The sequence below is a fragment of the Adiantum capillus-veneris genome, chromosome 22 (assembly GCF_014529385.1).
Source record: "Adiantum capillus-veneris isolate H3 chromosome 22, ASM1452938v2, whole genome shotgun sequence".
Taxonomy (NCBI): domain Eukaryota; kingdom Viridiplantae; phylum Streptophyta; class Polypodiopsida; order Polypodiales; family Pteridaceae; genus Adiantum; species Adiantum capillus-veneris.
Window position 1 is genome coordinate 130,453,199 of NC_140952.1, and position 72,089 is coordinate 130,525,287.

Genomic DNA, 72,089 nt, shown 5'->3' on the forward strand with positions numbered 1-72,089 from the left:
ACAATCAATCGTGAGTATTTTCTTGCCTTGTAAAAAACATCTTGCATTGAGAATCTCTCCTCATCTTTGATGGTGTCTCTGTAGTGATCATTGGAGTCTGATGTTATTTGACATGGAAGCTAAGATTGTTTACTATGTAAACTCCGGGCAAAGCAGGGCGTTTCACGGTCCATTTGGGTACATTTGGAAATCAATGTCTCTTTGTAATGTGTTGCTGACTCAAATGGTTATGTATGTAGTGCCGCGAAAAAACTTGTATGCTGTGTAGAGCATCTTTTGTTAGAACATGATCTAGGAAATGTAGTCCGGTACGAACGGGTAACCGTACCCACGCAGACTGATGACTATAGTTGTGGCTGACGAACCTGTTTGAATGCCCTGTTGCTCATCAGTCAAATTATGGATATACCGAACGTAAGTAATCTGCCGTTTTATTGTTTGCTGCAACGTATGCATGAAGCAACAAATGTCTGTATCACGCTTCTACAGGAACTTCGATTACATAACTACACCAACAACGATGTGCGACATTTTTCTGTAATGGACATCCAGCATATTATAATCTCGGTAAACAGACGCACAAGAGAGGAAGCGGCGAGAGCTGAGGAGTTCGAAGAGGCTTGCATTAACGAAATGACGCAACGCCACAATCAAACTCAAGAAGAAGTTCGAAATATGCAAGAAGCAATAAACCAATATTATGTGGACGCCGCAGAAGTAGAGGAATGGACTACACGTCGACGGCAAGAGCAAGAACAGCGGGAAGCTTCACAGGTGCAAGAAGCATGGGAAGCCATGGAAGAGGCCCATGATTTCGAGCGACGCGAAAGGATGCCCGAGACCAAAGTCCCCAGAGGCAGAGGTAGTAGCAACCGGAGCAGAGGGCAGGGGAGCAACCGGAGCAAAGGGCAAGGGACGAGTGGCACAAACCAGGGGAGAGGACAGGGGACGAGTGGCATAAACCGAGGGAGAGGACAGTAGCGGGAAAAGGGAGAAAATTACTTGTATAAATCTTGACAGAAACAACACAATATGTAAAGTTTTGAAACATTGAAAATATACATTTTTGAAACATTGTTTGACCGCCAAAAAATGTCTCTGCATTAGTCATTTTGAAGAGTACATCATAGTTTGCATGGCATCAAAGCTCTTTGCATGCACAAGGTATGTGACCTAGCTTCCGGTGGAAGCAATTAAGTGAAGTGTAATTGTTAGTGACTCCTTGCACAATGTTGTTTTCTCCTTGCGCCTTGGAATCTGAAAAGAAGAAAAAGTTAGATTCAGTCATAGTGTATTAAAGACAATCAAAATTTATCGATTTAGTAAGCACCTTTCTATTGTTGAGACTGAATGCATACAATTCCGGCAAAAGTGGAAGTTCTTCACATGTAAGATCTATCCTGAGCTGTGCAAGAGTTGTGCTTGACATTGTCTCCATCACAATAAGTAGGCTGTCTCAAAAGTAGAGCTCCATTGATGCAGGTTTGTTTTCGAGGCAATTCTCTGTATCTTGGTCGAGTGGAATAGGCTGCCCACTAAGAAGATGATATCTAATATAGTAAAACGATACTAAGAAATTTTGAGAGCTTATAATGAACTTGCAAATTATGGACTTCTTTTGCAAAATACAGATTTTGTTTTGTGATTGTTTCCTATCCCAGTTATCATCTAAAAAGTCAAAACAGCTCTCTGACTTGCAAATGAACATTGTTGCGGTAGTTCTTATTTGCTTATTGAAGAAAAAATCTACAAACACTTCAAGAGGCATAAATAGTGCGAGCCGAACTATTTTTGTGGCAATTGAATACTTGAAGGACTTTTGTATATCCTGAAACAACTTATTCCTGAAGCTTTCACTAGTTTGCGAAGCAGGCAGGGACAAATCCTTGCTGTCAAAGGATGGAAGTGACAAAGGAGCTACACGACCCCAACCAATGGAAGTCCTCGGTTCCACAGATGACATATCATAAAAGAAAATTCCATTATCTGCAAGTTCCTTGTGTTGTCTTCCTCGGTACATTTGCTCACCAATAAACGCATGGAAAGCATCAAAAATCCCAACTATGCTCTCAATTGGTTGCCAATCTGTCCTATTCGATGGATAAATATCTGAAACATACCAAAGATGATATCCACCACTTAATATTCAAATATAATCATGCACTAAACGAGATGCTGAAATAACTTATAGTTGGGTCGATGCCTTGGAAAACGTTTGCAACCTTTAAGTCTGCATGCTGGAAAGCATGTTGTATGAGGACCTCTTTCACCCGCTTGCTTTGTGCACACACTTTAAACTCTTTAACTTGACCCTTGAAAGCCTCCACAAAATCATTGCGTTGCCTCCTCTTCCTCCTCTTAGTTTGCAGTAGAACCCAACTTTCGATAGTTATTCGAGATGGAATCCATGCTTGATTGTCTGTAGTATAACTATTAAAAATGCTAACAGAGTCAATGGTAGTGCTAGGCCTTCGAGAAATAGACATGGTGTGCGGTAGAATGAATACACAGAAAGGTTAGCACAAATATGAAAAAGGGAAGAACTTTTGAGAGGGAAGTAGAGCTACTCAAAGTCATATATGGGCGGGAACAAAGATACTAGATAGAGTCTTCAATGAAAGTTCTGAAATTCCTCGGTACATAGTTAGTACGCTTACGGCATTTATGCCTTGAAAGCGTGAAATTGTGCAATTTGATGAACCAAAATAATATTTCCTCCCTTTTTTTAAAAGATCTTTACTCCAAAATGTCGATTTTCAACGTAACGTTAGCCTCTTCCTCATTGGTCGAGCGCCACTCTCTCTCTAGAACTGAAAGGCCCAAAAGTGAGTCCAGCTTTCTCCTAATGTGAGTGTATATTTTTGGTCTATGCAATTTTCGTGGATTTTGGAGATTTTGCTTAATTTTTTGGGGAAACTCTGTTCGTAAACTCTTCGCTTTTTCATAGATTTTTTCAATGCTTTATATGTATCTGTAGATTGCTCCCTAATGCTTTGTGGTTGAGATTTACTCCCACTATGACAGTGCTCGAGTTTTGACTCTCACTTTGAGAGGTTTGGTCAATGGTCAATTTTAGTCACAGATTGGTGTTCTTGTATCCACTCTCGTAGAAGTGAGAATTATATATGCTCATAGTGGCTACATGTTACATGTTATACACTATTTTCGATCGATGGATATTCCTATAATGAGTTTACTGCTTATTGGTTACAATTAGTCACAGACTCTACAGGTTTCAGGTACTTCTGGCAGTTAAGACTTGCATCAATGTGACGATTACAGAGCACAGTGTGGTTACACTACTATGGGAGTTTTATGCGTTGATGCACTTCAGCACTACAAGTGATGTTGAGCTCTCTTGAGAGCATTTTTTCCCTAGAGGGATCTCCTTTTGGTCTAGTTTTGGTGCACTTCTCTTCCGCATTGATTCGTGCAGATCGCCCTTGTACATGTTTTAGAGACACAACTCTTGTTTATGCTTTGATAGCATTGTATCTATTGAGATTTTTCTTGAGATATACGGACCATGCTGTTGGTTTTTTCTAGGATTTGTCATTGTTTTGGTGATAGTGGTTGAGTTGATCTCCCACTTTCTCATTCACTTATGGGAGCTGATGTATGTGTCGGTTCTAAATCCACAACGATGATTCATGTGAGACAGCGGTCTCATTTGTGTCTACAGTTGAGATATTAGCATTGTGGTCACGCAGGGACATTATACAATGTTGTTTCAAACGCATGAGGCAGTGGAGGAGATGTATGCAAGATATAGATGCAGCTTTTACACATGTTAAAGAGGCAGTTGCAGTGGTGGTATATACCAATGACGGTGATGTCGCACTTGCCTCGAGATATCTTGCAGAGATATGTCTATGGATAGCACATTTTCTTCATAGTGGTTACTAGATGGTGACGTTGCTTTCCACATCAAACCATGTCGTGAGTGGTTTAGTAGTTTTTCTAGTGAAAGACTTGGTTGTGTGCAACTCATTGATATGGTTAAGCGTGTGATATAGAGGACGCAAGAGACGTATGTTTGTCATTGCATAGTGGCGCATCATTCACACTTAGTCATGTGTGGTACATTCCTCAGCTAAGACAGAGCTTGATCTTGGTGAAAGAATTCAAAGACAGTGGATGTCAAGTACTGCTTAGAGAGCACTCTTTCGAGATGCATTGTAGTTCGCTAGTCATTGCGAGAGGATTCAGCATTGGCTTGGTCTACCCTATGCATGTATCTGAGATACAAAATGGTAGACTTGATTGTGTTGTAAACATGTTAGCAAGAGATGAAACAAGTCTCTTTCACAGATCTCCAGATTGTTATCCACGATATGTTTGTTGCTATAGAGTTAGAGCAGTCATGCTCTAGCAAAACATGGTAGCTTGATCCTATTAGGATAGAGATGTCTCCTACCATGAAGATGAGAAATATAAAATTTTTTGACATGCGCGTGCTACTAGGGGCTAATATAATTATGCCAAGACATGTGGATACAGTCCCTACAGTCAATAGGGAGTGAAGACTACCTTGGAGTCAGGATTGAAGCATCCATACACGACCAGTTATGGTGGTGATAAAGTGAGCATTGAGATATCTACCACGTATATATTGACAAAGATCAGCGCACATGGAATTGATGCGATTACTATGGATATGCTAACAGAGACTACACGTTTATTATCGGCTTTGAGACTCCGGTACGACATCTTAGTGTCGAAACCGGATATAGCAACTGTAGTGGGAGGGTTTGCAATTGGGATTGTCAATCGTGTGATGATTAACATTAGCATAATGCATCAAAAGTAGTGCAATTCATTACAAGATACTTTTAGGGTATGCGTGTTGATTCTAACAGAGATATATGCTTATGCACATTGCTAGAGCCTATATGGCGACATGCACTGACTTCGAGAGAGCCAATGAGCATAGGTTGAGACAAGATTCCTCCATATATCTCATTGACATTCCAATTATCGACACATTCTTTTAAGTGGGAGCTTGTTTGCGTAAAGGCGATATGCCTCTTACCCAACTGAATGCGCCAAATGTGTCCGACCACCCATCATTTGTACACATACCTCATTCTTTACTAGATAGAAAAATAATGGGCTCTCTCTTTCACATCGTGGTGAGTAGCTCCACCTAGACCGCATGTCTCCCGATGCTCCTCCCTTGCACTGTGCAGCGCTTTCGCACCTAATGTGCTCACATATAGATCAGCACCATTGGAGCATGTTGCATGTACCATCCCTCTTCCACAATCATTGACGAGCTACCCTCTTCATAGACTAAAATTGGTACTAAGGTTCTCTCATCCATTACATGTTGATTAAAACAGTACCCCACATGACCTTTTTCCTTAAAGCAACCTTCGACCATCAAACTCATCATGACTTTCTATCACTTTGAGTCCATTACTCTCATTCATTAATGTAAATCTCTTCTAGTCTAAACATTGTACTTTATTTTATACATTAAGGGTTGATAATTGGAGCAATGAGCTTCCAAATTGTAATTATTTACTACTTAGGTATGATCTCCAACCTTACATTAATACAAGTTTGAGTCAAACCCTTCATTTTAAACCTTGGCTAAGGTATAAAAGACAATCTTTGAAAAAAAGACCCAAGTTTTGACTAATACAAAGTGAACGTACGACTACTGATGTTGTTTGTGTCAACCCTCTTGCTTCTTCCATTCATATCTCTTGTACGAAGTAGCATTATGATTTTCAAAATGCAAAAATTATTAACAAATCATTATTAATTTTCTTTTTAACAATCCCTAACTAAAGTGCTTCGTTGACTATCTTTATATTAAGTTGAAGTGAAACCAAATGAATCAATCAAGATCACATTTACATTTTCTTCCATTATATATGTCTAACTGCACATTCTTGCCATTTGTATAGCAATATGCTTAGTAACTCGATATTGTCTTGTCCTAATTCTTGGACAAGGGTATACATGTTTGAATAAGAAACTTGAAGAGAAAAGTTTGAGTGAGTGAGAGAGAGAGAGAGAGAGAGAGAGACAGAGAGAATGAATGAAATGAAATGAAATGTTATATTAACGTCTTCAAAAGGCCAGAATGACCTATGAGACCAAACTGATACAAAAGTGGTGAATCTGTTACAATGTCTGGGTACCTTGTACTAAAGTACTCAGTGTGAAAAGTGTGAAAGTAAATGTCAAAAAACTAAATACAAAGTATTAAATAAACTTCTTAGGAGCATTCTGGGTGTCTGGCTAGAATGCTTCTAATCCTTTGTTGTAGTCTCCTCCGGTGAAGTGTGCTTCTGCATCTTGGTCGTGGTCGTCTCGATTTCCTAAGCTCAATCGTCTGTCAATTAGGGTGCCTTTGGTATGAATGTGGGTACTCCTTTGTGTTGGCTACTGGCCTATTGCTTCCCCTTCCGCTCCTGCTTCTCTCGATCCGAAGAAGTCTGTGATCTGCCTCTGAGGCCGTAGTGCTCTTTGTCTTCTCATTAGATTATCCCTGTGCCGATGTAGTTCCAGTAGGTACAAGCCTAAGCATCTTTGATCTTGGTATTGCATGATTCTATCTAGAGGTCCAAATCCTTCTTTAAAGAGGCAATGAAAACGCCCATGTATCTCATAGTATACTGTGCAGTGACATATATAGTGTAATTCTGTCTCCGGCTCCATTCCGCATAACTTGCAAGTTCTGCTCTCAGGTGGGATTCCCCTAAATTTGCCAAATTCAATTTCCAACTGGTGTGAGGATGTACGAATCTGACCAATAGCACATCTCAAACCATGAGACAGGTGGGTATCCATGTAACTCGGGCGAATCACAAATCCATCTTCAGATAGTTGTAGGAAGTTTTCTTTGTAGTCGGCCATCTTCGTGCCCAATTCTTGTGTAGGGTCTACCCATGTCCTCTTAGTATCCAACTGTATAAGATCCTGTCGGATGATTTTATTAATCTCCGTTCGTGTAATTGCCAGTGATGGAGCCTCAAGAGAGTATTGGAAGGGGAGTAATCTTTCCATACTGAACCCGTGTCTCTGAAACCACGAGGACAGTAGCGCATACCAGCATGATGTATCCCCTTTCATTGCCAATTGTCGAGAGGATTCGAGGGCCAGTCTAGTATATCGGCCATTATTTGTATCCCACAAACCATGTATAAAGGACACTGATCTGGTAAGAGCTTCAATTTCTATTGGAGGGGCCGCTAGTTCCGCTCGGGTAATCGCGTGTGGTACGAAGGCCTTGGCTCTAATCATTCGGGAAATCATAGATACCAAAGGTCTCTCCATTGACTTCCAATTATCCTGATCCACAGATGGTCCCCAAATCTGGACCCCATAAAGCATAGCCGAAGCCACCACAATATCAAAGAGCCAAAGTTTTGTTCGTGGTTCCTGAAACTGCACTTGTGAACACATCCTCTCCAACCCTCCCAGGGCTGCAGAGGCTCTCGATAATCTAGCGTCCGCTGCTTTCTTAAGAGTAAATTTCGGTCCTACAAATACCACCCCAAGGTATGTGTATGCATCTGTGTACTCTACTGTATCCTGGCCATATGCAAATGTAGGTGCCGATCTCCTAACCCACTGCGGTGTGGTGTTAAACACCATAACTTTGGTTTTACCCAAGTTTACCCACAGTCCACTGTCCTCCGCGAATTTATGTAATGCATCTAGCTGCCTCTGCATTCCATCTGGTGATTCTGCTATCAATACAATATCATCTTCATACAACAACAAAGGGATCCATGACTCTACAAGTTGAGCACCTCTGTCACCTTCTCTATCAATGTAATCTGATACCTCATCTATGTACAAACCAAATAAAGTAGGGGACAGTGGGCATCCCTGCTTTACTCCAACGCTGGAGTGAAAAATGTCGGAATCCCCTTCTGGAGTACGTACATAACCAGTTACTGACCCGTATAAGCCCATGATCCCCCAAATAATCTCTTTGGGGACCCCTAACTCTTGCATCCTGCGCATCAATCTGGCCCTTGGTACTGTATCAAAAGCTTTCCGAAAATCCACAAAGCAACAATACATCCTTCTCCCGTTTGTTCTTCCTTCCTCAATAATGGCTTTGAGCATAAGAATATGATCTAAAGTGGAATAACCCCTTCTGAATCCAGCTTGTCCTGTTGCCCTTATGCCCTCATTCTCTGCCCATCTACTCAATTTTTGTTCAAGAATGGATGCGTACAGTCGGGTCAAAGTGTGACCTACCATAATGGTACGGTAGTTCCCGGGTATCATAGGATCCCCTGACTTGAAAATAGGTACGATAGTAGATAATTTCCAAGATTCAGGTAATCCTTCACACATGACCCAATTAAACAAACGAGCAAGGACTTCTGAAAGTAGATCCCTGGCATGGATCAGATGTTCTGCTACTAAACCATCATGATCATATTCTCTTCTTGTCTTCATCTTATCAATGGCTTTTTCCACCATTTCCGTAGTAAAGAGAGTACTAGTAGCAGGGCATGGCTCTAGCGGATCTGGTAATGGAGGCTGTCCAGATACCATATATAATGATGTTACATATTGACCCCAGATCTCATGAGAAGTAATCGTTGGAGGCGGTGAGTGCTCGTGAAATAAGCGCCAGGCCTCATGTGAGTCCTGACTCAAGAAGAGCTGATATAAATCCTTCTCCAATTTGGCTAAAAATGCCCTTTTCTTGCGACGTACTATACGCCGAAGAGCAATCCGAGACTGCTTATATGTGATGATCCCAAGTGTAAGCTCTTTCTGGACCTGGGTTCTCGTCTCTCTGCATTCCTCGTCATACCAACTGTTTTGAGGCATGTTCCCAGATCCTCTCTTTTGATCAGGTTGAGTATGTGGGTATGCCTCTTGTGTTGCTCCATGTAGTATCTCTGTTAATTGAGAAGTAATCTCCTCTATAGTATATACTGGCTTGGCTGTCCACATTCTATTATAGATCTCTTCCACATAGACTGAATCAGTTTCTAGTGTGAAAGAATATCTTGTGTGTGTCTTCTTCCTTTGTGCTTGAGAGGCATTGTATTGGAAGGAGATTGATAAGGTCAATAGAGCATGATCCACTGCAATCCCAACCGGTCTGGGTCCCACCTTAAATTCCTTGATACTAGAAATAAAGCTTGGTGAAGTCATGACATAATCCACTGTACTGGCCCCATGCCTGTGCGGGAAGCATGTGAATCCCCCAGATGACGGGAAATTCTCTAGACCATTAAGTATGGCCAAACCATGTATAGTTGCCATCTCCATGAGATGTCTCCCATATTCAATGTGTTCTTTATCCTGTGAGTTTCTAGTAAGCCCCCTCTGTAATAAATCCACTTCTCTGAGCATTTCCTCAAAAGTATCATAGAATACTGCTTGAGAGTTGGCCGTTCTGGCATTAAAGTCTCCTAAGAGAACGATGTCTCCATCTCTAGAGAACTCCCATATATCATTATTCAATATGGAGAAAGGGGATTGTCCTTTAGGTGAGGAGTAGACTGAGGTACTCGGAGGGAAGTAGCATATAACGATATATAGAAATCTACCTGTCTCGGCTCTCATTCTCACCCACATATACCTTGCTTGCTCATCTTTCCTGATAATCTATAGTAGTGGTTTCAGCTCCTCCTTAAATAAGACTGCTGCTACTCCTGAACCCCGGCTACCCTGTAGAGATCTCGTCTGGTCGACCAGCTGTTTCCCATAAATAACCCTTCACATGTGGCATACGCTATCCCGGTATCTGGTGTGTCTTTAGTAGAAAACTATGTCTCTGTCCCTAAAGCTATCTTCAAAGGCACCTACATCTAGCCTATATGATCCATTACAATTCCACGCCGCTATCCGGAGCGTCGCCCCATAGGTCTCGCACCGTCATGCTGAGAGCTTTTCCAGAACCACTACTTTCCCTCCTCTATAAAAGGTGATTTTCCCCTTTTCCTTGCTGCCCTGATCTCTGGCATCAACTCTTGCATGTGTGTCACTTGTGCCAATGTAAGGTCATCTCCCAGGAAAATACCGGTTTTCTTAAGAGTTGGCCTCTTTTTTAGAAATTCTTTCCTTATTTCTATATTCGAGAATCGGAGAATAAGTGCCCTATCCTTTACGTTTCCCTTCTCATCGATTCCTTTCTTGCCGACTCTCCATGCACTTGTGTGAGTAGACTCTGTGATGCCCATGCGTTGTAGCAGTTCCTTCACTTCTTCATCTACATTCTCTTTCTCTTTGACTCTTGTGACCCGCACATGCAGAGCCCGAGTCTTCCTTTTCTGCTCTTCCTCAATGGTCATATTAATATTGGTAGAAGTAGGTGTGGTCTCGAGCATCTGGGCCTTCCCTTTCTTCGCATCCTCAATCCATTTCTCTGCTTCATCAACCTTTTCTTGTGTCTTCACAAGACGTTCCACCCATGAAGATGCCGTTTTCAATTTTTGTTCATCTCCTTTCCATAGAGTTTTCATCTGATCCTTCATGTCCTCAAGGTCCTTCAACACCGAAGGTTGGTCGTCTCCCTTCTCCTTAGTTGCAGATTTGCAAGCCGCAAGTTCTCCTTTTAGCTCATCGATTATTGCATCCTTTTCCCCACTTGTAATGATCCTGGTGATAGTACAGTATCTCTGTTTCTCCGTTTAAATGTAGCTGTTGTTTTTTTTGGGGTGGTGTAGCTATCTACACCCGGCCCTTCCCCTTCGGTAGGCGGATCCATCGAACCCGACCCGCAAATGTGGCGACCCCTGCTACAAGCTGATGGAGAATGGAGATCGTATTAAGACTCTTCAGGCTGACGCACACGTAAAGGATCAACAACTGACGCGCGTGTGAAGGAGCAACAACTGACGTGCGCGTGAACCAAACTCCGGCAACTGACGCGCCTTTTGGGAAATTTCTCGCGCATGAAGAAGCAGCAACCGACAACCTTAGGCGATATAGAGATGGGCAACCTTAAGCGATAGGCTAACTCAATAACACGCGATAGGCAACCTTAGGCGATCGGCTAACTCAACAGCTCGCGATAGACAACCTTAGGCGATGGGCGATAAGCAACCTTACGCAATGAAGCTCACGATAGACAACCTTAGGCGATAGAGAGAGAGGAGCTGACTGCGTGTGCCTCCAAGCCACCTGCGTATTGCTCTCCCCTTCGCCCTCGCTGACCAAGGCAGGTGCACTACCTCCTCCAACTCACCTGCGACCAGTCCAGATGCAAGTGCGCACAGCCTAACTGTTCGCCTGAGTTGCCTTGGCCTCACCTCTGCTATGCGTCGTCCCCTACGCGACCTGGAGAGAGAGAGAGAGAGAGAGAGAGAGAGAGAGGTGTTGCTCTACTTCATAATGTGTTACTTTGTTTTTAACTTGGTACCATGTCTAATACGTAATCATGATGTGCTATATTGATACGTACCTTGCCAAAGGATCATAAGGGCTAGAAATTATTTAATTGATGATTTACATCATTTGTAATATGTTTTCTTGAATTAGATGTTGCTTCTTATGTTTGAGAAAAAAAAAGAGAACATTCATGTTGGGGAGTTTGCAAAGTCCTCCCCAACTTTGCTAATACGTGAAAATGTCATTCCCAAGGCAACGTGAAATTTTCAATGTGTTCGTTTCACTGCATTGTCAGTATCAGTAAAGAATCGACACTTTCACGTGCCCTTTTGTTCCCAAGGTGCCCTGGTGTTGCGTCCAACAAAAACAATTCAAAGCTTCCTTAGCCAACAGCCCTTGTTGGGCATATCCTCCTAAAAGAGTTCTCTAACAAACCCTCACTGCACATCTGGTTAAAACAATCAAGGGCTTCCTTGCCATAGCCATGTTGGGGCTTCCTTGACCAAAGTACGCAACGCACGTCATCTTTCTCCATCTCATCGCAAACTCTTTGGCCCATGTGAAGGTCTTGCATAAGGCCAGATGCTTTCAAGGTGCAAAAATTGGAGAAAGGTCTTCCCTTTGCATCTGGTTAAAACAACCCATAGCCTCCTTGCCACAACCATGTTGTGCATATCCTACAATCACAGATTCAGAGATGCCCATCAAGACCTGCAACAACAGCCCACGACTATCAACATTATCAAGTATTCTCCCTCATGTGTCTAGCATAAGGCCATAAGCCTTTAGGGTCAATCATCGCATTCTCAATGATGACATTCAAGAAGCGATGCCCATCAAGAGACCTACAGCAACAACCCATGACTAGCAGTATTAACAAGAGTTCTCTCACCATGTGAACATCTCCACAGGCCTTCAAGGTGCAGGTAGAAGTGACTGCGTCTAGAGAGAGGTCCTGCCTTAGGAACTAGTGAAAACATCCTAGAGCTTCCCTGCCACAACCAAGTTGGGCATATCTTGATATTCCAGAAAGGATACCCATCCAAGAACTTTCGTGGTTTGTGAGGGCACCCCCATTTGGCATACATATCGACCAAAGCACCACAACGCATGACAACTTGCCCAAAAGCCCCAAACTAGCAACCTCTTCATGAATTCTCTGGTCCATGTAAAATTTTTGCAGAAAGCCACATGGAGAAAGGCCTTCCCTTCGCATTCGGTTAAAACAGCCCATAGCTTCCCTGCCACAGCCATGCTAGGAATATCTTGCAATCAATACATTGCAAGTGACGACATTCTGAAGAGGATGCGCACTGAGAACTTTTTGTGCTTTCAGAACAGCACTACCTTTGGCCTACATATCAACCAAAGCACCGCCAAGCACATGTTTCTGTAACAGCCTGTGACTAGCAATCTCATCATCAATTCTCTCACCCATGTGAAGGTCATGCATAAGGCCACAGGCCTTCAAGGTGCAAGCAAATTGATATCATCTGAAGTGTAGCCTTTCTTTCGCAACTCGTAAGAACAGCCCCAAAATTCCTTGAAACAGTTGTATTGGGCATATCCTACAATAGACATATTTTAAATAATGACATTCCGGAGGGGATGCCCATCAAGACATTTCATGGTGATGTGAGGACACCTGCATTTCGCATACATATCGACCAAACCACCGTGACACGACATCTTTCTCTGATAGCCCCTAACTAGCAATCTCATCGTGCATTCTCTTGTCCATGTGAAATTTTTGCCAAAAGCCACATAGAGAAACGCCTTCCCTTTGCATCTGGTTAAAGCAGCCCATAGCTTCCTTGCCACATGCATATTGGGCATATCCTGTAATCGATACGTTCAAAGTGACGTTATTCCGGAGAGGATGCCCATCACGAACTTTTCGTGCTTTTGTGACAGCACCACATTTAGCATACATATTGAACAAGCACATCTTTCTGCAACAACAGCCCCCAAGTAGCAACATCTTGTGTAAGGCCACAGGCCTTCCCTTCACAACTGGCGAAAACAGTCCAGAGCTTCGTTGCCGCAGCCATGTTGGGCATATCCTGCGATCAATGCGTTCATGAGGGCACCCGCATTTGGCATACACTTCAACCAAAGCACTGCAACGCATGACATCTTCCTCCAACAGCCCCTGACTAGCAATTTCATTGTTAATAGTCTCGCACATGTGAAGGTTTTGTGTGAGGCCACATGCCTTCAAGGTGCCAAAAAAGGAGAAAGGTATTCCCTTTGCATCAGTTAAAACAGCTCATAGCTTCCTAGCCAGGTTGTGCATATCTTGCATTTGAGAGAGGATGCCCAACAAGACCTTTTGTGCTTTCGTGAGGGCACCAGCATTTGGCCCTTGACTAGCAATCTCATCACGAATTCTCTTGCCCATGTGAAGGACTCGTGTAAGGCCACAGCACTTCAAGGTGCAAGCAAAAGTTATTGCATTTGGAGAGAAGCCTTGCCTTTGGAACTGGTGAAAACAACCCAGAGCTTCTTTGCCATAGCCATGTTGGGCATATCCTGCCAGTGACAACATTCAAGAGAGGATACCCATCAAGAACTTTTGGTCCTTTTGCAATGGCACCACATTTGGCATACATATCGACCAAAGCATTGAAACGCAAGCATCTGGCCTTCCCTTCACATTTGGCATACACATCAACCAAAGCGCCACCTCTTTCTCGAACAGCCCGACTAGGAATCTCATTGTGAATTTTCTCACCCATGTCACAACATCTTGCGTAAGGCCGCAAGCCTTCAAGGTGCAAGCATAGGTGATTGCATCTGGATAGAGAGCTTCCCTTTGCATCTGGTGAGAGCAGTGTAGTGCTTCCTTGCACAATCGACACATTCCAAGTGATGACATTTCAGACGGAAGCCCATCTTGTGCTTTCATGAAGGTACCAAGAATGAAAGCAAAGCACAGACCAAAAAAAAAAGGGGGGGTGGGGCACAAAAAGACTGAGAAAACCGCCCGCTAGAAGCCTGCAACTCTTCCTGCTCCGCTGAAAGGCTGCAATTCTGCTGGTTTCTCTGCTGCAAAGGCGTTATTGATGAAGACCAGCATGCATACTCTCTTCAAAGTCGCTTGATGAAGAAGCAAAGACCAGGCTGGTCGTCGATCTATAAATCCACATTGGGCCATTAAAAAAGCGAAGGAGGGTTGTCGTTTGAAAGTCCATGCCACATGGATGAAGGACATTCGAGATTTTTAAATGTGAGTATAGCTAACGAATTAATCAAAATTTTGGCAAATGGGGGCATACCAATCCTCTATCTCCAACAACTCTGCTAGCAAATAGCACATCTAAACTCGTGAGCGATATGTTTGTCAATGTCTCTCAGACAAATCATGAATCAACCATCTATACTATGACGAAAATGCTCGTGATAGAAAGTCACCTTCGTTCCCAACCCTTACTTTGGAATCCGGACATCTATCTTGTTGGTGTCATATCTCATGATCTTGCAGTGGCTCAAGTAAAGGAATGGTGCATCAGGGAAAAAAATGCAAAGCCTCTGAGTGTCTAGTAGTCCGCATGAAGAAACAAACGGTGTAAAGACAATGGCCATTGCATAAGTCAAAAAGAGAAAACGGTGCCAAATATCGAAGGCCCTTCCAAACAACAGAGCATGTAGTCCATCTACTAGTCCAGCCCTTAAAATTGCATCCCAAGTTCTTGTGAAAGACCACGATGAGATAGTTATCGATGCTGACGCACAAAAGCCTCACCTCGCTGAGGCGTGAGCTCTGACAAAGGTACATCAGGAGTGTGGACCAAATTGTCTCCCTAGAATAGTAATACCTCCAGCACTAATAAGAAGCTTGCGTGAATGTTATTAATCCGATGTGCACAACTTAATTGAAGGTTAAAATATAATTAGCTGATTATGAAAGAAAGAGACCAATGGGTAAAAACCAAAAGAAATGTTCATCAATCATAAATCTCATTCTATATCAAAGGGTTATGTCCTTTCTGTTTGAAAAAGACCCCCAAGTTTCATATGGCTAGCTTAGTTGAAGAGCGAACTGAAATCATCTCAACATCTCGTATTTTCTCAGAGAGTGTTACTTTTGTTGTTCTATATATATGTGGATGATTTGCTGATCACTGGTCCGAATGAGACACATATTGCTGAATTTACTGGTTAGCAGCCAATGGCACTCAATATGTTACAATGTGGGAATAAAACCTGTTTTCAGGCTCCTCCCAAGACTACATCAATAGATTGGTGTGATTGAGGTGAGCCAAAAATTTGAAAAAATGGTCACCTGCTAGATGAAACTACAAAAATAGGCCATCAGTGTCACTTTAAAGGGGCACAACACATGGAAATGTCTATTCCTGCCACCTCCATAGCATTGCACACCCACTCCGGTACATCTCCAAGAGGAAACTGGAACATGCCAGAAAACCTCAAATTGAATCGCTTCCAAAAAAAAAAAAAAAAAAAAAAAACACTCCGAACAAAAAGAGTTCCGCGTTAAGTATGCATTAGTCAGAAACTCCAATCAAATCAATCATTTAGTTCCTAATAAGTAACTGATCAGCCGCAGCAATTTTGTTTCCAAAAACCGTACACCGAGAGAGTAAAGCCTCACCTGTTTCCGAAGAAACTCCTGAACAAACCTGAAGTCGTATAAAAAATATCAAACTGTAAGGCACTTGTATATATGCATCACACCAAGCCCACCAGAAAGTGCAATGAACTCAAAAGATAGTTTTGTGACAACTATGCTTAATTACAAGTATGAACCCATACAAAAACACATTTTTTGACAGACTTTCTTGAGTGTTTTAAGTTTGAGCTCAAGCTTTACATATTAAACAAGTGTTAAGTGATCAACAAGCACTTGATGCATGTACACATGAAACATGCACAACAGTAACGACATAGGATATTACTCCACAATTTTTATTAAACATTCTTACTGCTCACAAAGAGTATCAGTAAATACTAGAGGTGAGAAAATACTTACTCTGGAAATCGACCCTGAAGAATCGAATCATGCAGATCTCGACTCAACTATTATGCAAAAGTAGCATCATAGGATTACATATGGCAATACATTCCAAGAGAAAGAATTGTAAAACAAATGTACACACCTTCATCATGTAAGCCACATTGTGATACGACACCAACTGCGATCCCATTGCCTCTTTAGTGACTAAACTGTGCAGATAGGCTCTTGTGTAACGCTTGCAAACCTTCATGACGTCAAAGATAGCTTCATTTTTCGTTTTCCCCACCAACCTTTAAAAAGCAATGGAAGGCCTAAGCACATACCATACATGAGCAAGTGTCATCCAATGGGCGAAAATCGGTTGCCATTGATGCATGCTTCAACTTCAAGACACCCTGAATATATGAGAAACAATACAAAATTCATGCTTGCAAAATATCATTTTTTTATGATGCAGCTTTTAAGAAGCTCAAAAGTCCAACCTCAGGTACAAGCGCTGTTCCGAAGCGTGCAGTGCGGGTAGGATATACACAGTCATACATATCTGCTCCCAACGCACTACAAACCACTATATCAAGAGGAAAGCCAACCCCCTGCCAAAGCAACAACAAACTGAAAACCTGCCTTTTTTGGCTGAAAAGAGTTCAATTCCTCATACACAGTGAATCAAAAAAAAACTCAGATGGAGAAGGGAACCAGGGTGAGTTGGCTTTTTTCAAGGATAGCCTAAAATATGTCACATCAGGCGCTAACCCTCCATCAAATGAGCAGCAAAGGCACAACATTTGTCAGCAACTGCTGACAAAATCTATCTACAACAAGGATGAGCCAAGCCAAGGGGCAAAAAACACTCCCCAAGCTCATACACCAATGTTAAACCACTCAAGTACCAACTCTACCCAGCCTCTAGCAGTTACAATAGCATACGTACATCTTAAATAATCAATACCCCATTACAAAAAAACACAAACAAAAAATAAGCATAGGCCCATCTTTCTCAACCGCACCTGCACCACAAAACAAGGCTCTCAAATTCATTCAATTGCAACAGAAGAGCATCCCTCCCCAAAAAGGCAGTAATCAATTAAAAGCACGAAATTCCATTTACAAATCATCCTTCTGAGGTCTGAAATGAAACCAAGACATTATACATCTAGCTCATTATATCAGTACAGAAAAAGATTCATTGATTCCACTTTGTGTGAAATTAATGTGAATATAGGTCAAAATTTTGTTAGTATAATGAATGACTCAATGATTCTAGAATCAAACTTTAAATCTCACCAGGATAAAGTTAATGAGAATTCTATAGCCCTCATAAACTCCACTTGAGCATGCTATTCAAGAATTCATAGCTAACCAAAATGCAAATGCATTTAAAATGCAGTAGAAAACAAGAAGATTAATCGGGTTCTACCTAGTTCCCAAAGCAAAATTCACAACAAGCATATCAAAGGTTGGCAAGGACGATTTACCAGCATCAAAAGTTTCGCTCCAAATGTCTCTCATAAGTTACGGACGCTTAAAAAAGTATACTGGAACACTGAAAGATTCATAGTGCCTTATTGCATAACAGGTGCATCTGCCATCGGTTGGCCCCACCTAGCTAAATTGGAGACCATCACATAAAGAATATACACATACCATCACATAACGTGGTTTGTCCTCAGGTAATCCTGCAGTGCATTGTGCTACAACTCTCCAAAAAGAATCCTTCTCTTCTCCACCTGCAAGACCCCCAATAGCATATCTACTGGGTAGAAACTTATTAAACCATGAGAATTGAACAACTAACTCAAGGCAGATTCAAGCATTTCAGAAACCAAAGCTTTACCCAGGAAGATCAAGTGCTACAAGACCCTTCACACAAATATCTCTGCATTCAAATGGTACAATTTGTGTCAGTCTTGTAATAAAGATCTGCATTCCAAGCAGTAAAACAATCTCCCATAATTCTCGTCTTTGAATCATTTTTTGTTCATGCTTGGTATCCTTTTCATGCTTGGCATCCTTGCCATAGGTAGACACAGTGCCAAAGCATTCTTCTTTTCATTAAGTCAAATTTACCTCAGCTGTGGATCTAGGCCCCCTTGGACAATACCAAAGAGGTTCTGCTCGGTTGGTCTCTTATGTGCTGCCAAATACATAAGAGTATCATGAAAAGGCGTTAAAGAACACACAGGGCCACCACCACAAGATGGTACCACCACAAGACAAATACAGAATCATAAAAGATAAAGCTTATGGCTGCACCTTTGATACATCGCTTCATCCACCGGAGAGTTCGATACATAGCCTCCTCAACCCTAGGCCCTGTTGTTGTAGTCTTCACTACATCATCGAGGGCCATGATTATGTCGGCTCCAATCTTATTCTACAGGAAGATTGCTGCTTATCAGATGATGTCAAACTACAAGATGAGTAGGAACTAACACTCAAGTAGCTTACTTGAATAGTGATTGACTCCTCTGGTGTCAAGAGCATTGGCTTTCCGTCCACAGGCGACTACAAATTAAGATAACACCAAATCTGTCACCTATTAATAAAAATACTGTTTTTTGAATATAAGCAAAGAGCATTGAAATTCAGATGCTGATTTCTAAAGAAAAACTTACTGACACACCTAGCGAGTGCGAATTTGATTAATAATACATCTCCATTTAAAATTTGGCAAAGTTAGAATTCTGAAATAAGATCTTAAATGAACTGTCTCGATCATTGTAAGGACCACACACAAGGTAAATAGGTTTTCCACGCATCTGTATTCTCTGCCTACCTAAATCTAGCTGCCACATGAATAACTGACTTTGGTTTCCTTTGCATATGCAATTAATTCAATCTATTTGTTTACTGTATCTCTTATCTCATTTTGGTCTTCTTAAGTTTGCAAGGTTATGCTGTGGTCTTATAACATCTATCAATAAACTTCATTCGTGATGTCTAACCTTACAAATGTAACTACTACTACAGGTATCTAGTAGCATATGCAAAATCGACTGCAAAACAAAAGAGCCTATCTGCTTTGCATCATCCCTCAAAAAAAAGGATTTTTCGCTTGCCAACTGCAACTCACAACTATATGCACTTTAAATGCATGATCCTCGTTCTGAAAATGAACACACCTGAAAAGTAACACCTTCTTCTGTGATGTCAGCTAGATGCAACAGAGAAACCTGAGAAAATTAAATAGCTTCAGTCAGAGCTCCCACTAGAGCTACATTCCATGCCATAGAACAAGAATATAAACAAAAGCATGCCACAAACTATATGTAATCAACTACATTTGCTTTTGTTGTGTCAAGTTCAATCTTGCTCAAGATGTGTTAGTGTAATTTCTTTCCCGTCGCCATGTGATGAGCTATATTCCATGCCATAGAACAAGATTATAAACAAAAGCATGCCACAAACTACATTTGCTTTTGCTGTGTCAAATTCAATCTTGCTCAAGATGTGTTAGTGTAATTTCTTTCCCATCGCCATGCGATGAGCTACAACATAGTTAAAGGCCAAACACAGAAAGGAGCCCCAATCTATTGCTGAAGCAAATATTTAATATACCAAACGATGATCAAAATACAAGACCAATGTGAGTGCACAACAAAAGTACTGGACAGCAGAGGATAAAGAAGAGATAGAGAGATAGTGGAACCAGGAAAAAAAAATTGATCATGCCGGCATGAGTCAAGAGTCAAGACACATGCAATGGATTCTGGACCCAATTGTGAAGCTAGACCACAAGGAAGTGGATAGTTCCATAGGTGCTCCGGGCTGCTCGGAAACGACCAGAACAAATGAGAAAGTATGGGCTGTACATATGTATGGAGAGAAGTGGCAAAGATAACACACCTAAGTCAAGAATCTCCACCAGTTGGAGGAGCGATGGGAGGAAGAAAGGGCTAGAGCAAACACGTTGTCTAAAACAAGGAGGGGCTAAAGCATGTCACGTGCATAGACACGCAATGTTCCACATTGACATGCTACTACGACCTGAAGCCAACCTGTTGATTGGTAAAGCCTGGAGCTGGGAAATATGCTATTGGAACCTTTGTGAGCCTATTTGTAGACATACATGTCCATTGTCTGGACAGATCCTTGCATAACCTCTTTTGTATAATTGATTGTATGAGGCGTAGCGTCAAGCGCAATGTATGGTAAACGTGGCAGAGAGGTTAGATATCAGTCTAATCCAATAACTCTTGCTTAGTTGTGCTACTACTTAATTCTTGGTTCTTTGCTTCAGAATGTTCCTTGACCTTTTGAGATACAGCACGCATGCATGCACATGTCTGTGGGGGTGTGTGTGTATGTGTGTGTGTGTGTGAGAGAGAGAGAGAGAGAGAGAGGAAATAAATGTTTATTAACATATCTCAAGAGGCCAAGGTGGCCCATGAGACCGATCAAGGTACGATTGATGCTGGCATCTAATCATAAAAGGTACAAATATGAAATTTATCATCCTAACTAAACCTCTAACTAGATAGAAATAAAAAAACTCCTCACGATCGTAAGCTTTGTGAATCTTGCTCATCCCAATATCTATGTCATTGTGGGCCTTGAGAGGGAGAGACACCCCAAAAGTCGTACATTGTTCTTGCCATGACATGCGACGATGGCTTGAATTTGTTGGTGGTGACGAAGTTGTGGACGTGGTCCTTTGGTCGTGGACATCTCACTCTGCAAATGGCAATAGCCTTGTCCATTGTCATCCCTTTGGTGGGAGTCGGGACGTCTGGCAAGTGGACTCTGCTGGAACCACTCGAGTTGCTGAAGTGACACCCAAAAAGTCTGTGAGAGTTCTCTATGTCGATGGCTTGAGCTTTGCTGCTCTCTTATCTCTCAAAAAAGTTTTTCTGTGGCGCCTAAGCTCAAGTACAAAGAGCCTTAGGCAACTCTAATCCTCAAAATCCATAATCTAGGGTAAAGGTCTAAAGCCTACTCGAAAAAGACAATGGTACCTCCCAAAGTTACCGAGAACGGGAACGGGGGCCCTCGGAACGTTTTCGAAATGCCCCCCCGCCCCCGGAAAAGCGGAACGGGAACGGGGGCCGGAACGGTAAGCTTAAAATAGGCTTAAATTAGGTTGGATTTAACCTATATGTTGCAAAAGAGTCGATGTCCGGCTCCATGCTTCCAAATGCTTTCATATGCATGTTCCTCGCTCCTAGTAGTTATCTGCACACAAATAACAAGAGCTTCCAAAAACATTGATTCCACACATACTGAAATTTTCTACAAAAACCCTAATTTTCCAAAGTTGTTGGATATAAGATCCGTTCGCGTCAACGCATAGAGCTTGTTGAGAGGATCAACTTTGCCACATATCCAAATTCTCAATCCTTGAAGCGATTCTTAAAGGTCTTCTGGCAAACTATCCTGCCGAAAATTTGTCGTATTCTTCATTCTTTTCTTTTGTTCCCGCATCGGAGTTCAACTTTTCTTTGCCTGCCCACCGAGAGGTGTTATCTCTGTCAGATTCTCCACAAGAACTATCGCCTGTAAGACAGAGCGATGAGGACGGGAGCGCGCCCGATGCACGATGAAGTAAGGGTAAGAGTGGCTAATAAGTCCGGGGTCGGGACACGAAGATTCTTTAATAACAATTTCCGAAGTGCCAAAGTGTCCTGTCTGCTCTTTGATAGGACCGGTATGCTTTGAGAAAAGCACACGCTTGATGCTTTGATACCATTGTCACAAGACTTGGGCACCCCAAGTCGGGAATCTGTCACGACACACGGGAGAATCACTTAAAATACTTCACAACTTTAAAATCACGGTTTAATTTGGTCGACACGGCTCGGCGTAGTTCCGTGCCCAGAGAGATTGGCCCAAAAGATTGGCGTCCTTTCGATATTTCTTTTATATTAATCTTTGAGCAAAGTACAACTCTCGAGGGGACCTCTGCTCTCAGACTCTGCGTCCATATGCTCTGAAGAGTGAGGCCCCTTGGGTCTATTAGGGATGCCCCAAAAGCTGTTTAACTCAAAAGTAGTCAATTCCAAAAAGCATCTGGTCTAAAATCTGTCCCAAAAAGCAGCAAGCACAAATTACGAAATTCCATACAACCTACCACGTCATCAACAGTCATCGCATAACGCGGAAATCCGTACGACAGCCACATCAACAATCAGCACAGATTGCGAAAAATCCGTACAACCTGTCCACAACAGCATCCGTACTGTTGGTCTTGCCCAAGTGGTCATGCCACGTCATCCATTTGTGACATCAACAACAGAATCAACCGAGTGTTTTGCATTTCAAGCCCTTAGCCATGCAGATCCAAGCATCTACTACAAGATCCCATCAACACCTCAACATCCAGGACCATTGTATCAACATTTGTGCAATCTATAGCAAATACCTCTCTAGCGATACAGAGGGGGGCCCTTCATAGTTATTGGAACGGGAAATTGGAACGGGGAACAGGGAACGGCAACGAGCATGAAATGCCATTCGTTGTTCCAGATGCTCACATCTGAAACACGAAACAGGGATTCAAAACGGGAAGTTGGAATGGGAAGACCTAAAAATAGCCATTCCTTGTAACTATGGGACCCTTGGGACCCACCATGTAGTGTTAATCTACTCTCTCTCTCTCTCTCTCTCTCTCTCTCTCTCTCTCTCTCTCTCTCTCTCTCTCTCTCTCTCTCTCTCTCTCTCTCTCTCTCTCTCTCACAAAACCTTCACTCGCAATACCATTCTCTCCTCTCTCTAGTCTATTGCACATCTTTGAGTCTCTCATGTGAAATAAAAGGAACCTTGAGTACACACTGAGCACTCAACCTAAGCATTCACCATCAATCACCTCCGCTGCACATTACAACTAGCCTCTTCGAAAGTGGGTTTCCGACCTAGATAGCCGAGATATCTCTCTGAGTTGCTCTTCTTTCGAGAGTGCTTTGTGCTCTTCATCAACTGATTGACTTTCTCTTCAAGAGCATCGTCAAGCTCGTCTTGTAAGTATAATTTCTACTTTAATGCACTTGGCTTTGCTTTCTCCTTCATTGTCGACTTGAGAGGTGAATGATCGGTGTCTCGCCATCGTGAACGAACCTCTTCGAGCAAGTGAGTTCTTTAGACACTTCACGCAAAGTTCTTCGAGTACTTGATCATTGCTTGGCCCATGTTTCAACTTGCAAGTGATGTCAACACTCCATTTTTTCAAGATCTCCTGTCGAAAACGGGACATGATCCTCTCTTGATTTCTCAAGAGGAGGTCAACTCCCATTGGAATCTCTGTGTTCTCCTCTATTCCTCCATTGGGATTGCAGTGCTCTTTATCTCCCTAAAGTTAGATAGTCAATGGAACTGTCACGTGCACATGGCTCTATGTGCCACGTGGACATGCTTCATCGACTTCTAGAGCCAATTTTGTACCTATCTCTAGGTAGGAGTGTCTGAAACCTAGGAGGATTGGCACCCGCAATTTTGTGAGCTTGTTCGCAAGACCTCCATGTCCAGACGAGTCCATTAGACTAAGCTTTCCAGTTTTAAAGCCCCCTTGAATAAATGGTTTGTACACACATTTTGACATATTTTATTACACTATGATGGACATCTAGCATGACGAGCATGTAGGTCTAGGTTAGAGGAACGTGTCAGTCCAGTCAATTCGTCAAATAGTTCACCGAGCAGTGAATGATTGCCTGGGTGCACACATTTCCACATTTTTACCGACCTAACCTAACTTTTTCGACATGGCCAAAAAGTCGTGAAGGTTTTCATAGAGAAAAGCCGAGATCGCATTGTGATGGGGTCCCAACCAACCGGACCTCCACTCCGTCACCAAAGAGGTGTTTTTATTTTTTAATTGCATAAACATGCGTACAAGAACCCTACCATGATGTTCATGCAATAAAGACATTACCTTGGATGTTGTCACGAGGACGTGGTAACTTTTAACTATGTCACGAGCACATGGCAACTGCTAACTTTAGTTGTTGGTTTCTTTCCAATTATTTCTGTTTTATTTTTGAGAACCTCTTTTTGAAGTTGCAAATGGTCGGACATTGTATGGCCAATGTGAACGGTAGTTTCACCCGCAGACGGGAAGTTGGTCGGGGAACTCATATAGTAAGATGATGTCTAGGCTCAGTTCAAGATCATGTAGGTCCCCCCGTCGCACTTAGCAAGTTAGTGGATACTAGGAAGTGAACTCAATAAAGACATAATGCCAAGGTGGGATCACCAAAGGAAAGTACCCGACAGTTGGGCCACATTGCATTTTTGGATGCGGTCCCAGTGGGGATAGATGGTCAGATGACCAGTGGGAGTCCAGCAAAAGCATCCCCTAAAATTTAGGAAACTGCTATTTTGGACCATAAAATATGTTCACGCCATTACCTCCGGAATGACAAGGGGAACATTTTAGAACTCTATTGCAAAGTCAATTGGGCAACCAGTCCGGTGAAGCGGCAAGCACGAAACGGGAAATTGTCACAAACTGCTGACGTGTCAAAGCCTTGAAGAATGGGGCCAACTTACAGATGCTGGCCGTGGGGCCTAAACCCTAAGAAGAACAAGTAACAGAGGAAGTCCTACCAACTTATGGGGACCCTGTCCGATGGGACCCCAAGTGACATACAAATTAAAATAAAGCAAGACCTCGCAGCTGATGACGTGGCAGTTTTTGAAAATTGCCCTGACATGATGACGTGGAAGACTATGGATTTCCACGTTTTGCGTTGGCTGATGACGTGGCAGGTGTACGGATTTCCGTGATATAAGCTGGCAGCTTTTTGGCATCGCTTTTGCTAGGGCCCCAAGTGACATAAAGATTAAAATAAAGCAAGATCCGCAGCTAATGACGTGGCAATTTTCGAAAATTGCCTTGACATGATGACGTGGCAGGCTGTACGGATTTCCACGTTTTGCGCTGACTGATGACATGGCGGGTGTACGGATTTCCGTGATTTACGCTGGCAGCTTTTTGGCATTGCTTTTGCATCGAATGCTTTTGAGTTTGAAGGCTTTTCACTGTAAACTGCTTTTGGGGCCTAGGGCCTTTAAATATGAGGTTAGGGCTCATTCTCTGGCATGCTTCCTGGAGAAGGTGCAGAGTCTGGAGTACCGGCTTGTATTGTGTTGATGCAATATAAAGAAATACCGAAAGGGGCACCAAGGTTTGGGGCCAATACTCTCCGGGGTGGAATTCCGCCGCTCCGTGTCGCGTGTCGTCTCTCTCTTTCAGTTCAGTTGTTATTGAAGGGTTAAAAGTCTGTTCAATCTGTTCTTTTCTATTGGCACGTGGTGCCAGTCTTGTGCCAGAAATTGCCTGCAAATGTGCCAAGTGGCACTCTCTGGTGTACTTTCCTCATGCAGAAGAAGGTAGCGCTCAATTTCTAGCTGAGAGGGACCTCATTTGCAAGTTGTCACAGGTTAAGAGCTATTGACTGCAAGCATTCCCTCTCATGTACAGTGTGGTGCAAGAAGTCATATCTTGCACACCTCACACTGCTCTCCCTCTTCCCTATGTGCAGTAATGTGATGCCCCAAAAGAGGGCTCTTCCTTTGACTCATGTACAACTGTGTGGTCATATGCGTTTTTGTTGAGGCAAGAGCCTCTCTGAACATGAACAGGAGTAGCTAATTGCTGCTCCAAACGCAGGCACCGGTGAAGGTGATAACCTCACCGTACAGGTGCGTTTTCAGTGCTGGTTATGCGCTGAATTTGGACTGTTTTTCAGCCATACGGATGCCAGAACCATTGGGAACAGTGTCCCACTGTTAGAGGGCAGTTCAGAGACTGTTTATGGCTGGAAACAGGGCAAAAACCAGTAATACAGCGTGCTGAATTTAATGTTTTTAGGCAGAAATCAGAAGGCTTATGTCAGTGGAAGTGAGTTCCAACAGGGGAATTAGTTTCGAGCAAGTTTTGGGACTGTTATGCTACCGAAGTTTTGGCAAAACTAGGGGTATCTAGCTGGATACAAGTAAAGAATTCCCAAGACTCTTCTTTCTAATTACCCTCTTAAAGGATAAAGAAATACCGGAAGGGGCGCCAATTTTGGGGCCTACAGGTTGTCCGTGTCTGCTCGGAGCATTCTAGCTTCCGAGTTGTGTGTGTGCCTAAGTGTTAACTCCCGTCGCAGGTTACCTTTCCAAAGTGCTCTCTGTGTGTGTCTAAAGTAAAGAATTTCGGGTGAAAGCCAAAGTCTACCGCCCTACGGACCGGTTTCATGGTTCCCTTGCCGAGACATAAATCACTTTTTCCTCGAGAAGTGAGCCTCAATTGTTTTGGCTAAAGACACAGAGTACAGGAACACGGGATTACACTATGACCGACAAAGGGAAAGGCATTATGGAAGAGGGTTCCTTCTCCGCAGGATAGGCAAGAAATTCCTATGGTGTTTGAGGTTGACGAGAGTTCACGGCCACCCCTGTCTGCGCCTCTTCCCAATGTGAATATTTCTCCAATACAGAGCTTTATGATTGGGCAACTTGAGGATGATGCGTTCAGGACTCGGTTAGTTGCCGCGGTGAATGTGTTTTCGCAACTGGTGCAGAACCCAAGGTTTATGGAGTTTTTGCAAGCGCCACCAGTGCCACAGCAAAATAGGCAACCTACACCGTGAACAGAGCTTGTTGAGGCTCAAGCCCAAGTACTTCATGCGTCTCAACAGGATAACACGCATGTTGCGGAGTCAAGGGCTCCAAAACAGGTTCCTCCCGTCCTTGAACAAGTGGTTAGGACGCCTATTCCACAGGCAATGCCAGTTCAGCCCGCCACCTTTCAAAGCCCGCATGCTGTCTTGAAAGGACAAGAAACTGGTTACTAAACAATGCATCCAGTTTTTCCACCACCCACGATACATCCTGGGTATTTCGGGGGTGCATCTGTGTTCCAGAGTATGGCTAGTTATGCGCCTAGAAGCCAGCCGTACATGCCAAGAACAGCGTTTGGGGGTATGCAAGGCATGATGCCAAACCCCATGTATGGTAGCATCGGCATGCAGCAAGGCTTTCAGAGCAACCAGGGCCAGTTTGGGGTGCCACAGGGTCATTTTGGCATGGCTGGTTTTTCTAGACAGCAGCCAGATATGGCACCTATGACACAAAACGTCAATGGCTAAGACGTGCCGATGATCCCTACTACAGTGCCCATGTTGCAGACAATTCCTTATGACAATTTGGGGACACTGGAAAAGCCGAAAGCTTCCAAAGAAGGTGGTGCAGCTGTATAGTTTAGCACTTTCAGCAGCTTCGAGGATAAGCCAAAGACTCTTACTTTCCTCCAACAGTTTGATTCAGCTTATCCAGGAGGGAATTTTATAGAGGCCTCTTAAGGTCAAGAAAGTTGCCACTTTCTTGAAAGACAATACACTTACATGGTAGACGACATTGCTAATGCAAGGACAGGCACCCGCCACATGGGTCTACTTCAAGCAAATGTTTGCATCTGCTTGGCTGTCAAATAAATTTGAAGTCGACGTCATGACAGATTGGCACCAGCTTACTTCGGCTACTTGCAAGAGCTTGCTAGAGTACAATCGGAGGTTTTGTAAAGTGTTACTCTCAGTGACCTCCTACAGATTTGTGCCATTGACAGAGCAGATAGAGAAGTACTATTGTGGGCTGCCTAAAGGGCTTCGAGACTATTGTACCAAGAACAGAGTGGCTACCCTCACCCAGCTCATGGAAGTTGCTAATACTGGTCTTGCCTTGTTAAAAGGAGAGGACAATGGGTTTCCTAGCAACGAAAAAGGAGGGTAGCAAAAGAAAAATTCAGCGAAGAAGCCCTTTGTGAAAACGGCTCCTGAAGCGTCACAAGGGTTAGAAAAGGCCAACAAAGATAAGGACTCAGCCGGGACTTCTGGAGCGCAAGCAAAGAAACAGAAAAGAAAGCCTTTTGTGCGTAAGTCACTCGAGGAAAAGAAGGTCTTAATGGCTAAAAACAAATGCATGGGGCAACCTGGTCACTTTGCTACCAATTGTCCACAAAGGGAAAGACCAGCTGACTCAAATGACAGAGGACCAGAAAGGCAAGAAGCCTAAACCCACGGCAAGTATGGTGCCAGATATGGTGGGTGACAAGCAGAGTAGAGATGCCACGAGTTATGCAAAGCATGGGGTAAAGTTAGGATCAAACGGCACTCATCTTCTTTGATCCAGGTGTGCCAAAGCAAACTTTATCTCACCAGTGTGAGTGTGTGTGTGTGTGTGTGTGTGTGTGTGTGTGTGTGTGTGTGTGTGTAGTGGTACAGGTTTACAACTTTAATGGAAAGCTTGCCTTCTCCATTGTTCTATGTAGCACGATGATTCCGCTCTCGTGCACCTCACTCCCCTTTTGAATACAGAATCATGACGCCCAGCTCAAGGGCTACTCATCTATATGTGCAGTTTTGTGGGTTTATGCGCCATTGGCGAGGCAAGAGCCTCTTGTACAAGTACCAGATTAGCTAGTTGCTAATCCCTCTCAAGTACAAGTTGATCAGAGAGATTTCTCACGAGAAGCTAGGGAACTGCGAAGCTGATTATCTGGTGCATTTTAGAGGCGGAAAACAAAGATTCAGCGTGCTGTATTTTCTCGCTAGGTTTGCCAAAGTGCTCTAATGCGCGATAGAAGTCACCTAGGGTATGGGGATTTTGTCTATGAAGCCTCCTACTACAGTTATGCTACTTGAAATTGGGCTAGAGTAGGTCATTTTCAGCCCAATGAAAATGGGACAGCACGTAAGAATTTACAGATTTCTCCAAAGTTTAATTAAATAGAGTAATACCGAAAGGGACGCCAACCTTTGGGGCCAACGCGGCGTCAATGTCTACTTGGGAGCACTCTAGTTGCAAAGTCGTGCTTTATTTGAAGTGTTGAATTCCCGTTCACAGGTTTGTTTGTGAAGTTCTTTTGTGTCATAAAGTTAAGCAGTGAAAAGATCGGGTGAAAGCTAAGGTCTACTGCCCTTTAGTGAGTCTACGGGCTAGTTTCACAAAGAGGGTTATGAAAGGAATCTAATTGACCTAATAGATATACCAAAACATGCAGGTCCTACGAACAAGCTCACTGAGGTATCGACACATAGTCCCCTAGGCTTTCGAAGTCTATGGAATGACTCTGGGTCATGGTAGCACGTCTACGTGGCACATTGAGCCCATGTGCACGTGCACATGCACATGTGGAGAGCATACGCGAGTAGACATACCACCGATATCACCTCAACAAAAAAAAAGGTGTAGAAATAGCCAATATAGAAGGAGCATGAATAATACCACCAAAGGATGTAGATGATGGAGAGGACGTGGAAAAACCGATGGGAGTGACAAGAGGCATAGTGGTACGAGGGCAAGTCCATCTCTCGTGTGAAACGAAACCCCCACAAACTAACCAATAATCACTCCAGTTGAAGAGGATCTCATGAACATAAGAGCCAAGGGCTTCAGTAGTCCACCCTGTCAGGGATTGACATACTCACTCTCTCTGTCAATCCATGACAGTTGATAAAGCAACAAAATCTTTGCACCCACACATGAACACACACACACAAAGCAGGTCAGACAGAGAGAGTCAGTATGTCGATCCATGACAGTTGATAAAGCAACGAAAAGTTGACAGAAAAACATACCCAGATCAACAAAAGGTTCCAATTAAAAGCAAAAACCAAGATCAACAAACATACCATTTGAAAACCACCGGAGTCTGTTAATAGTGATCTTCGCCAATTCATAAAACTATGGAGGCCACCCAATTCATCAATTAATTCTGCACCTGGTCGCAATGCTAGATGATATGTATTTCCTAAAATAATCTGGCATCCTACATCTTCAAGTTGTGTGTTGGTAAGACCTTTAATTGTGCCTACAGAAAATCAGAAAACCAATGAACAAAATACAATTCTGAATGATTCTAAATCAAATTTCATTGCACAATATGAATCTAATCAAACCTTGAGTGCCAACTGGCATGAAGAGAGGGGTTTCACATTGAGAATGTGGTAGAGTAAGACGACTAGCTCTTGCTCGGTTAAACTTTCCCAAAACCTGAAATAGAAGTAATTCTCATACATTAATCGAGGGCATTCAAGGTGAAATCGGTAACTTAACACCTAGAGGCCCTGATTTCAAAGGAAAATGCAGTTTCACAAAGGATAAGTAGAGTTAAATGTTTCTAAAATGCTCAAACCCTGTCCCATATGTGATAAGGCGGAGGCTGTTCACAAACTGAGCACGACAATACCAAAGGACATTCACAATGGCATATAAAAATGTACAGAACACTTTGGTAAATGCTTACTAAAAACTGAAGAAGTGAGTTATCGATAATGAGTCATGCAAGATACTACTCATCCTTGCAAAGAGTGAAATTGTCAAAGCTTCTGCACAATTGTCATGTACATTTCTTGTTGATTTTCTTCACACGCTTTTCCAAATTACACATTTCTTTCCTTTCTTTATTCTCTTGGCACACATACGCAAAATTCTTGATTTTTGGGCACAAATTACCCACTTTCTTGATTTTCTTGGCAAACATTAGACCCATTTACACCCTTTCTTGATAATCTTTGCACATATCGCACATATACAGACACACTTAGATCATTGTTGCAACAAGACGTGCACCACGTGCCAATTGAAAGGACAAAATGAATCAGACGTTTAGCACTTCAAAACAATTGAACAGTAAACTATAAGAGAGAAGCCACACAAGACATGGAGTGGTAGAGTTCCACTCCCCGGCTGCAATGGCCCCAAGCAATGATGTCCCTTTCGGTATTTTCTTTATATTGCTTCAACACAGTACAACTCTGTGAGGCTCTGCTCTGCATCTCCGGCAAGTAGACTGTGAGAGAGAGAGAGAGAGAGAGCCCACAACACGTTGGAGAGGGGGAAAGGGGAACACACCCAGAACACAACACAATGCCTCACTATAGCCCAAGGTATACACAACGCCCCAATCCACTAGAGTTAGCCTTCAAAACTCGACACTATCCGCAAGCAAACCACCGCTTGAGCACAACCATACGCACACACGCTTTGCAATGCACCAAACAGACCCGATCATTCTGCTCCGCTCAACTCACAACCTTCCGCACACCCACAGCCTCTCTCTATCTCCCTTTGCACGACAGACCTCGAGGGACACCCACGCCGACACACGCCCGGAAACACGCGCACACCAACGGAGAAGAGAAGCGGGAAGGGGAAATCGACGCCAAGAGACAGCAATGATAGCTTTCCTTGCATCCACACAACCATTTACAATCAATTCCTCGCCGGCACAACCCTCGGCAACATATCCTTGCTCCAATGGCCGCCTCAGCAAAAAAAAACTTCAATTGGCCAAAAGCCTGTGGCAAAAAAGCCCCTAAAATGGACCATCTTTTGATATTTATAGGAGAGCTTATCCTTATTTGGTAATTTGGGGAGCATCGGACACTTGTCCCTTTGCTAATTTGGAAAGATTGCATGGGATTTGTTTCCTCTTGGGAACTTGAACTTTGTTTGCTCTCTTGAAAGGGGTGTGCAACGTCGCTAGTGCCCCTTGGCATTTTTTTATTATTTTTTTTGGTTTTATTTCTCCTTCATTTCCACCTTTGATTTAGCCCATTTTTGGCCGGCCGCTTGAATGGCCCTTCTACTGGCTCTTTGGTCTGCCGTTCTCTTCAACCGCCCTTTGGGCTCTCCCTCTCTCTCTCTTTCTCACCCCATGTGATACCTCCCCTGCCCCTTAACACTAGCGAGGTCACTAGTGGGGGGGGGGAATCGACTTTACACTTCAAAAGAATGGGGCCCTTACGAGCACAGGAACAACCACTACCAAGACGCACTGCCCCGTCATCTATCGCTGAACGCCGCCGTCAACCAGTTCCCCGCGAGCGCGCGCCACCTGCACCGCCCATCATGACCAAAACGGCCGCCAACATCATCCGGTACAGAGCCGCCCAAGGCCTCGCTATAGCCACGGGGTGAGGGAGCTCCCCTCTCTTCCCCTTTGTGTGATATTAATGGGCTCACGCCCTAGGTGAAATACCCCGCCATTCGGCCCGACTTCCCCACATGTGGGTTTATTGGGTACGTCATGTGGCACCCCCGGCCTCATTGACCTCCAAAGCCCAGCTTTTGATGAGAAGTTCTACAAAAGCCTCAAAAAATCCCAAGTGTTTTTAATCGCCACTCCACTGACTGCCATTTGTGGCCCGACAATCCGATGATAAGCCGCAAAAGCCAGCTTCTAGATCCGGTCCCCGGTTACAACCCTTACCATCCGCAACGCATTTTGATTTCCCGAGGCACGTCAACCGATGCGACCAAAAATTTAAAAAACGCCTACAACCTTCTTTTGGGCGACTGCTCCAAACTTTGACCATCCATAACTAGGCACTCGAGACTTAGAATGGAGAGCCGTTACTTCTTGTTGACTTCATTTGATGTATACCCCCTTCTAGAATCCTGTCGAGGCCAAAGAAACACCAAGTGGCACAATTCCTAATGAAATCTGGCTTCACACACCTGGCCCTCGACAAAACTTCCAAGCCTCGTACCTTGATGTCCGTGACTCTGATCGCCAATCCAAAAAGACCAAACAAGCTTCATAAATCAAGCACTATGCATCAATCCACTAAAACCGGCTCAGACACTACCTGGATCCATCAACCTTGTCCGTCTCAGATATACAATGCACTGCACCTTCAAACTCAAATATCTTCGGCTCTGTAGCTCGGTTTGACGAGCCGTTTGGACCTGCTCTTTCAACAACTCAAGCTCTTCATTTATAGGCAAAAAGACTGCTCCTTGAACCTCCTTCATCTACCACGCATATTAGTCCCCTTTTGGAGCCCTTCTTGGCCTATAAACCGCATCAGTCATATACATCCATTGCTACCTGTCTGCCCAGGATCTTTGTAGTTGCTCTTGTCCTTTGCCATGCTTCTGCAAGCCTATACATATTGTCCATGCCATCTTCTATGGTCGATCAACTTTGGCTGCACCAATGTATCTAAAGGTCCTTGCCAAAACCAAAAGCTTTGATATGAAAAGCAGGCAATCTAAAAGCATCTAGGTCCAAAAGCTAGCGCCCAAAGGACTAATCCATAGAACACTGCCACGTGGCAAGATGTTCACAAATCGTGGACCATTCGTATAGCTACCACATCATCTTCATCGAATTTTTAATCCCAACCCAATAAATTTTTGGGCCACTCGGTCGGCTTCAATAAGTTGGTTAAACTTCTCCTGCTTCTGCTAGAGTTTAGGCCCCTCGATCAAGATTGCAAGTTGGCCAAGGTTAGGATCGAGGAGTCCTAACCCTCTAGGTCTTCAATGGTTGACACGTCAACAGTTTGTGACAATTGCACAAACCTACATGCACAATGCACACTCACAGACGCCTCCAAGAGTACTCCCATTGAAGTCATGCGCGTCTTGAGACCCTTGCCCATGCCGGTCACACTTGCATACCCTTTTTACACAATACAATCATTTCAGCATGAGCATTTTCCATAGCATAGAACCCTTTTTGCCAAAGTACACATTTTTCACTTATTTATTAATAAGTGACTTTTGTTGGAAAAGTAGGTAGGGCAAATTGCTAAAGAAACTATAAAAGATGGTTTCAACATGAGCATTTTCCATAGCATAGAACCCTTTTTGCCAAAGTACACATTTTTCACTTATTTATTAATAAGTGACTTTTGTTGGAAAAGTAGGTAGGGCAAATTGCTAAAGAAACTATAAAAGATAACCATTGGGCACTCAGTAGAAACAGAGGAGCAGTAATTTTTTGTTTTGTTTTCGGAGTCGGGCGGGGCAAGCCCAGCCGCTCCCCTTATCCACCGTAAAAGTGGACAAGAAGAACGACCAGGACTATGCCCCGAGAAACCGAAGGCAGACGCTTTTGTCACTAGTTTCCTTTGGACTCGGGAGGCCAGAATTATCTACTCTTAGGGCGATGACTGTTCCCTTGAGAGACCCATTTCGGTGGGCGTGACAACGACCAAGTACCTCTGTTCAGAGGCCCAGGTACTGCGGGACTTGCTTCGGTCTTCCCTTTGGAGTTGCCTCCTCCAGGTAACTTATCACTCACCTCACTAAACTGCCTCTGAAACCCGACGGTTTTCCCCTAGGAAATGCCATACCCGCTTGGAAGGGTGTCGGCTCACAGGTGGCGTCCGTTGAGGCTGGTAATGTCTCCCATTATGCATTTCCCAACCCCTTTTAGGTGGAGTTGACCCCCCCCGGGGGGGAATGGCAGTTGGGTGCTCTCGTAGCTCATCTGGCTTCGCTTGGGGAGAATTACGTGATTTCCCCCGAAAGGGATCGGATTCAACTAACGGCATAGGAAGGGGAGCATTATCTCCCCATCCGCCTATGCAGAGCACCTAAATACTGGGGTACAACTTCACCGAGGAACTTCGCCACAGGCACGTGCCCTGCAGTTCCGTCCCTCGAGTGCGGATCACGGCGTACCCAGAAGGGCAACCGCTTCTCGCGAGCCTCCCCACCAAGGAGGATAACGGTCCTTTCTTCAAGGTCCAACGAAGGGTCGAGCGCGTTGAAGGTGGAGTTGAATCGGTCTAGCCAACGCCCCCTAGAATCATCTGCCGCCGGACACCTCGTCAGCAAATGCGAGAGCGAACGACCCTCTAACTGGGAGCACAGCATGCAAATGCTGTGTCCGCACATATAACTATCAGCGAGTTTTAGCCCACCTACTCTCGCGAGAGCCAGCATTCTCTCCTCCTTTCTATTGACTAAAAGTGCTCCTATTGAGCTGCAGCAGGTATCCACGTGTTTGTTCATAGCCGGCCTCCTTATAGGGCTCCAACGCAAGGCACGAATGCCTCTCGTCCCACTTGTCCCATGCGTGGTAGCGTACTAAGCTAAAGTCAGCCGCTGGATATATTTATTCATCCAATTCTCGGTTCTTGTTGTCCAAGTCCACTTCTTGAACGGTTGGTTCTTAGGCTTCTTGTTTACCAAGGAGCCTATCCAAGTAGATGAAACCGAGCGGTACTTGTCAAAAGCCCGTGCTCGTTGTCCCCCACAAAAGGCACATACAGGTGGTATGTTAAACTCGTGTGGAGAGTTGCCATCCCTACAAAGGTTGACCTTGCTCCCTTTCCGAGTAACATTCGCATCCTGGTGGCGACGAGGCGCTGCAGAGAGTGAAGGACACGCTGGTCGTGGGCCCCCATAATTTCCGCGCCATAACAAATCACTGGATATACACACACCTTAAAAACAGTCAGTCGAGACGAGATAGGGATGGCTCGGTTCGCCAGTAGGTGTTGACATGCGAAGAGACTTTTCCTCCCCTTGTCCGCTCGCTCTTTAACGATACGTTCAATGGAAAAGGTCGAGTCAACGTCGATGCCAAGGTATCTGTACGTTTCACCTACTTCAACCATCTCACCACCCAAAGTAAAGATCCTCACAGAGAGATCTTGCAGGTCGCCGTGGAACACCGTGACCATGCATTTGTCAATTCCAAAGGTCATGCCCCAGGTCTTTGCCCATTCACTTACCTTGTCAAGGCTTGTTTGTAGGCTTTCAGGAGAGTCAGCTAGTAGAACCAAGTCGTCGGCAAAAAGGAATCCTTTTATTCTCTTGAGGAGGTTAGGTACTTCCAGGCCCCATGTTTCCCCATCTGCGTCTAAAATATCCAACGGCAGAAGGAGCCCCTCAACAGAAGTCCCAACAGCAGCTAGCATTTTGCATCCACTACAGAGCCTAGCATTTTTGGGCAATTTTCAGCCATCGGCGTTTTTGCCATAGTACCAGCCATTAGCCTCGCCGCGTACCAGATCCCATTCCCGATAGCAGATCCTCGCTGAAAAGCCATCCCTCGCGACGGAATTCAGTTTCAACATCGTCGTTGCCATGACACAGTACCGCATTTTCAGCCCCTTACATCAGCGTCAGTTTCAGCCCTACAGATCAACCAATGTTTTCAGTTTTGAGCCCTTAGTACGCGCGCGCAACAATCATCATCACCGTGCAATAGTCGTCATCGCCACGACGATCATCGTCGTTGTCGTCATCGACATAGTCCTAGATTTCAACAGATTCTTGGCGACAGCAAATTTCAGCCCTAGCGTTTCAGATTTCAACCCTAGCTTCGCGTCTTCGTCGTCATGGCGACATCATCCTGTCCGTAATGGTCGTCGTCGTCGTTAGCATCGTCGTCGTCGTCGCCATAGTACCTCCAGCATCTCAAGAATGACCAGCATGACCCGCATGACCCCGTTGTAGACCTCCCCGTCCTCGACATAGAACCCGAATGACCTTGTCCTCGTCTTCGACATAGAATCCGCATGACCTCGTCGTTGACTTCATCATCTTCGACATAGACCAGCAGTACCCAACATCGACATCTCCGTCTTCGACATAGAACCCATCGTCGACCTCTCTGGCTTCGACATAGACCATCAGCACCCCCTCGTCGTTGACATCACCATCGTCGACATATTCCACATCAGTATTTCGTCGTTGACATCATCGTCATCGATCTAGAACCTCAGTACCCATCAGTACCTTCAGTACCCAACATAAGTAGCATCAGTACCTTCAGTATCCAGCATCAATACCCATTAGCATCAGCATCTCAACATTTAGTCATTGTATCAGCATTGTGCAAGAATAAAGAAAGTACTTGCTCTGGCAACAGAGTAAAGGGGCCCTTGAGGGTTGGGACCCAACATCCCCGTATCATCTTTCTCTCTCCTGTCTCTCTCTTTCTTTCAGTTCAATTCTTTCAAGTGAAATAAAGCGTCCCTTGTGTTAGTGTGGAGTACTAGATCCAAGCTAAATCCGTAAACACTTCCGCTTCACCTAACAATCAGTACGTAGAGTCAGTGTCTGCTAAACTGGTTTATGGCCTCTGTTTGTTTTTCAAGCGTAATCAAGGGAGGTTACCATTCTTTCAAGAGGGGGTTATGTCAAAAATTGATGACATGGCAACCAACTAATAAGTTGTTCCAACTTATGGACAATTGCCGAGGGGCCAAAGGGACACATAGGTATTGAAAAAAATGCGTAAGAACTACTGATGTGGCTAGTTGTACCGACGCCCACGATCTACGCTGCTAACGTGGCATGTTGTACGGAATTCCGCAAATCATGTTGGCTGTTTTGGGCGACAACTTTTGGCACCAGATGCTTTTGGAACCTAAGCTTTTCATGTAAACTGCTTTTCCAAGGCCAAGGGCCTTTAAATAAGACCCTAGGCTCTCCCTCTGGCTCATTTAAAGTTGACGAGCCAGTGAGCAAAGGAGAGCTAGGGCAATTGTACTTGCTCAGTTGTAAATAAAAAAAGAAATACCGAAAGGGGCACCAGTCTTTGGGGCCAATCTCTCTAGGCACAGAACTACGCCGGGCCGTGTCGACTCAATTGAACTGTGATTGAATTTTGTGACGTGTTTTAAGTAAATCTCTCTCGTGTCGCGACACATTCCAGACTTGGGGTGTCCAAGTGTGTTAAAGGCTTTGGAAAAAGCCACTCCTTTCCCTTTCGTTTCCTTAGGGGTGCCTTCTCAACACGTAAGAGCACTCAAATCTCTTCCTTCAACTTCAAGTCGCGTCGATGTTGATCCGCTGCCTTCTTGTGCCGTGCTTGAGACTTCTCTAGAGCCTCGCGAACCTTGGCAAAAGCAGTGTCCAAGTCCCTCATATACTAACCGACTTCAAAAATCTTGTCTTTAGTACTTAGAAAAGGAAAGACCTTCTTAGCACCTTCGATTACCTCAAATGGTGACTTCTCCGTCGAGGAGTGAACCGAGTTATTGTAGGCGAATTCCACCAAAGGCAAATATTTTTCCCATTGAGTCTTCTGATCTGAGACGTAAGGCTTCAAAGAATTCAAAACCACTAAATTGGCTATCTCAGATTGAATTGGCTATTTGTTTGCAGGTGAAATGATGACGAGAACTGCAACCGCGTGCCATGTAACCGAAATATCTGAGCAATGAACGGTCTCGCTAAATAATCAGGCTTGATTGTTTTCTTTACTGGAATGAAGTGAGCTTGCTTGCTAAATTTGTCGATAACAATCCAAATGCCATTGTGTCCACTTTGAGTCTTCGAGAGATCAAAGATGAAATCCATAGCAATGCTTTCCCAAGGGTGGGTGGAATGGGCAAACGTTGTAGTAGTCCATGTGCCTTATGCCTATCAAACTTGACCTTTTGTCATACTAAACAACTGCGAGCAAAGTCGTCCACATCCTTTTTGAGTCTCGGCCAATAGAAGTAATGCTCCACACCCTTCAAGGTGGTATCAATGCCGTGGTGACCCGTAAAAGGTGGACAATGGCACTTTGTCAAGACCTTTTTCCTCAAAGGCTTTGTAACACACAACATTGTTTTCTTCATGAAGTAGCCATCCCGTATGGAATACCTAGGAACTGCCTCCCCATTTTGTATCTGAGTAAAAATATCCGGGATTTATGGTGTATTAGTCAACCATATCCTCAAAGCTTCTCTGATGAATCGCGGAAATAGCAAGACTAGGGCCTTCCGAGACAATGCATCTGCCAATAAATTTGTGTCCTAGAGCATGGATAATTTGGAAGTGAAACTGTGACAAGATGTAAGCCCATCGCATCTGCTTTTTTGAAAGTTGATTCTGTGACAAGAAGTAACGTAGACTCTGATGGTCTGTAAAAACTGTGAAATCGGCTCCGAGTAAATATTATCGCCACTGTGTAAGAGCATGGATCGCTGCCAATAGCTCTTTCTCATAAATCTGTGCTACCAACTCTAGCCGTGAAAACATCCTCCTTTCATAAGCAATCACATGGCCTTCTTGCATCAAGACCGCTCCCAGACTACGACCACAAGCATCACAATAAACTTCGAATGGCTTTTGCAAATCTGGCAAAGCCAATACTGGTCCAGTAATCAATTTTTCTTTAAGAGTCTGAAAAGCAATCACCTCTATTGGTCCCCACATGAAAGGGACTCCTTTCTGAGTCAATAAATACAAAGGTGAAGCTATCTCTGCCATAGTAACAGGGAACGGGCGGAACGGGGCCCTCCCGTTCTCGAAACGGGTTCCCAAGCCCGGCACCTCCTCGAAACGGGAATGGGACCGGAACGTCGTTCCGTTCCCAGGCATCACCGGAACGACAGTCGAAACGGGGCCCGAAACGGTTGGAACGGCATCTAAATGCAGAACGAGAAATCCGGAACGCCAAAGTTTAAAAAATGACAGTTTGGGACAGGTCTTTTGAGCTTTTGCAGGGGTTTTATTTCCATCCTCTCCTATATAAAGAAGGGCTTTAAACCCTCTCTCTCAAGCTCTCTACCTCACCCTCTCCCTCAAGGTTCTCTCTCTCCCTCTCCCACTCCCTTTCCCTCAAGGCTACCGTTCCGGCCTCCGTTCTCGTTCCGCCACCCCGAGGGCCCCCCGTTCCAGAAACGTCCCGGAGCCCCTCGTTCCCGTTCCGTGTAACTCTGATCTCTGCCCCTATAAAGTTGTCAAAGAAAGTGCCCACAAAAGACCGATACTCTCGAAAAATCCTATCCATCATTCGATTGAAAATTTGCTGGAGCATTTGTAAGTCCAAAAGGCATCACCAAAATTTTGTATAAACCAAAGCTTGTCCGAAGACAGTCTTGTAGACATCTACCGAAGCGATTCTGATATGATGATATCCGCTTTTCAAATCAATCCTGTTGAAACAAGAGGATCCCTGAATTCTGTCGAGAATATCATCGATCCTTGGGATAGGGAATCTGTTCTTGATGGTGATTTTATTAAGAGCTCTATAGTCAATGCATATTCTCCAAGATCCGTCTTTCTTTAGTACTAACAAAACCCTTTTCTAGAAGTTCTTTCACTTGGTGTGCTTCCAAGAATCAAGTCAATGGTGTGGTCTTCAGAACGAGGTGGAGGTAGCTCGCCTGGTAGGCCTTCAGAGAAACAATCAGCATGTGTGTAGAAATTATTGTCGTTCTTTATCCAATTCAGACACATTGGTTCTTTGTTCATCATTTAGTTCTTTCAGGTAGATCGAAAGACTAGATTTCAGTAATTTTGAAATGGTCGAAGCCGATACAATAAGGACAGACTCGCCCTTCATCAAGTACAATTTTCTTGCCCTTCTCATTCGTCAAAGTCGCTTTCTTGGCCTGATAGGCAACCATGGCGTTGTTCTTGTGGTACCAAGGAATTCCTAGGAGCACGTCACACCCTTCCAAAGGCATGATGTAAAAGTCCTCGTGCCCTAATTACCACCTATGACCCCATCTTGTCGGGCGTAATTCCAAGTCGAGCCACCAATTCAGGTGAAATGAAGTTGGCCTTTGTAACAAACTGTTGACGTGTCGACCTACTGAAGTATGGAGCTACCGGCCGAGGGGCCTAAACCCTAGAAGAAGCAGAAGCAGAAGCAACAACAGATTTTCATAAATTGCGTAGCTGCTGATGACATGGCAGATTTTCGAAAATCACGCTCGTTGATGAGTCCCATAGTCACACGAAACGACGTTTCAAGAGGGGGAAACAGGAGCGACGTTTCCCCACCGTTTCAAACCGGCCGAAACAGTGTTTCGGCGTGTTCTTTTTTTCAAGGTTCAATTTGGGCAAAAAACTTGAGCGATGGATTTTGCGAACAGAAACGTGTGGTGATTTTGTGAGCGAAGGAAACGCGTGGCGCCGATTGCAGGTAGAGTTTTTGCCCCTCTTTGCGCACCTAATCCTATGTGATTCGCGCTGTCATCTAAAGCTATCTGAGTGTTGTCAGTGTGTGTGGGTTTTGTGGGCTAAGTGTGTGCTTGTGAATTCTCATTTTTCAATTTTGAATGACCTATGGCCCCTCCTAGACTACTTCTTTTATGAAATACATTTTTTACAAATTGAAAAAAAAAAGTGCCGTTTCTCAACCGTTTCTGCCTCGGACAAAACTCCGAAACACCAGTTTTTCCGTTTCCATTTCGGGTGGTGACTGTTATGAGCGCATATAGAGCTAGAAGAGAGCAAGAGGAGGCGCTCACAATGTACAAGAACTTGGATTTGATGATAAGCTTAATATTGATTACAAGACTTGATACTTTATTAAGAGAGCTCATAGGAGGCTCACAACTGGTGTTGGCAAGACTGAGGGACTTGTGGCCCAAGACCCCTATTTATACTTGAGGAGGTTACTTGAGGAGGTCAAGACTTTCTAGGTTCTTCTTGAGGAGGTTAGAATCTTCTAGAACCTTCTTGATCCTTCTAGTCCTTCTAGAACCTTCTAGATCCTTCTTCAACTTTCTAGAGCTTTCCAGAAACTTCTAGATTCTTCCAGAATCTTCTCCAAGCTTTTAGAAACTTCTTGATCCTTTTAGTTCTTCTAGAACCTTCTTCAACTTTCTAGAGCCTTCTAGAAACTTCTAGATTCTTCCGGAATCTTCTCCATGCTTCTAGAATCTCCTTATACTTTTAGAACTTCTAGAATCTTCTAGATCCTTCTAGATTCTTCTAGAGCCTTCTAGCGATGATGTAGGCGATGATGCAAGCAGCCCTTGTCGAGAAAATCATACTGTTTGGCTCTATAAAAGTGTTTCTTCTTTGCATTAAACATGTGATCATCGGAGTCCGAACTGTCAGAGGATGACTCCTCAGAAGAATTGTCAAAAGCGGGTCGGGATTTGCTCTTCTTTGCCTTTTTCTTGTTCTATCCTCCTCGCTCGAGTTGGAAGAGGATGTCCGAACTGTGAAAAGAAGAAGAAGAAGAAGAAGAACTAGGTAGTCCTTGCTTCTTCTGTTTTCGTGCATTTTGCAAGAAGATTGACGGCTCAGGCATAGTCACAGAAGACGTCCTTTTCCGGGCATCCCGTCCCCACTTGCCGTCCCGCTCTCTTTTTTACACTTAAAATCCATTTGGGCCCCGTTCCCCGTCTCGAAATGCATCCCTTGTGACTATGCTCAGGGAACCGGGGAAGTCAGTCCCCTTGTTGCGCTTCTTCAATTGCTTCTTTGTCGGCTTCTTTGATTCCAGAAGTTGATTGATTCATTTTTCGACGACGTCATTAAGTTCTTCTTCAGTAAACATCTTTGGGGTAGGAGGTTGCTTGAGGGCCGGTTTTATGGATATCTCAATGGCTTTCTGCCAATGAGTATGCACTTCATCCATCGGGTGCCGGATCAAAGATTTGGCATATTGTGGATCCTTTGCAAATTGAAGCATCTGCTTTGTGCACTCAACCAGCTGTTAACGTTGCATCTCCATAAGTTGGTACTCCGTAGGCCGAGGTGGCCCGTACTCATGCTCTGCTAATTCACTAGAATTCTCCGTAATGCCTCTTCGTTCCCACGGTGGCAAGAGAGGTGGTCTGATTCTTGCCTGATTCCATGTGTGCCGCGAGAAAAGGGATTGCATTTCCCAATAGCAAAGAAATCGACTGAGCTCTGATATCACTGTAACAAACTTGGACACCCCAAAGTCTGGAATCTATCACGACACAAGAGAGAGATTTACTTAAGACACTTCACAAAATTCAATCACAATTCAATTGAGTCGACACTGCCTGACGTAGTTAGTTTGCCTAGAGAGATTGGCCCCAAGGAATGACACCCCTTTCGGTATTTCTTTTTGTATTAAGAATTGAGCAAGTCCTCTCACTAGCTTGTCAGCTTTGAATGAGCCAGAGGGAAAGCCTAGAGTCTTATATAAAGGCGCTTGGCCTTGGAAAAGCAGTTTACATGAAAAGCTTACGTTCCAAAAGCATCTCGTGCCAAAAGCTGTCGCCCAAAACAGCCAATGAAATTCGAAGAATTCAGTATAGCATGTCGCCTTGGCCCCTTGGCAGTTGTCCATAAGTTGGAACAACTTATTAGTTGGTTGCCGCGTCATCAGAGTTTGTGACTCTCTCTCTCTCTCTCTCTCTCTCTCTCTCTCTCTCTCTCTCTCTCTCTCTCTCCAACACCTTTTGCTACAATCTAGTATGTTACATCGAGCACAAGCCCAACACCATCTAGACCTTTTTAGCAATCAGAAGTTCCCAATCCAAAGTGAAGGGATTCCAATCCAAGGCACCCACCAAAGGAGTTCATAAGCATATTGGTTGATGCAAAGATCTCAATTCATCCATTGCTTTCATCATCCAGAGCTCCAATAGAAGCCCCAAGAGGAGCATCTATCTTTGAGCAGTTACTAGGTGGTTTGTGCAAACATCATCTAAAGAATACCATTTATTGGGGTCTATCTTGAAGCTGCGAGTTTGCATGAGCACCGAGTACTATCACTTGTACATTCTATCCATGCGGTATATACACCATATCACTTCATTAACATGGTGGGGGGGGCTCTTGAAAGGGTTAGTTGGGACCCTATCATGTTGTGATCTTCTCTTCCCTACAAAAAGGGAACCTTCTATAAGTCAACGGATAAAGGCTTGTGATTGTCTGATGTTGCATCTTAAGTATACTTGACAATCCCACAGTTTGAGTTTGATTGTCTTCCAGCTTTGTACCATATAAGCACAATAAATCTCTTGTTGAGGCTTACCTTACTTGCAGTTTTGGTGAGCACGTGAGAGAGCAAAAGGAAACAATGTCACATTGCCGGGACAATAGCCATGCATTTCTCCTCCACTAGGCCAGTATCACATACAACCCAAGAGGAAAATGGTCCATTCTCTGATGAAAAAAGAGGGATGTGTTTGGCAGTTACAATCACCTAACAGCATGAACGTTCATGGTGTACCATATCACTGGTCATGCAACAAAATCTAGACTTGGTTAAGCAGTGCGTACCTCAAACTGCAAGCTCATGGTCTCTGCCCGAAAGGGCGAAGCGTTCACCTCTGAAAGTGGCAAAAAAGAAAGGAGTAAGACAAATCTCTCTCTCTCTCTCTCTCTCTCTCTCTCTCTCTGAGCAACGGATAGAAAAGCCAGAAAGCACACCATGAAAAGAGGTGCTTGTAATGCAAGCCGCATTGCGAGCTACCTGCAGAAGCGAAGCTGGAGAAGAGTCTCAGAAAAGATCGAGCTTTCTGTAGCATGCTAAGATGTTTGAGGAGATCACCTTCATTGAAAGAAAAGGCCCCGTCAAAACAGCTGCTGCTGCATGGAGAAGAGTCATTAGGCGTTGGTGGGAAACGAAGAAAAATACTGTCAGCTGGAGTACGTGTCACTAGCCATCTTAGGGTTTTCAAACTTCCCACCTTTTGGGAAAACTGTTCCTCATATTAGGAGCCAGTTGTAACACATGTGGCTTTTAAAAGTCATGCAAGCCCCAATTTAGAGACAAAGATTTGGAATATGCTAGGAATCTTGCTTATGTATCAACTTGTGATTTGCTGAAATTGTACCATTATTGAGCCTTGGGTGTTTCTAACCCCTCAACGACCTCAAAATTTAAACTTTCTCAAATTGACTGCCCAAATTAAATCAAAAAAATATCAATCTTGGTATTACCTAATCCGCTTTTGCATAAGGAATCTCATGCAAATTTCAAAATTCAAATCTGACCAAATTTGCAAAATCCCACCCAAAATTACACTTTTTTCTTGAGTGTCTCTAAACTGGCTCCTTTACCCTATAGTCTTTAAAGAGACCAAACGAGCTTAAGTGCTTCATTTGTGTTAAACTAGCTTGATAGACCGGCCAGCCAGTCTGCCTCGCTTTCTTTGGCTACTTCCCGGCCAAAAAGTGTTGTGTTGGTTTCTTTATTATTTTTTGTCTACTCAAGTCCTATCACTTGTTCTGCATTTGTGTGAGGTCCCCGTCTCGTCACCAATTCCGCTTGGCAATTGGAAGGTGCCTGACAGGTCACTAAGCCCTAATTGTTAAAAAAACATAGTCAAGATAGTATTGATTCCAATGGACAGGATTCTGTCACAGGGTAACTCGAGCCTGCTGAGCCATAAGATTGGTTTCCTAGTCCTGTCTCACACGGGAAGCATGATCTCTTACAAATATTTAAACATTCCTAGATCTCATCTTCGAAAAGAGAGAAACTCAAATGCCTTTTTTTCAATAGCTTTCAAAGGCACGAATCATTTGAGACTTCTCGACTCTTGGCCCAATAAGGCTCTAATTTTGCTTTTGCTAAACGAATAGGGAGCGAAGAATCAAGACCACCCATCCATTGACATGGCAACCTGAGCCACTCCCCACTTTCCACCCCCACATTCACACTTTAATCTTGTTTCCTAATTACTAACACATATTTCTTCAAAACACATAGTTCTTTATTAGACTTCCCAACACAAGTTCACTTAAGCAGCCCTTCGAACAGTAAAAATATGCTCCAAGGCAATCTTTCCTAGGAAAAAAGCTCAACATACAACACTACTTCATAATTATTACAATACTCCGAAATCATACAAACTTCTTATGTTAGATATTCACTCCACCCGTTGTCATTGGCTGCACATACAACCAATAAGTACTACACCTCTTGGAGTAAACCTCCAGATGAGTCACATTATATGTCCATAGAAATGAACTAAGCTACCTCGTAGAAATGGGTCAGGATTGTACATAGAAATGCACAACTCCTACATAGAAACACAAGCTATCTTCTTGTTATCAGAGGAGAGTTCAGACTAAATCAATATTGGAATAGAATGAAGTAAAGTTAAGAGAGTCTTTCCTAAGCAAACATTCTTTCCTACTTCAGACAGTATATCATCATACAATTTCTTCATAATAATTCAAACTTAAGAAAATAACAAGTTCAAATGACGTAGTCTCCAATTGGGAGTGACCCAATATTTTAGGACAATTTTTTCTTCCTAATTACTCGTGATGCAACGAACATTAATTAGCCAAAAAGTTTTCCTACCTTCTCATGAGTGATGTCATTGCTTCGCGAGATGATTGGCATTTCTTCATTCATAGAGGCTTTTCTTTTGCCTTTTCCGTCAATGGTTCCAACCTCGTGATCATGTGAACCACCAAAACGAGTTCTCTTGGGTGTCATTCTCACAACTAATTACTTAATTGACTTGAAAAATTGTAAGCTAATTGTGTAAAGAAACCAATGGAAGTAAGGTGAGTGAATGCAAATGTTTTAATGCCAATAAGAGATGGGCATGTCACACATTACTATAGTGTGCTTAATCTTGTCATAGACTTATGATAAATATATACTATTACTCATACAGTAATCTCATTTTCCTATATTCATGGATGACCATGATGTATCTTCACCGATCTTGATGCATACACAAGTTTAGCTTATGAATTATGCTATCATCCTATACAAATAGTTGATTATTTTGTTTTAAAATTCTTTTTCTCAATTTTCAATGGAAAATAAATAAGATGCGTATGTATACCAAGACAAAGGAGTGCATATAGAGCAGCACAACTTTGATCGCATCAATAAAACTCTTGCTTTGAATTGATACCATCTTGCATGCATATTATCCATTTGTGCAATAATCACATGATTAATTTCATAGATTTACTTATAAGCACAATCCATCATTTTAGTTGGACAAAATTTTGAATGAGATTGGCTTAATTTCTACAAGCATCTATGTTACATTGATGAACAATTTGAACGTATAGTCAACACAAATGATTATGTAATCAAGCAATGAGATCATTATCATTAATCCATAGAGTATATATAGAGAATTTACCAAAGAATAGGTGCAATTATTTTGCTGATTCCCAGCTAAGCATAAGTAAATAAGAGTATAGCATTGAGAGTATTGTAACAATCGGAAAGTATTCCAATTGAATGAGAAAAGAGAGGGAAGATAGTATAAGAAAACAATAAATCCCATTACCTAATTATGCTTTGGAGTTTTGGATCTCTCAAAACTTTGATGGAGTAATCACCAAGGTTATTAGCCACAGCAACAGAGCTTCCTTCTCCCAAGTGTGTCTCCAATATGAGTGAGAGAAGGTCACTTTTATAGATTCTAGTAAGATGGGGCGCTACTTAAGTTGGCCCCTTGCTTCCGCTATTACAAGGTGGAGGGGTGTCACAAGTCTCATTTCTTGCCAAACAAGGTGTCAAGTGACCACTCCCTAAGTCTTCTATACCATTTTTGGGTGCTACATCTCATGTAACCCCATGTTTAGAGTCAATCTTTCCAAAAGAGATGGGTCCATGGTTATGGGTCATTCTATGGGCATCCATGGACATGCATACACATATATACCTTAGAACTTTGACTTAATTTCATTAACATTAGGATAATCTAGAATAATTATTAATTGACTAGAGTGAGCTTAGCTTATCAGAATTCAATTCTAAAAGATGCTTTTAAAATACGAGCTTGAGGGCAATGAGCTAAGGTGTAAGATGCACACATCTGCTATATTTAGCAGTTTTTGGAGTAGACAACTATTTTTTTGGAAATTCAGGGTGAGGTAGATTTAGATGAGACGATCTTGTCTAGCTAGGTGCAAGCACCTCAAAACTTACAATTTTTGGACTAAAGTGACAAAAAGTAAAAAGTTTCATTTTGAAAAGCTTATATTAATAGATACATCAGTAACTCATCAGAGGCAAATTTTTTTTGTTACAAATAGAAAATTTCTATTTATGATCAAATAGTCTGATAAACTTATATTTTTGAATTTTGCATGTAGACCCCCTCTACTAGGGTGGTGGAGACCTTACAATTTAGGACCACAATACACTTAGTGGCCTCCCCAAGCTCACCACAACACATTGCACTCGAGTTTTTCAGTTCGAACATTTTGGCCACTTCCATTCCTAGTCGTATTGTGTGTAATATGTCTAGTTGACTATGTATCAAAGGGTAGGGATCTTAAAGTCCTTAGCAAATTGGAGGGTTGTGACACGGTAGCACTCTCTTAAGTGTTAGCTTATCTTGTTTGATCCTACCTCAAGGTCTTCAGTTTGGACCCTTTGTTGCTTGTAGTACATATCGAGACCTTACAGGTGGCGTCCTTGCTAATTTGATGATACTTAGAAAAATGATACTCATGAACCTTAGCTGATGGAATCACCTATTCCTCATCTCTCGTCTTTTATGAGTGCATTGTCACTATTCATTACTCTCTAAAAAGGAAAATAATAATGAAGTCATACTTGACAAATCACTTACAAAGCTTGTGCATACCTAAACAAAGTAAATATGTAGCTAGCATATACATGTCCTATTTGTGTGCACATGCAAAGTGTAAATTCATGTGAAGAGTGTGGTTCTAAACGTAGTTGTGATTATATTGTAAGTAGCTGGCATAGTCTCAATTATTTAAACACACTAAAACTATTTATTGACTGAGATTTAGGGGGAAGGCTTACCATTTACTACAACCCTCTTGAGCCATTTTACCTTCTCACAAGTACTCTATATAGGCCTTCACCCAAGTTTTCTCAAGATGTGCATGTTGAAATGGCCTCTCTCTCTCTCTCTCTCTCTCTCTCTCTCTCTCTCTCTCTCTCTCTCGTCCTTAAAACTTCCTCACAACATCATGGAACTTCTCTTATCAGAACATGTCTCCATTCTTGCGGTCATCATATAAATCTTGTATTCTCTCTATCTATGTCTAAATCTGCATAGAGATGCTACTAAATTTCCATAACTATAGAGATATCAAGAAAGAGCTAAGCAAGTCTTCCCTTTTCATTTTTAGGAGAATCTTCAAAAGGTGATTTTTCTAGTTTTATTCAAATTGTAGCTAGGACACACTAACTTATGGGCAAAGCCCAGTTAGGTCTTAAGTACATTGCATACTCTACAAGGAATGAACACAAAGATACATATGAGAAACTGAGATGACAAATTTGGCATAGGGTACATTGAAAAACGATTATACTTCAAAAAAATAGGCTTCTTGTTGATAGATATTGTTAAAGAAAGTGTTCCCTTCATTACAAGAGGCTTATGATACCTCATGAATTTTCCTAAGGGCCATTGAGTTGGTGTATGTAGTTCTTTGGTGTACATGCTTGCTACTTTGTATTTCTTAATTTGGTAGATTCTTGCTACAACGGATTTGACCAACACCTAAGGACTCTGTCGTGATACATAATTAAGTACATAGGCGCCAGTGTCAGTCCTAGGAACTCATATTCTCCACATGTGGAATATGTTTTGTATAATGACATCAAGAAAAATGACTTCCAACAAGTACAAGAGGTACTTGTGTGTGGAGGTAACTATAAACACTCAGTGACATGAGTGAGAGGGACCCTCATAATCTTGCTCCACACTAGCTACATTGAACTTCGTGAGTTCCTAGACCATGTTGCTCCCCTCGTGACAACATGTGCCAAACAAAACCCTACCATGTGGGTCTATGACTTCAAGATGCATAAATGTATCTAGTACACTAACGTCCCATAATTATTGGCTCTTACGTGACCTTATCATGTGTCTGAAGAGCGAAATGGATGAAAGCATACTTGGAAAATTCAACCAAAGCATATGCAAAAAATGAAATGAAACCAAATCATAGGCATACTTAGAGGTTGAAAATAGCGTTCACTTGCATGGAGTCAAGTGCACAATGCAAACCTGAAAGATACAACCTAAAAGGTTCCTTACAAAAAGCTAGCCTCAAAAGAGCTAGTATGTCTTTAAACACGAACTGAAAGATTAGTGAAAAACATGCAATATGAATTCGTAACCATGAGTGTTTCCTTGGCAATCCAAACCCCTTGGTTAGATCCTGCATGGAAACTAATTAAGTTAGCAGTTAACGGTGACCAACATAGTCTATGGGATTTAATAATGATTGTAATCAACTTGTGAAGTTGAACGTATCCACTACACCTTGGTAGATCGAGGACTTCTTTCCTTGAAAGTACAATTGTGAAGAGATCAATCAATGACCATCGACACACATGGACTAATTTGGAATTAGTTGGGTCATACCCCTGGAAATACCACTTCTATAGCCACCATAGGGCTATAAATTAAATAGCAGATCCTCTTACATTGGAATCTTATTCTTGTTGGATCTTGAAATAATTATATCTCTATATGAACAAAAGAGAAATATTCCCAACTACCCAAAGAAAGTAGTCATATTAGATTTTCTTGGGTGTGCAAATAAGAGATTACCTGCTAGGAGACTCTCATGGTCTATTCATCTCATCCCATGAATTAGTTCCTTGGTAGCGAGGCCATGCCTACTTACTACCCACAAAAAATCATCATCTTTAGGATGCACCTTGTGCATAGAGCCAATGATGTAAAATGCACACCAATGTGACATATACAACAATCACAAGAAAATCTACTAGCCTCAACTCATCCTGAACAGAGTAGTTGATGTTATAGCAAAAGCATAAACCATGATTCAGTGGAACGAATCCTACCATATTGGCACGCCATGCATGCATATCAAAAAAATAGAGTGATAAGCCCTTGGCTTCAATGTTAGCCTCAACAGTTTGAGCCAATGCCATATGTGCCTTGCACGATTTGTACTGGCATAGATACATCACAATTCAACGTAGCCAAAGTTAAAATGTGAGCTTATATTTGTGTTTTGCCAATTCACCAAACCTGTGTGCCATTATCCTTGATTTTAAATCAATGGATAGTGCTTTGGCTTGGAATAAAATCCTTGCTTCATGGTAATTCTATCAAAGCGCTTTGCTTTGCACAACACATATATATTTTTCAAAGGGAAGGAAATTTTCTAAATTGTCTAACCTTGCAAGCAAGGAAATTGTTTAAATTGTCTAGCCTTGTTCACCCCTCTTAGACCAATTCCCTTTGCTTGAATCCGGCTCATAGCCATGTATGCTGATAAACTTAAAGCTATCGGATGTACCCTGCATACCCTCGTGGCTTGGTTCATACCGATCTCCAAAAAAAATCAGGTAGACATGTTGCAAACTTCCCCCAAGTTTGTATGCTAATAATATAATTCAAAATTTGGAAACTCTATGCAATATGCCCTGAAGTGAAGCCTTGCTTTGCACGTCCATTGAAAAGATGAGACAAAATGGATCCCGAGTGCTCATAGCAACAAGTGTTCTTGTTGACACACGCATGTCAAAGCCAAAGAAAATTGACCTTGTTGAGATTTCATAGATTATTGGCCTTGCCGAGTTGTACATCTTATGAATCCTTAGATTGCTTGATATTGAAAGAGATAGCTCAAGAAGCTTAGCTATCCAACTTTATGCCAAAAACCCCACTTGTCCGAAGCAACTTTTGCTTGGCAAATTGGCATTGTAAAAAATTATGCAAGAGTAACTAAGTTCAAGATTTAAAACTTAAATGTAATATATGTTTTGATTTTCTGGAATCACTGCCCCCTGCATCAATAGTTGTAGCACCCTTAGGCCTGAGTAGCCTCGTACGGAGCCATGCTCATTAGTTAAAACATGAGTGATGTATCATGGTTGATCTTATGGCATTGTCATACTGAGGTGCCCAATACTGCTTGCATTCGTTCATTGCCAATTACCCTTGAGAAAATGTCAAATCCGGTTTGTCGACAATGGGTTGATCATGTCCGTGTCTGATTGCATCGAGGTTACAAAACTTTTCTAGAAGCTTTGCCCCGGTAAAAGTACAAATTCAAAACTCCGTACTATAGAATAAGATACCTGTTGGAGTCTTGGAATTGTACTTAATGATCGGCCTTGTTGAGTACCTTTGCCTGACAAGTCACGCACCGTGCTTGACCTGCCTTTACCGCTAGACAACCTTTCCTACATGCATCATCTATGATAAATTAGCAGAGAAAAAATGAAAATAAGTCACCTTATTCAAGGTTGATGAGCATGATAGAATCCCTCTTTGGTCTATCAACTCGTTTCCCTCTTTTGCATAGCCTTGCTACAAGTTACTTATCCTTGGTAAAATTGCCAAAACTACCAACACTTGTCTACACTTGTTGTCGACCATACTTACACCTTGAAACTCGTCCTTTGTCTTTGGCACCTTTCTGACTCTGTATTCTGCTTTGTGTGGCCTTTTCTTAGGCCTTTGCATGAGGCCTAAGAACCTTCACCATCCTCGCATGATCGTGCTTTAGCCATGCTCAAATAAACCTTTATGGAAACTTGCTCTGTATCCCGAACATGATCACTTGCCTTGTATGTGGGCCGGATTGTCCCGCTGTGAGTTTGACTCATACTTGAGACAAGCTTTCAAGCTTTGAAATTTCTTGTGAACGATGACAAACAAAATAAAATAAAATTGTGGAATAAAATGTGTCACGCTGAATACTGGCTAATGTAGGACCAAATTTTCCTTTCCAATCTAGGAAGGTTTCCTTTCCTCGCTTCGGAGCTTCTTTCCCTACCTTGCATCGTGGGAAAAACCCTCATGGAATTTGGGGGGGGGGGGGGGGGGGGGTTGCCAAAATAGGGCAGCCCAAAATCTAAAAATAAAAATCGACTAGAAGCTATGCTCTACAGGGATGGCGGGCAAACTACGTAGAATCGACGAGAGAATATATGATTGCACGTCTCCATGTGATGCTCCTTTGCTGGCAGTCAAGAGATAAAAAACATGCCTCTCAGCAGAGCAAACTTGTTTGGAGCCGACTCCATGCAATTCTACAGTGTTCGGACTCGCCCCTTCATTGCAAGGGGCCTTGCCCATACAACCAAGCGGGATGAGGACCTCCTCCTTAGGGAGCCCTCCAAGAGAGAACTCATGCACTAAGCAACCCTTCCCGCGTGAAACTTTCCTCGACCTTGAGAGTCTTGTCCTTCTTGCTCCTAGCTTCAAGACCTCCATGAAGGACCGGACCGGACCGGACCGAGAGAGAGAGAGAGAGAGAGAGAGAGAGAGAGAGAGAGAGAGAGAGAGAGAGAGAGAGAGAGAGAGAGAGAGAGAGAGAGTCCATGCCCAAGTTTCTCCCCTCCTCCATGGTTGCCCTTCTTCCCAGAGCTCTGATACCAATATGAGAGACGTGGACCCAACCATGCCATATATAGCCCCGTGGCCTACTAAATGTAGATTCCTAAATTGCATGAGTGTCCTTGCCCTTGGCCTACTACCTAGTCCTACCTTAGGCCTGGCAAAATGTGAAAACCTACAAATTCTACAAAATTTAGTGTGAAAAACTCCAAAAATAGTCAAATTGCAAAGCATGGATGCTCATCAGTTCTATGAAAGAACCTAGGTCTAATTTTTGGAAAATCATATTAAAGATGAGAAAATCTACAATGTTAGAGAATGGCAGAGGCGCACGGCAGTTGTGGCCTACACCTTGCTCCCTCTCATGAAGCATGTCATGCCTTCTCATAAGAAGAGTCTTCATTAAAAAGCACCCAATGCATTTTGTGAGTCACGAGTGCTCAAAAAAAACCTAGGTTTAGTGTAATCCCACCTACAAGTTTTGAAGGTGAAAGAACCTACAAATGTTAGGAAAATTTACTTTAATAACCTTAAAAGATAGTCAATATATGAGGCATGGCTAGCGCTATAAAAAAAAGCTAGTATCCCACCTGCAATTTTTTGAAGGGTTTTTCTTAATTGAAGGTGAGAAAACTTATAAATGTTAGAGAACCTTCAAAAATAATATATGAACATTTTTCATTTTCGAGCATTGCTTGTCGGCTTGCTTGCTTTGCTGAGAGAGAGAGAGAGAAGATTTTTTTTTGAATTGGTGAGAAACCTACAATACAAATGGTAGGACTTTACTATAAAAATCTTTAAAAATATTTTTTTTATTTTCGAGCCTACTTGCCTGTGTGTGTGTGTGTGTGTGTGTGTGTGTGTGTGTGTGTGTGAGAGAGAGAGAGAGAGAGAGAGAGAGAGAGAGAGAGACCTTTGCCGCACTACTGAAGCCGTCTCCTCCTTGCTACACTGCTCAAGCCGGGCCTCGAATCCTTCATGCCGCACTACTCAACACGCTCATCAGTACGCATTCATCCTCAGAGTCCTCCTTGTCGCACTATCAAAGACAAGGCACACCATAGCGTCTCTCTCTCTCTCTCTCTGTCTCTCTCTCTCTCTCTCTCTCTCTCTCTCTCTCCGATTGCTAGGTACTTTTGGGGGGTAGTTCTAGCTTGCCGTTGAATGAAAGGATTTAATATATTAAGTCTCTCTCATGGGCTGCTAGGTAATTTTGGGAGGTAGTTGAAGCTTGACTTTGAATGAAAGGATCCAAAATATGAAGAATATAGCGAGCACCTTCGGCTATACATAATAGCATAGTAATGAAGATGGAGAAGATGACAAGCTTAAGCATTGAAGCATGGCTCTTGGTTGGATTTGCATTCCATAGCCAAGAGTGTTGGTGTAGGCTCTCAACTTCTCTACTAGCTTGGATAAGGAGATGGAGCTCTTGCACTTGCAACTCACACAATGAGAGTACGTATGTCTATGTGTGGTGGGTGGGGGGGGGGGGGGGGGGGGGGGGAGTTTACACCCCAAGCTAGCCCCCTCCTTGCTTTGGTCGACCCCCTCTTCTAGCACCATCTTGCACATGATTGGACCTCCTCAAGCTTGGTCAATCACAAGCTTAATGCATATCAAGCAACAAGGGTAGCCTTGGGACAAGTGTCCCCCTTTCTCCTTTGAGAGAGAGGACTTGATAAGTGCATAAACAATTAATTAAATTAACTAAATTATCATTGGACCCTTGGGAGGCCAATCAATAGGCTTTAGGCACACCATGAGGGAGATGCTTCCTTTGTACCAAGCTTACCTTGTGTGAGGATGTGTTTGTTCTCTCTCTAGCTCCTACAATGAGGGCTTGCCCCCCTTGTGTAGGGATATGCATTGACTTTTGGAACACCTTACCTCCTCAAGAACCTTAGTCATGGAGCACCTTAGCACCTCAAGCAGCTTAGTCAGCAAGCATGACAAGCACCTCAAGCACCTTAGTCAGCAAGCACGACAAGCACATCAAGCTTAGTGCATATCATCAACAAGGGTAGCCTTGGGACAAGTGTCCCCCTTTCCCCTTTGAGAGAGAGGACTTGATAAGTGCATAAATGATTAATTAATTTTACTAAATTATCATTGGACCCCTTGGGAGGCCAACCAATAGGCTTTAGGCACATCATGAGGGCAACATGAAGAGGAGGTTGACAAGTATCCTAGATGTTTTCTTTATACCAAGCTTACCTTGTGTGAGAGTGTGTGTTCTCTCTCTAGCTCCTACAATGAGGGCTCATCTCCCCCCTTGTGTAGGGATATCGATTGACTTTTGGAACACCTTACCCCTTGAAGCACTTTAGTCATGGAGCACCTTAGCACCTTAGTCATTAAGCACTTCAAGCACCTTAGTGAGCAAGCACGACAAGCACCTCAAGCTTGGGTTGGGTGCCCACCTCAAGCACATACCTAACTTACCTAAGGTCAAAGGACTTTTAACACTAACCATTGTAGGTCTTTAATGAAGCTAATCCTAAGGTCTTTAATCTCCATTAGTTAGGCTTGCTCTTTGACATATCATCTCTCATTTGAATCCCTTTACCATTGGCCCCGTGTTGAGATAGGCACGTAAGCACATATCTATATTCTAACCCTTGTTCACGTTTATTATCCCACATTAAATGATCAGTTTAATATGTCCTTAATATTTTGAAAAGATTCTTGTAGGTCACAGCTATACTCATCGGCAACGAAGATCTTGCCATGTAATTTAAGTAGCAAGGGACTTTTATGTCTTCCCTCAATGATTTCAAAAGGTGATTTTCCCGTAGAAGTATGGATACTATTATTGTATGCATACTCTACAAGAGGTAAGTACTTTTCCCATTATGAGTGTTGATCTACTTCTGTAACATAAGTCTTTAGTAGATCAAGAATCATAAGATTGGCTATCTCACTTTGGACATCCGTTTGTGGGTGATAGGCCGAAGAGAAATTCAATCTTGTACCTAGATTTTCAATGAGACCTTTCCAAAAATTACTGGTCATTCCAGGATCTCTATCTGATGCAATGGATGTTGGCAATCCATGGTGTTTGAAAATCTGGGATATGAAGAGAGCTGCCATTTGGTGTGCCTTAATAGTCTTTTTGACAGGAATAAAGTGTGCTTGCTTGCTAAACCTATCAACTATTGTCCATATTCTTGTATTCCCATGTATAGACTTGGATAATCCAAAGATAAATCCATGGATATACTCTCCCGTGGTGAATTAGGGATTGGAAATGGATGGAGTAATCCAGGTTGCTTCCCTCTATGATACTTAGTCTTTTGGCATACCACACATTTTGAAACATACTATTGTATGTCCACTTTCATGGTAGGCCAATACAAGTACGTCTCTACTCCTCAAAGAGTAGGTTGATTGCCTCTATGCCCCGCATAGGGAGGAGTATGGGATTCATACATGACTTTCTCACAAAGGGAGCGGGTAACACATAGCCTATTGCCATGGAGAAGATAACATCCTACAAGGTAAATGGTTCCTCTTTCTTCCCCAAAGCAAGGGCTGATATTATGTCTTTAAAGTTAGGGTCAGTAGCATACTCATCTATCATAGAAGATAGATCATTGTGAGTTGCTATAGACATCGCATTAACTTTTGGTCGTCGTGAAAGTGCATCGGCCACTTGAAAATAAAATTGCGAAAGAAAATTTGCCCACCTCATTTGTTTGTTGGAAATTTGGTTTGAGTCATGAAGTACTTGAGACTTTGGTGGTCTGTTTGTAAAACAAATGGAGTCCCTAATAGATTGTGCTTCCATGTGTCTGGGGCTTGTAGAACATATAAAAGCTCTTTCTCATAAATACCCAAGACCTGTTCATCCGTATTTCGCCTTTGGCTCTCATATGCTATGGCATGCCCTTCTTGAAGCAAAACTGCTCCAAGGCAATCACCACAAGCATCACATTGGACCTCAAATGGCTTTGAGAGATTTGGAAGCATAAGGACTGGTTGGGAGGTAAGCTTCTCTTTGAGCTTGTCAAAAGCATTTTGCTCCTTAGCATTCCATGAGTACTTAACGTTCTTCTTTGTTAAGTCATGTAATGGTCTTGCTATTTGAGAGAATTTTGCTATGAAGCGTCTATAGTATGCACACATACCAAGAAAGCTCCTTAGCTCATGTAGATTCCTTGGATTAAGCCATGCTTGTATTACATCTAACTTTGATGGATCTATATGGATACCATCTTGAGAGATTATATGACCTAAGTATTGAATCTCTTGAAGAAAAAATTTTCTTTTCTTTTGATTGATAAAAAGCTTGTTCTCCCTCAATGCTTGAAAAAACACCTGGAGATGTTCTTGTGTTCCTCCAAGGACTTGGAGTAGATGATGATATCATCAAAGAACACTACAGTGAATTTGCGGTAGGGTCTAAAGATTTTCTCCATTAAACCATTGAACATGGCTAGTGCATTAGTCAAGCCAAAAGGCATGACTAGATATTCATAAAGTCCAAACGTTGTATGAAACACGGTCTTTATGATATCTTCATCATTCACTATCCTTATTTGATGGTAGCCACTTTTAAGGTCAATCCTACTAAAGTAGGTAGAACCTTGTAGTTTATCAAACAAATCTTCTACCTGAGGTATGGGAAATCTACTTTTGATAGTGACATGGTTTAGTGCGCGATACTCCACACACATGGGGTATGTACCATTTATTTTTTGCCCTAAAAGGACTGGAGAATAAAAGGGAGAGGAGCTAGGCCTCAACATCCCTTTGTCTACCAATTATTGTACTTGCCTCATGATCTCCTCTAGTTGTGAGCTTGGGAAACTCAGTAAGGAGGCTTGTTAGGCAGTGAGCTTTCTGGCAGGAGCTCAATTTGATGGTCATCATCCCCTCATTTTGGAGGTAAGTCCATAGGGATATCATCGATGAGCACATCTTGGAATCCTTTTAGAAAATTAGACAAATCTAACTCTTCTTGATTACATTGATGAAACATTAGGACCTTTTAGGGACTCTTTGACAAAAATCATGTACGCAAAAACTGAGCTCTTCATTGATTTATCAAAAGCAGGAGGATTTACAAGTGGTACGACCAGACTCACAAGCATATATATACATGCTCTTTTGCTTGTAGGTAAGTAGATTCTCCTCTCATGTTGGCAGCCGTGCGATTGAACCATGGTGCCCCTAGGATAGCATCCTCATGTTGGACAGGAGAGATGAAAAAGTCTTCTTTGTTGACATAGCTTTGGACATGAAGCCTGAACTTCCCAATCAAGGGAGTAACGAAGTCTTGCTATCCCTTGAAAGAGGTATCGATAGTTACAGTATTTTCCATCTTGAAAGCTTGAATGCCCAACTTGGTGGCGAACTCCGTTGATGAAGTTGTGAGTACAGCCAAGGTCGAACAAGATGAAGGAATCATGCTCCCTTACCTTTCCCCAAGCATAGGAGAGAGGTGATCCTTTGCAATGAGCATCCTCTTTTGGAGCTTCGATAGTGGAAGCTCTAGGAGTCTCATTGTGGACATTTCTCTTGGGGCAAGAACGGTAGCCATGTCCTTGCTCCCCACACTTAAAACATTTGTGGTCCTTGCGAAAAGCTTCAAGCTCTCCCAGAGAGAGTTTATTTTCACCTTTGTAAACTCCCTTGTCCTTGGACCGATTGTTGTTGTTGGAATTGCCTTGGGAAGAAATTTGGACATTGGTTTTCTCCTTTGCATCACTTTTGTCTTTTCTTTCCATGGGCTTGACATTCTTTCTAGCCCCTTGTTGGAAATTGATGCGCGAAGCAACCATAGTGTGGTGAATTACTTTGTTGATAAAATCAGGCCGTTAAGAGTTGACTTACTCGGCCATCTCTTCAGGTAATCCCACATAGAATTGTTGCTTTTGCGCGGTGAAGTTTATCTTTTGGAAGATAGTAGCCTTGAGATGTAAATCCCAAAACTTGTCCATATATTTGTGGATAGACTCATGGGAGAGAAGCTTCAAACTCTTCCATTCGGTAAGCACTTTGTCCTTTGCATCGCTTGCAAGGAATTGCTTCATGATGCAGGAAATTCATAGACTTTTCCATGTCTTTGGGGCATCGCCATTGCCATGAAGGCTAGCCCACCATTGACGAACCGATTTCTGGAAGTGCATACCTACATGGCGTAGCTTGGAGGAATCCCTGAAGCCCTAGTCTCCAAAGGCTGCATCAAATTGCTGGATGAAGGCCAATACTTTGTCAGTAGCACCAAAGGTGCCATCATAGATGAGAAAAGAGATACTCTTTCCTCCCTCTTTCAACTTTTTGAGCTTTTGAGACCTTCGCCATGCAGGGTAATATTTGTGATGTCCTCCCCTCTTGTATTCTCTAGGAGAATAGCCATAGCTTTCGTCGAAAGAAGAGGAAGGTGAAGAAGAAGGAGAAGAGGGTGACCTCTTTCTTGACCTTTTCTTCCCTTTCTTCCTCTCTTCCCTTTCGGAGTGACGAGGAGGACTGTGGGTTGACCGTTTCCTCTTGGGAGGAGTTGGCGACCGTCTAGACTGCCGTCTTCGTGGAGCCACATTTTTAGAGAATTTATTGCTTTCTCATTCTTTGGATTCCTCCTCTTGTATGGGAGAGAGTCTTCTTTTGGGGGTCTCATAAAGAGGCCTCCTAAGCTCTCTCTCCTCTTGGAGAGGAAGGGAAATCTCATAAGCACGAAGTTGTTGAGTAACTTTGGCTTGCAAAGCAGGGTTGCTGCAACAAGATAATTGACAAACATGGGGGCATCATTATTAGCACCTTCATGTGCAAATTTAAAGGTATCCAACGGTGTACCTCGAACTAAGTCCTTCTTAACCAAGATAATAGATCCATGTCCCACTTACCCTATTGCAATAAACAAGCCCAACCTTTCATGGACAACCTAAGGACCTCTCTTCTTAAGCAAGAAAAGAGAAACCAATAGCTCCTATACCAATGTAATGGAAATGGTCTATGACCTTTGAGAATAGCGGAATTAGGAGAATTAAAGAGAGCATTTTTGTGAGACTACTTTGAGAACATAGAGGGTGAACTTATTTAGTGGTAGCAACTTAATCATAATACTTGATTAACTTGGCATGAATAATACTTTTGCACGAGACAGAGTTTAGAGAACTTGAAAACAGTTGAGGACTGGATTTATGTGAAGCCGCGGTCCCCCCTCCAATAGGCTTTTGTATTATAGATTCTCCCATCAGGAGAGACTTGGTACAATACACTCTTTGTGTTCCTTGTGACCTAGGTGATGCAATGAAGATGGGAGGCTTCATGCATCACGAGCATAACATAGACTTTGTAAAAAGCATTAATCATCCCTAGCCTCAATCCAAAGGCCTGAAACACCTTCAAAGGTGGAGAGAGCTAGTGGGGAATGAGGGTAGGGAAGAGGAAGAAGAAACATTCATAGGAGAAAGAAACCCTCACTTATCATCACTCTTCTTGCTAGCATGCATAATAGCATAGTAATGAAGATGGAGAAGATGGCAAGCTTAAGCATTGAATCATGGTTCTTTGGTTGGATTTGCATTCCATAGCCAAGAGTGTTGGTGTAGGCTCTCAACTTCTCTACTAGCTTGGAGAAGGAGATGGAGCTCTTGCACTTGCAACTCACACAATGAGAGAGAGAGAGAGAGAGAGAGAGAGAGAGAGAGAGAGAGAGAGAGAGAGAGAGAGAGATTGGGGGAGAGTATACCCCCAAAGCTAGCCCCCTCCTTGCTTTGGTAGACCCCCTCTTCTAGCACTATCTTGCACATGGTTGGACCTCCTCTAGCTCCTACAATGAGGGCTCATCTCCCCATGTGTAGGGATACGCATTGACTTTTGAAACACCTTACCTCCTCAAGCACCTTAGTCATGGAGCACCTTAGCACCTCGGTCATTAAGCACCTCAAGCACCTTAGTCAGCAAGCATGACACGTAACTCAAGCTTGGGCCGGGTTCCCACCTCAAGCACAACCCTAGCTTACCTTATGTTAAAGGACTTTTAACACTACCATTGTAGGTCTTTAATGAAGCTAACCCTAATGTCCTTAAGCTCCATTACCTAGCCTTGCTCTTTGACATATCATCTCTCATTTGGACCCCTTTACCATTGGCCCCGTGTTGAGATAGCCCTAGATTACCTCAGGTCAAAGGACTTTTAACACTACCATTGGAGGTCTTTAATGAAGCTAACCCTAAGGTCTTTAAGCTCAATTAGCTAGCCTTGCTCTTTGACGTATCATCTCTCATTTGGACACCTTTACCATTGGCCTCGTGTTGAGATAGACCTAAAAGCACTTGTCTATATTCTAACCTTTGTTCTCGTTCATTATCCCACATTAAATGGTCAATTTAATATGAGAAAATCATTTGGGTTGGTTAGATATAATATTTTATGACAATTTCAACATTCATTTGTCAATTACCGTGATCAATGCAAAATTATTGACTTGAATTCTTTAATGAGCTTGCTAACACGCTTCTTACCTTGTTTGCATTGGTATATCCTACAATGATTGAACTCCAAGAGATTATATGTCAGATCAAAACATGGTCATGATCACATTCTTTTCAAGGAGCATCTGGCTAACAATGTCTTCGTGACTTGGATACACAACATGCAGTCTTACATCGAGAAACTTACCTTTAAAACGCAAGCATAGCTGACACACCTTGCTTTTCATCTAGTGAAATACCCCTTACCTCATTACAAAAGTGATTTACATCTTTAACCACTATTTTATGTCTCTTTCACTACAAGAGGTTGTGTGCTCTTGTGACGCTCTTAGCGACGGAAATACACTGGGTTTTTATAACCCCCGGCGTCGCTATAACCGTCGCTAAAAGCGTCGCTACGAGAGCGTCGCTATCTGCGTCGCTATAGCCGTCGCTATAGGCGTCGCTATATAGCGACGCTCATAGCGACGCCTATAGCGACGCAGATAGCGACGCTCTCACAGAAGAGTATAGCGACGCATATAGCGACGCTACAGAGCCATAAATAGCGACGCTTATAGCGACGCCTGAGAGAATATTTTTTTGGTGGCAGGGCATTGAATGCCCTGCCACCCATCAACCATATTGTACTTGATTCACTTTTTTAAAAAAGTGCAAAGGTAAATAATAGACCCAAAATAGTCACCCACAAGACGCATTGTTTGCAAAATTGACAATTGTACACATCATAGACAAACTGAATTGATTGGCAAATGTAATAATGACAATTGTACAACATCATAGGCATAAAGAATTGATTGGCAAAAGGAATTGCGGTGACAAATGTAATAATATACATGGTTCAAAAAGACGTATAAAATCCGTCTCATGATACATAAGCTATGAGAAACCCTAAACTAATGCTATCTAGCTACGGCTAAACTGACGTCGTTTAATCAGACGTCTCATCGCGTCCAAGCGGCGTATCTGTCGGATTCTGCAAAAAAAGACAATAAGACAGTTTTCAGTAAATATAAACATATAACGACATTTATAAAACAATACAAAAAATAAAAAAGAGTAAACCCTAATACTAACCATGCCGCCGCGAGAACTGAGAATGTCCATCAGGGCGTTTAAGCCCTTCCTGCCTGCGTACTCGCGCTCGTACGGTGTGGGATCACGTCCTGTCATCGACCACTGTCAAAACATACAAAGATTTCATTATGTTAGAACTAAAAAACTCATAAACCCTAAACTATCGAACATGCATAAAGAGCAATGTGAAAAGACTTACAAAATCGGCCTCAAATGATGCCCATCCACCGCTCCCCAAGTGGTGCGAGCTCTCTGCCTCTACTCGCGCTCTGGCTGCATCCTTTTGTTGCTTCCACTTGTTGGGATTCTCGCGCGCTGCTTTCTTCGCATTCTTCCAATCTTCTTTGGCCAGCCAATCTGGCCTATTCCACCCATTCTTGATTGCTTTTTGCACTTCGGAACGCTTGTGTTTGCAGTATTCGCGCATTCGAATCTTCATCAGGTCTTCATTGAAGCGCTGATCCCGTGTTGGAACGGGAAACTCATCATGAAGTATGCTGATGACTCTGTTTTTTAAATCACTTGGTACTTCACTCCATTTGTTTAGTATATAGTGTCTAAACAGCTGAGAGCAAAGACCACGCATGCGCGAGATCACCTTCTTGCCGTCATCATCCATGATGATGCCGCCGCTGATGTCGACGGAGTAAGGCAAGCCCTCTGGCCGGTGACGCGTGAACCTGGGTGTCCCGGCAGGGGTCTCTAGCGGCGTGTCGATGGGGGTACGGACGTCAGGTGTCTCCATCGGCGTCTGGGCGCCGAAGCGAGGAGTGTCGAGTGGGGTGGCTCCTGGCGGAGTAGGTAGAGGTGTGTAGCTTCTAGGAACAGTCAGCCGTGCAAAACCTGGCGTAGACGGCGATGCTGTGGCTGGTGTGGGGGCGAGCAAAGAAGGGGAGGGTAAAGAGCCTCGTCGAACACGAGGCGGTGTGGAGGCATCGGTGGCGGAATCCCCACAACAACCGCCACCGCCACCACTAGAGCGCCGGTGTCTAGACGAGTGTGACGCTCGTCTCGTCGACGCCGAAGCTTCGGAGCGCGCCGAATGCTCCGAAAGAGAGGGAGATGCGGATGGTGTAGGAACGCGCGATGATGCGCCAGAGCGATGACGCTCCACGTACCACTGTCTCTGCTGCGGTGACAAAGAAGAAAGAAACTCCTCATCATCCATACCTGCATTAAACACACGAATATTTAAACTTAATATTGAATGAATAGAGTAGACAATGACGCAAAGACCATTAAATACAATGACGTAATGACGCATATAAATACAATGACGCAACGAATCGAGTGATAGAAGAGGCAAGTCGAAAACTCAGAATTTTCAATCAAAAGATGTGAGCGCGAGTAGAAAAGAGCGTTACACACCATGGAAGCTACTTAGAGAGCTAGAGCTTTTACAGCACGGAGCAAAATTGTTCAAATACAATATTTGTGGCTTTAAGAGATCTCTCTCTCATCCTCGCATAACTCAGCATAACTTCCTATATCTATATAGAGCTCTCCGTTTAAACACATATCCTCTGTTTCGTTTTGTAGCTCCTCTGCATGCACCCCATATAGAGTAGTAGCATCTTGATGCTCGTCTGGCACCACCGCAGCGGCTTCTGATTGAGCATCTTCTCTGATCTCCTCCATTGATGTCGTTGTGATTGGCACATGGTAGCCTTCATACGTCCTTGCACTACGAGGGGCTACCTCTATGACGTACCACCAGTTTGATGTAGACTTTGTAGGATGAAATACTACCTGCCAGAGCCACATAACTTACATGAGAGCTTTCAAGCACATAACTTGTAAAAGGGGGATGTTAACTATTTATATACTTACTTGTTCACAATGCTCGGGTAGTACGAAAGTGTCTCTTAGGTCAGTCCATTTCTTAGTAGAATCCACCTCAAGAAAACCAGACTCTCCTCTACGCACAGTAGCGTTTCGACCCTCCATGATTATCTTGAACCATTGCACGTCGAACAAGTCGACAAAAAATCCTCTGTAATCGATCCTCAAAATCTCTTGCAGCGTGCCGAAGTAAGTGAGTTCCGCCACCACGGGATCTGCATCAGAGGAACGTCGTCGACTAGACTGTTCAAATTTTGCCATGATTCCACAATCTTGAGTAAAACGCTTTTTGTCGATTCGTTCCACCCTAAAATGTCGACCTTTACACCATGCTGCTGTGTATGACTTATACTACAACGAACAAAGATTATGAGTGGCCGTTCAAACGTTTATAAATAAAGTCACTTGCTAGTCGTACATTGCAAACTTACCTTGGTCGCGCAACCCCGAGAGTACTCCCACTCTTCTTCAGTCACTTCGTCACCGCATTGTTGTGCGCTTTTCAATTGGTTGTGCAACCATCTTAAGCTCATGAAGGTTGGTAGGCTCTCCAGAACCGCTGGATAGTGCATCGGTGGTCATCTTCCCCGTCTCCACTCGATTCGTGCCCTTTGTCGCTCTTGCTTTGCATCCTCATATTGTGAAATCCACTTTTGCATCACTGGATTGTGAAGCATGCAAAATCGGTTGATTTTAGCCTCTAGATCTTCCGTCATCTTCTTCTCAACACCGAGATTGCACATGACAATCCCAGATATGCGCTCATCATCTATGGTTCGCCATAGCGTGTCCCGGGATTTATCAAATCCGTCTAGCCACTCTCCAATGTACACTAGGGACTCTGATACCAACCAACCTTCTGCCATGCTACCCTCCGGACGTGCCTTTTGACGCACATATCCCTTAAGCGTTTTCATGAAACGCTCTAAGAAGAACATCCATCTGGAATGAACTGTGCCAGCTATTTCCACCTCATCAACTATGTGAATAAGAAGATGCACCTGAATGGTTAGCATTGTAGTAGGAAAATGTTTCTCAAACATGCACACAAGCTCCGCAGCATTTAGTTTGGCGAATGGTATGGAGTCTACGTTGATCTCCTTTTGTGAGATCCATTGCACCAGCTTTGCAAGTTTGTAGATTGTGTTACGGATGTCGAGAGACAAACATCCCTCAATGGCAACCGGTAAAATAAACTGTAAAGTATGTGCAGCAATGATATTAAAGTCCACATTTTATGCAATGATATTAAAGTCCACTATGAACGTACCTGACACATTTTATGCCAATCGTGTGACTTCAAACCGGTAAGCTTTCCTTCTTTAGTAAAACACGTTCGGAGCGAGTGCATTACGCCAGTGGGGGTCCGCAAAGATCGAATGGCCTCTTTTACTTTGCGTTCTTGGGCTCCTGTGAAAATCCATGGTGCTTTAGGAAGTTTTATCGATCCATCAGACGCTGTTTGCGGCCAATATTGCTCCATACGATCCACATTTCTAAGGTCAACTCTGGCTCCCAAAGTATCTTTCTTGCCGGTCAAATGGTCCCATAGTAGATTACCCACATTCTTGAATATGTGCATTGGATCGAGCAAGTGATTGATCACGAGTTGGGGCCAGTATGGTAACTCGTACCATAGAGATAGTCTCTTCATCCCTGGAGGCAATCCGTCATCGCACATCTCCTTCTGCTCTAACCATGCTTGTGCAGACATCCTTGGTGGCTCTCTTCCCAAAAAGCCGTCGCGTAACACATGATTCTCCGGAAGATACGCTTGATGACCTTCGTAGATTTGCTTCTTCAGTGAGGGTGCCCTACGTGCATTCAGTCTAGGTCCACATGTGACACATGCTCTGTATCCGCTTGTTTGAAGCCCTGCATGTATACACATGATAATAGATCAACTATGGGGAAAAACAAGATTTACAGTGTCTGAGAGAGGAGTGTCAATAGATCACCTGAGCATTCTGTTAGCCCGGGATAGTCATGCATGGTCCACATTAGAATACCTCTGATCAAAGCATTCCGTCGTCCTGTGTGTCGGCTCATATCCACCACCTCTATGCCAATCCACAATTGTTGTAGCTCTTCCAATAGTGGACGAAGATACACATCCATATTCCCCACTTTATATCGCCCTGGCACAATCAAGCTTTAGCCATAGGTGCCCCTTCTTCGTAGTCAACCACGGGGGAATGTTGTAGTTGACGATGACAACGGGCCATACACTGTAAGATGTTGATCTTTGACCAAATGGATTTACGCCATCCATAGCCAGGCCTAAGCGCAAATTTCGAGCTTCCCTGGCAAAATCCGACCATGTTCCATCTATATGTTTCCAGGCTGCGCAATCTGCAGGAATTCGTAGCACACCATCCGAAGATTTATTCTCCTCATGCCATGATGCTAGGGCGGCCATGGACTTACATTCGAAGAAATGCTTGATGCGAGGAAGCAAAGGAAAATGTCGCAAAACCTTTTGTGGAATTTTTGTCCCGTGGAGATCTACTCGATATCTTTCGGAATCACATTTCGGACACTTCTCCATGTCTGTGTATTCCCCTCTGAAAAGAATGCAGTCATTAGGACAAGCGTGGATAGAATTGTAATCCATCCCCAAGTTTCGCAAAATCTTTCTTGCTTCATCTCGGGAATCTGGCATCACATTGTCAGCTGGTAGAATGTGCTCTTTCAGCAATCTACACAACATAAAAATATGATACAGTCGTGTAAAAATCTATCAGATCATTATACATTTAGAGTTCTATTAAAGTAAACTAATTGTAATAGATCACCTGAAAAGCGCTGTGACGCTAGTGTCACTCCATCCAAACTTTGCCTGCATGTTGAGAAGAACCAGGAGTGCTTTCAATCTAGACATACGTGCTCCATTATACAATGATGTATCGGCTTCACTTTTCATATCATCATAGATAAGCCTTTCTGAATCCATGATCGTCTCGATCATTTCATCAATCTCGGGCTCAAACATTGCCTCGTTGGGAATGTGCTCTGCATGATCATCCCCCGAGCTGTCAGAGGCTACATCTTGTGGCCTCACATATGCTGCTTGACCAAAGCGCCTGCGAATACGTCTATTGGGTTGCAAGATTGCTGCTTGTTGGCCAGCGTCAGAGTCCGACGAGTTATAATTGGCAACAACTCGATCTATAATAAATGGATCGAACTCGCCAAATTCACGAACGTGCTGCAAAGAAACACGTCTTGTCCGTCGCACAGCATGCTTGCATTGATTACAAGGACATAAGACCCTCGTTGAGAGACAGGTGTTTCGGTTGGACGGTCCCACATCCTCGTCGCTACTCATAATGAGGATAAAAAACTTATAACCTGGACAACAAATTTTATATTCTATTGGCAATCTTCGTCTTATCTCTCTCTCTCTCTCTCTCTCTCTCTCTCTCTCTCTCTCTCTCTCTCTCTCTTTACCTCACATTCTCTAGTCATGTCCAATCCCCGCACACCTCGGTCTAGAGGTGCACGGAGATCAGAACCACCGGGTTATAATCTCGTCTTTATTGGTCAATACCTATATTTGTGGGTACAAGAAATCTAGACACCCACGTCTACATGATACTGCATGTAGTGGACAAAATCCCTTTGCCTCTTCTCTAGCTGTAGCACTTCACTTCATCTTAACATCTTTTCACAGTAGATCTTTTCACTGTTCGTCTAACTCTAAACCCTAAACCGTAAGTAATTCTTGCGTGGACTCGATCTAACGTAAATAAGCGTAAATCTAAATAAACGTAAATCTAACTAAAAATAAAGCTAAATCTAATTTAACGTAAGTCTAATGACTAGAGGTTGTCTAGATGGTCATTGTGTCGGGGATGTAGTGACTCTTGCCGCCCTGAAGATCCACCTTCTTCCCTATCTTCTGAAGACATTTCACCAGTACTTTTGTTACCATATACATGTGGTAGTGATGTGTGTGAACACACTAGGACCGCCGGGGCATTTTTTCCCTCTTTAGGAGGTTTTTTCCCCTGTGCATTGTATATACGCCCATCACTCTAGGGCTATCTATCTTTCCATTGCACACTAAGTAACACACTCTCTATTGTGTGCTTTGAGCTTCCTTCGTCTTCTCCAAGCTGTGTGTGTTTCTCTGCAACCCTAATTCCAACAATTGGTATCAGAGCAGGTCACGTCCTCCCGGGCTTAGTCGCAAGCTGCTCCAGCACACGCCTGCTCACTTTCTCCGATTTCAGTGAGCTTTGGCAAGCGTTCGTAGGTCGACAAATATTTTGGGAAAGCTCGAAGAGCTTGGTCTGCTCAGAATTTTGATTTGGGCTCATTTCGGCCTCCGTTTCCACTACGGGCAGTACTGCACAGGTTATTTCGTCATTTTGTGCAGATTTTCTGTCAGTGCCGTTTTTTGCATAACAGGTGCCTTATAGTCTTCTACGGTTTGTGCTATATAGCACAAGTTGTTCCTGCTCCATTTCTCCTATTTTCGGGCAGTTTTCACATCAGGTGCAGCATTTACCATGGCTGACAACAACAACACAGATGTGTTCAAGATGTTTGCTGCTGAGGACAGGTTGGATGGGGACAACTACCCTATGTGGGCTTATATGATGCAACACGTTCTTGTGTCAAAAGGTGTCTGGAACATTGTGCAGGGCATTGATGTACGTCCTGGTTCTGAAGATGTAGGCGATATTGAGGATGTTGCAGGTCTTGCTGCAAGGATTGCAGCTGTTAGAGTTGTTTTGCCTACAGCAGAACAAGCTCGTTGGGATGTTAAGGATGCGCAGGCTCATGCATTGATTGCGTTGTCTGTGAAGCGCACCATTATTCCTCACATCCGTTCAGCAAAATCTGCAAAACAGGCTTGGGATATTCTAGCAGGTCTTTATGCAAGCCGCAATGAGGCTAAAATTGCTTTGCTGCGTAAAGAGCTAGAGTCGAAGATTATGCATGAGGAAGATGATATGGACACTTTCCTTGCTAGTGTCAAGGATATCAATGAGCAACTCATTTCTACAGGTGAAGTCATTTCTGACAGTTCCCTTGTGCAGACTGTTCTTGATGTCTTACCAGATTCCTACCAGACTTTTGCTAGTACTTGGAGACTGATGACCCAAGGAAATCCTGAAGTTGTCAAGTTTGATGCATTATGCACATTGCTGTTGCAAGAGTCACTTTCTAGAAAAAACAGGACTAGGCAGCGTGCAGTTGAACAGGCTTTTATTGCTTCTCAAAGAAAGGGTGGTAACAGTAATGCAGCCACTTCTTATGGTTCTGCTGCGAGTGGCAAAATTTCTGTTCCTAATGCTTCTGCTGGCAGCATTTCGTCTGGCAATTCTGGTGATAAGGGCAAAAAGAAGATGCGTTGCCATTATTGTAAAGCCAATGATCACTTGATCAAGTCGTGTCCTAAGTTGAAGGCCAAAGAGGCTAAGAAGAAAGAGGGTGGTTCCACTGCAAATGCTGGTTCCACTACAAATGCAGCCATTGTTGAGTCTTCTGTGAAAGGAGATTGTGATGCTGATGTTGATGCAGAATGGGCTTTTAGCGCAGAGTGCACTTACAATCCTGCTGTCCATGATGCATGCTTGTCAGTTGCTGCAGATTCACATGTGTGGTATTTTGACAGTGGTGCTACAAAGCACATTACCTCACATCGTGAATTGTTTACCTCTCTCGAGTCTGTCCCTCATGGGAATTCAGTCACTTGTGCCAACAACGCCTCTTATCCAGTTCAGGGAGTTGGAAAGATTGTGCTCACTGCTGCTAATGGCAGTTCCTTCACACTTGTTGATGCACTTTATGTACCTGGGATCAAGAAGAATCTCTTGTCTGTATCCGCACTTGCTAGACTTGGACTTGTAGTCAAATTTGTGGATGACAGATGTACAGTTCATGATCTCAGTTTTGGTGATGAAATTGTTGCATCTGGGCTTTTGTGCCGTCGGCTGTATAAGCTCACTTTGTATGACAAGTGTGGACAAAATTTTGCAAATGCTGTTGCAGATTCAAGGGCTATTTCAGATGCAAAACTTTGGCATGCACGTTTTGGTCATCTGAATTTTGCCAGTTTGCTGCGTTTGCAGAAATCTGATATGGTTGCTTCTTTGCCGCCTCTTGAAGCACCTATCAAACATGTTTGTGAAGGCTGTATTCTGGGTAAAATGCAGCGTTCTAAGTTTCCAAAGGATGGTTCAGTTAGGGCCACATGCAGGTTGCAGCTTGTGCATAGTGACGTTTGTGGGCCCATGCAAACTCCGTCCTTGGGCAATTACCTGTACTTCGTGACTTTCATTGATGATTACTCCAGGCATGCGTGGGTATTTCCGCTTAAAGCGAAGTCGGAAGTTTTTATGTGCTTCAAACAATTTTTGGCTATGGCTGAAAATGTCTCAAAATGTACTATGGGCACCCTCCGTTCCGATCGAGGGGGGGAGTATATGTCTCATGAATTTAATGCATTTCTGGCTAGTCGTGGGATAAAACACCAATGTACAGTGCCTTATACACCTCAGCAAAATGGTGTTGCTGAGAGGAAAAACAGGTCACTAACGGAAATGGCACGATGTATGGTCAAAAGTCAAGCTTTGCCGCATTCTTTTTGGCTTGAGGCCATCATGTGTGCCACTTATGTACTTAACAGGTGTCCTACGAAAGCTTTGCAGTCTATTACTCCATATGAAGCATGGCATGATAGAAAACCTTCTATTGAGCACATACGTGTTTTTGGCTGTTTGGCATATGCTTTGGTGCCACAAGTGCAGCGCAGAAAATTGGATGATAAGGCTGTCAAATGTATTTTTGTTGGTTATAGTGCTGAAAGCAAAGGTTACAGGTTGTATCATCCACAAACAAAACGTATTTTGGTTTCACGGGATGTAGTGTTTGTGGAAGATTCTGTTCAACCCTTGCTGTCATGTACTAGAGACAGTAATGTAAGCTCACAGGACATCTATGACACTTTGTTGCCTCTTTTCAGTGGTGGAAATACGAATGTAAGTTCCAATGAGGCAAATGTACAGCCTATGGGGGTTTCTGAAAATGTTTTAGAACAGCCTATTACTGATGCAGATGTACATGATGTACTTGATGAGGAAAGGGCTGAAAATGAGCAGGCTAGAGGTATGCCAAAATGGCTGGTGCACACTTTGCGTGACAGTAAATTGGATGCACCTTTATCTAGTCGTACTCGTTCAGGCTCTCGCCATGCATCTTATGCATCAGATTGTTATGCTTTGGCTATGTCTAGTTTACATGATGTTGAGGAGCCTCTGTCTTTTGATGAAGCACAGAATTCAGAAAATTGGATTGCTGCCATGAAATCAGAATATGATGCACTTATAGAGAATGACACATGGACTTTATGTGATTTGCCTCCTGGCAAAAAGGCCATTGGTACGAAGTGGGTTTACAAGTTGAAACGCAAGCCGGATGGTGAGATCGATCGCCATAAGGCTCGACTTGTTGCAAAGGGTTATGCACAACAAAAAGGCATAGATTATGAAGAGACTTTTGCTCCCACTTGTCGTATGACTACTGTGCGTTTTCTATGTGCATTGGCAGCTCATTTTGGTTGGGATGTACATCAATCAGACATTGTTACTGCTTTCTTGAATGGTGACATATTTGAGGAAGTTTATGTAACGCAGCCTCGCGGTTTTGTCATAAAAGGACAAGAGGACAAAGTGTGAAAATGTAAGAAGGCTTTGTATGGGTTGAAGCAATCTCCTCGTGCTTGGTATGAGAAAGCT

General features: G+C 43.1%; 2 protein-coding genes across 5 annotated transcripts; both read right to left on the bottom strand.

The window, feature by feature from the left end:
* Positions 1-11,414: 11,414 nt before the first annotated feature.
* On the bottom strand, positions 11,415-15,117 carry LOC147430225 (uncharacterized). The gene has a single exon (XM_086494731.1). The coding sequence runs from the start codon at positions 14,058-14,060 to the stop codon at positions 13,704-13,706; it is 357 nt and encodes a 118-aa protein (XP_086350857.1). The 5' UTR covers positions 14,061-15,117; the 3' UTR covers positions 11,415-13,703.
* Positions 15,118-15,447: 330 nt separating this feature from the next.
* On the bottom strand, positions 15,448-44,361 carry LOC147430226 (uncharacterized). 4 transcript variants are annotated; one of them, XM_086494728.1, is made up of 17 exons: positions 44,238-44,356; positions 44,117-44,159; positions 43,967-44,016; positions 30,178-30,271; positions 29,911-30,089; positions 19,423-19,473; positions 18,749-18,805; positions 18,554-18,674; positions 18,368-18,434; positions 18,135-18,176; positions 17,945-18,050; positions 16,783-16,893; positions 16,624-16,695; positions 16,443-16,544; positions 16,316-16,362; positions 15,938-15,965; positions 15,448-15,732 (listed from the first exon to the last, which is right to left on the bottom strand). In XM_086494728.1, the coding sequence occupies exons 1-17, from the start codon at positions 44,292-44,294 to the stop codon at positions 15,643-15,645; spliced, it is 1,317 nt and encodes a 438-aa protein (XP_086350854.1). In that variant the 5' UTR covers positions 44,295-44,356; the 3' UTR covers positions 15,448-15,642. The 4 variants fall into 4 exon arrangements, 3 of the variants coding, with proteins under 3 accessions (XP_086350854.1, XP_086350856.1, XP_086350855.1); XM_086494730.1 differs by having other exon boundaries at positions 44,117-44,173; positions 44,238-44,350; XM_086494729.1 differs by lacking the exon at positions 44,117-44,159 and having other exon boundaries at positions 44,160-44,358.
* Positions 44,362-72,089: the final 27,728 nt, after the last annotated feature.

Excerpts from the sequence above, each read along its gene's own strand:
- LOC147430225 (XM_086494731.1), bottom strand. The coding sequence starts at position 14,060 with ATGGGTGAGAAAATTCACAATGAGATTCCTAGTCGGGCTGTTCGAGAA.
- LOC147430226 (XM_086494728.1), bottom strand. The coding sequence starts at position 44,294 with ATGACTCTTCTCCATGCAGCAGCAGCTGTTTTGACGGGGCCTTTTCTT. Across the intron at positions 18,051-18,134 it reads GTAGCACTTGATCTTCCTGG|ATATGCTATTGGGGGTCTTG; the intron begins GTAAAGCTTTGG and ends TCTACCCAGTAG. Across the intron at positions 16,363-16,442 it reads ATGTGGCTTACATGATGAAG|TTGAGTCGAGATCTGCATGA; the intron begins GTGTGTACATTT and ends TTTGCATAATAG.